This window comes from Podarcis filfolensis (genome assembly GCF_964270895.1).
Source record: "Podarcis filfolensis genome assembly, chromosome: 4".
Lineage (NCBI taxonomy): Eukaryota > Metazoa > Chordata > Lepidosauria > Squamata > Lacertidae > Podarcis > Podarcis filfolensis.
Genome location: NC_139607.1, coordinates 90,486,477 through 90,558,565, shown reverse-complemented (window position 1 = coordinate 90,558,565; position 72,089 = coordinate 90,486,477). Strand labels below are relative to the sequence as shown.

At 45.8% G+C, this 72,089-nt stretch overlaps 1 protein-coding gene across 1 annotated transcript; it reads right to left on the bottom strand.

The window, feature by feature from the left end:
• Positions 1-34,994: 34,994 nt before the first annotated feature.
• RAB38 (RAB38, member RAS oncogene family) lies at positions 34,995-68,704 on the bottom strand. Its single transcript, XM_083610204.1, has 3 exons — positions 68,408-68,704; positions 51,503-51,783; positions 34,995-35,969 (listed from the first exon to the last, which is right to left on the bottom strand). The coding sequence occupies exons 1-3, from the start codon at positions 68,613-68,615 to the stop codon at positions 35,817-35,819; spliced, it is 642 nt and encodes a 213-aa protein (XP_083466330.1). The 5' UTR covers positions 68,616-68,704; the 3' UTR covers positions 34,995-35,816.
• Positions 68,705-72,089: the final 3,385 nt, after the last annotated feature.

The following is a 72,089-nucleotide window of genomic DNA, read 5'->3' as shown; positions in this document are numbered from 1 at the left end:
TTTACAAAATACTGTGACTTGTATAAATCCGAGCATGACAGGTGTATAGGGCCACACTATACATTTAAAGCACCCTGATCCTCCATTACCAGTTGTGCCTCCCTGCACTTTAATAATCCTGGGAACTGTAGTTTGCTAAGGGTGCTGAGACTTCTTAGGAGACCCCTGTTCCCCTGACAGAGCTACATTTCCCAAACAAACTCCCTTCCTGGAGAACTCTAGCATCGTGAGAAGATGGAGAAGAACTCCTCTGCCCACTTTTAGAGCCTAGGGCTTGCCGATCAGAAGGTCGGCAGTTCGAATCCCTGCGACGGGGTGAGCTCCCATTGTTCGGTTCCTGCTCCTGCCAACCTAGCATTTCGAAAGCACGTCAAAGTACAAGTAGATAAATAGGTACCGCTCCAGCGGGAAGGTAAACAGCATTTCTGTGCACTGCTCTGGTTCGCCAGAAGTGGCTTAGTCATGCTGGCCACATGACCCGGAAGCTGTACGCCAGCTCCCTCGGCCAGTAAAACGAGATGAGCGCCGCAACCCCATAGTCATCCGCGGCTGGACCTAATGGTCAGGGGTCCCTTTACCTTTTTATCATGCCTCTCCTTACTCATAGAATTGTAGAGTTGGGAGTGTTGGGATTTCATTCCTCCCGCTGCAGGATGTGTGACTGTTTTCATCACATGTCTGTGCTGACATTCCATACTGTTGGAGTCATGAGAGCGGAAGTTCAGTTACACTGTTCTGTTATGTTGTACTTTTGTTTGTCTGCTCTCTCGGAGATGAAGAAGGAGAGAGGAGCCATGATTTCCCTTGCTCTGTTTTTGTACATAATAAAGTAGCTTAGAAATCCACACTTCCAATGCCTAGCTCAGGCATAGGCAACCTTCGGCCCTCCAGATGTTTTGGACTACAATTCCCATCATCCCTGACCAGTGGTCCTGTTAGCTAGGGATCATGGGAGTTGTAGGCCAAAACATCTGGAGGGCCGAAGGTTGCCTATGCCTGGCCTAGCTTCTGCTTGGACTCTACTAACGTGTTGTGTGCGTATGTCTTCAGATATATGTCGCAAAAGCGCGTCGGAAAGGAGAGTGATGAATCATCCTGAGGCTCGCTTGTGGGGGAGAACACAGCTGCCTGGCATTTTCCAAGTTGGTGCAAAAGCCCAGTGAGGTCCAGCTCTGGGCACCTAGGCACCAACAGGGAGGGACCCCAAGAGCCACTTAGTCCAACCCCTTGCAATGCAGGAAACTCAACTAAAGCATCCATGACAGGTGGCCATCCAACCTTTGCTTAAAAACCTCCAAGGAAGGAGAGTCCACCACCTTCCAAGGGAGTCTGTTCCACTGTTGAACAAATGTCAAATCCTATGACAAGATCAACTGCGATAAACTGGATCCTCTGCTCAGTGGGCATTAAGTTCCCATATTTGGCTCAGCTGAAGGTACACCTGTGTAACTTGCTCAGCTGGGGGTGAGCTGGCTGAGCCAAGGCTGGTGTCAGTTCCCCAAAAGAGGTGTTCTGGAGATAATAAAAAAAATATTTTTTTTTATTTATACCCCACCCTTCCTGGTTCAGAAAACCGGGCTCAGGGCGGCTAACAACAAATTTAAAACACTTAATTGATGCAACAAAAAAACAGCATAAAATACAGTATAAAATGTGAATAACAATAAATTCAGAATTCAGAAATCAATGTTGGGGGGTTATCCATCCAATAAACATTAGATGATCACCAGGGCTAGCTGGCTAAATTAGTCCTATTTGGGCCAGTGAGGAGACCAGGGGAGAATTAGCTGTGGGATCCCAGAGCGGGTAATCTTCATAAAAAGGGGAGAGGGGAGGGAAGGAAGGGGAATAAAAGATCAGGCTAAGTTCAGATTGAAAGCCAGGCGGAATAGCTCTGTCTTACAGGCCCTGTGAAAGGAAGTTAAATCCTGCAAGGCTCTGGTCTCATGGGACAGAGCATTCCAGGTCGGAGCCATCACTGAGAAGGCCCTGGCCCAGGTGGAGGATAATCTGACTTCCTTAGGGTCCGGGACCTCTAAACTATGATTATTCATGGACCTTAAGGTCCTCTGCATGGTATACCAGGAGAGGCAGTCCCATAAATATGAGAGCCCTAAGCCACAAAGGGCTTTAAAGGTCAAAATCAGCACCTTAAACCTGACCCAGTGCTTTACCAGTACAACTGGTAAAGCACTGGGTGAATATGCTCCCATGGCAGGGACCCTGTGAGGAGCCTCGCTGCACATTCTGCACCCGCTAGAGTTTCTGGGACAGCTTCAAGGGCAGGCCTGCGTAGAGCAAATTACAGTAGTCAAGCCTGGAGGTGACCATCGCATGGATCACTGTGGCCAGGTCGGGGCGGGAAAGGTAAGGACCGTTAGGCTGGATCCTAATCTCATTCACCTCAGTCACATGACTGAGCAACCTGGCACAGAACACTATTTTGAAGGCTTTTTCCCCTTCTGCCAGACGTAGGCAGAGCAATAGCTCCCCTGTTGCTGTTTGGATCTGGTGTACGTAACTTTACACCGGCTTAACTCACTTGATTTACACCAGTTTCTTGGGCATTGGATTGCTCTCTTTGACTATTGGGGCCTGTTTTCTTTGCTTGCTTGGTCTTGGAACTGCAAAGCGGTTCCCAAAGATAGACTCTTCATCTTTAACTGGCTCCCAAGCAGCTAAGGTCAACATACCAGCTGCCTTGGTTATCCAAAGCATGCCAGAATCCTTCAGACGAATCCAAGGGATGCTTTTTAACCAGCAGGTGGTGTTTGGACATGCTGGAACCTTCTGCCTTTGTTGATACTGGGATAATTGTTTTCCTGTTGTGTTGTTAGTTCAGGATCTTGCTGGTCTTTTGTTCATTTTGCTACCAAACCCTGCATATCTACCACACTGGTGCAAAACTCCCGCCTGATATAACCCTCTCCCCTTGTTTGGTGCATTTTCTTTCTAGGTTACAGTTTAGAAGTCTGAATGTACAAGCAGTGGCGTAGCGTGGGGGGTGCAGGGGGGGCGGACCGCACCGGGCGCAACATCTGGGGTTAGGGCAAATCAATGGGTTAGGGGGCGCAAATCCACGGGTTAGGGGGCGCAAATCCACGGGTTAGGGGGCGTAAATTACTTGCCTTGCCCCGGGTGCTGACAACCCACGCTACGCCACTGTGTACAAGTGCAATCGTCTTTTCCTGAGTGCCCAAAGAGATTGGCAAGTGTCACCTCAGTCAGCCTTACAACAGCCTCTGCAGGGGAATGCTGTGGACAGAGTGCTATCTTGATTTCAGCAAGCTTTTGACAAAGTCCCCCATGTTCTTCTTACGGAGAACCTGGACGAGGTAACTGTTAGGTGGATTTGTAGCTGGTTGACTGACCAGACCCAGAGATGGGTCCTCATCATCCTGGAACAACGTGACAAGTAGCTTCTTTCCTGGGTCTGTTGTTACTCAACGTCTTTATGAATGACTTGGATGAAGAAAGTGAGGAGATGCTCATCCAATCTGCAGATGACACCAAACGAGGAGGGGTAGCTAATGCCACTGAAATTTACTCGGAGTCGAGAGTGGATTTCATGCACCTTTATTCAGCTCATAGTGGTGAGGAGGAATGGAAGTTCCCCCCAGAATGTCTGCTTTATATACATTATATCTTAGTGTATTTTTGGTCTTTGTGGAAGCCGCCCAGAGTGGCTGGGGAAACCCAGCCAGATGGGCGGGGTACAAATAAATAAATAAATAAATAAATAAATAAATAAATAAAAATTTACACAATGGGCCCCACGTGATTGGCTAATTCCGGGATTCACCTGTAGGCCAATCTGGTTGTGGATTCATTTCCACCTGGAGCTGGATTGGGTGGCTCCTGTGGACCAATCAGACTGCTGCATTCTGGACCCTATTGTTCTAGGACCAATCAGACTGCTGCCTTTTGGATCCTATTCAACTCAGCACATAACAGCCACAGAAGACAGAATCAGGATTCAAGATGAGCTTAATAGATTGCAGAACTGTTGCAATATTATCTGCATTGACTGACAGCAGCTCTTTAGAGTTGACCTGGCAATTATTTTGAAACACTTTGGACCTGGAATAAATATTTATTCACTTGCCTGGACCGCCTTCCTTTTTTCACTTCCACCCCCCTGACAGTGACTTTCAGGGACATTTGAAAACTTCATCCCTTCTCATGTTAGAGATGAAGGATGTGCCATAAACCAAACCTGTTGGTTTTCATCACTCTATCTCCCCACTCAAACATGATAGAGGTCTTTCATGTGCTGCCACCTCACTTATTCCTGCTTGCGTTTCACAGCTGTATCAAAAGCATTTCCTTGAAACAGCCCCTGAATCCCATATCTCTTTCCTTTGGGTAAATCATGCAGGATGCTTTAAAAAGTCTATATGTTAACCCCCCTCCCCACTCCAAAGATACATCCTGCATTATCGGAGCTGGGCAGATTTGTACAGCTTGAGCATAAAGGCGGCGCAGCGCCGCTTCTTTGAATCTTATCTTCCAGAGGTGGCACGTGCTCTCTGCCCAAGGGATCCATCGCATGCTCTTGCAAAAATGTGACAGCGTTTGGGTTTCTGCCTCACCTCCCCACTATGCTCTCCAGCGTACTGCGAAAATTTCAGGTAATTTAAACAGAAGGATTGCTGCAATCAGTCCCTGAGAACCTTAGGAATGAAAACTGCCGTGCTAGACACTTGGCAGTTCAAACAGAAGAGACCACGTGATCATGGAAAGCGGAGCTTTTACCTCTTGAGAAGCCTGAAACAGCTCTAAGTTGGGAACTCTGGCGCATTTCCCAATGGCTGTTCTGAAATGTTGTTGGGAGGGTCCCTGGCTCACTGGTGGTAGAGAATTTGAGAACATCAGAGCTTGCTGGATCAGGCCACTGGCCCGTCTAGTCCAGATTCTGTTCCCACAGAGGCCGACCAGATGCCTGTGAGAAACCCATAAGCAGGACACAAGCAGAAGAGTACTGTCCCCTCCTGTGGCTTGCAGCAGCTGGTATTCAGTGTTAAGTGTTATGCACTGAAGTTCTTACCCTGGGCCAGCAGGGGGATACTGTAGATAGTTTTCACTCAGGTCCACATATGCAAATAAGGGATTGAAAGTCACGTTCAGTGATTGGATAGTTACAGAAAGTGTTACAGTTGCATTGTAGTGGAGCTCTGTATAAGCAGGCTGGCTGAACCCTTCAGTTCAGTTCTGGCCTGGCCTGTGAATAAACAAGAGCTGTTTGAAGAATTGCTGTGTCGTCTGATATGTTCACCCACAACTTAACATTAAGTATACAGTCATAACTCTTGTTATGTTTGCTTCAGGTTAAATCCTTTCAGGTTGCGTCCCGCGGTGACCTGGAAGTACTGGAAAGGGTTACTTCTGGGTTTCGCCGCTCGCGCATGTGCAGACGCTCAAAATGACGTCACGCGCATGCGCAGAAGCGGCGAATCATGACCCGTGCATGCGCAGATGCAGGTTGTGTTCTGCTCATGTTGCGAACGGGGCTCCGAAATGGATCCCGTTTGCAACCAGAGGTACCACTGTAATGGCTTAATTCACACGGAAATGAGTGAAAGTTCCAAAATTATTGGTATGGCAACTCAAGAGAGGCTTGTTAGAGCTCAGACCTCTTTACGTCTTAAGGATGTCTATAAATTGCCACCATACATGTGGGTGACAGTTCACAAATTTGCTACTGCTACCTATCCAGTAGGGTGGCGGGACGTGGGTGGCGCTGTGGGTTAAATCACAGAGCTTAGAACTTGCTGAAGGTCGGCGGTTCGAATCCCCACGATGGGGTGAGCGCCCATTGCTCGGTCCCTGCTCCTGCCAACCTAGCAGTTCGAAAGTACGTCAAAGTGCAAGTAGATAAATAGGTACTGCTCCAGCGGGAAGGTAAATGGCATTTCCGTGCGCTGCTCTGGTTCACCAGAAGTGGCTTAGTCATGCTGGCCACATGACCCGGAAGCTGTACACCAGCTCCCTTGGCCAATAAAGTGAGATGAGAGCCGCAACCCCAGAGTTGGCCATGACTGGACCTAATGGTCAGGGGTCCCTTTATCTTTACCTATCCAAGCACCTGCCTCCAACTGAAGCCTTATATACCCTTTGACCCAACCTCTCCATCATTTATAGTAGCCAGGCTATGTGAGGTTACTTGAAGTCGCCCACAACTGCAACATTTCCTTCCTTTGGGTGCTTCCTTGATTTCATTCTTCATTTCGAGATCTCCCCGAGCATTTTGGTCAGGGAGATGACTGCACATGCCCAGTACTAAATTATTCTTCGGAGGAGTCTGACTCTTTTGAGGTTTCTAGCTTGCAGGATGCAGTGCACTCTTTGATGTGCAGAGTGACACAGAGATAACTGTTTCCCACTATTTCTCATATAATATAAATTCATTTTTTCTAGGTCTTTAAAGACCTAATACGCCACCAAAAGAATGCCTATACCAGAAAATGTTGGCTAGAATTAATTAGTGCGGCAAAAGCAAAAGATCAGACACTATTCTGGAAACTGGTAACTTCTGGCACCCATAAAGCTATTTCCCCCTTAACCTCACAAATTCCCCCTAGCCTGTGGGTCTCATTCTTCCAATCTTTGTACGAGGATACTGAAACTCCACTACGGAATTATAATATAGAACAACTGGCTAAATGGCCGCCTGTTTCAGTGATTGGCTCAGTGGTAAACCTGTTGACCATACCCATACCCATTGAGCGAATCACCCATCTCCTACTACCCTTCTGAGAAATACCCCACCCTCCCACTATATATAAGTGTCTGGTGACTTCTGCTTCAGTGTATCTGAAGAAGTGCGCATGCGCACGAAAGCTCATACCAGAACAAACTTTGTTGGTCTATAAGCTGCTACTGGACAATTATTATTATTATTATTATTATAAACAAACAAACAAACAAACAAACAAACTTTTATTTCTATCCGTGGCCGAAGTCGGGCTCAGGGCAGCTAACATCAGATATATAACATTGGTATAAAATTCAAACAGTAATTAAACTACCTCCTAAAAACAGGTCAAAATCAAATTACAATCTAATGAGATGGCTTTCTGTAGGGTTAAGGTTGGGAACAGTAAGTGCTCATCAGCCCAACTGCGTAGTGTGATATGTATTTGTCCAAGGACTGTGGAAGCACTTTTTTCTCCCCCACCCCCTAACCCAAGAAGGAAGCTCTCTGCCTTTTGTAAAGGTCTGCTGGCTTTGGAGTCGACTCAGCGGTGACTGGATCTGATGTTAATGAGACATGACAGCTACCCAGCACATGGGCTGCTGGTGGCTCCTGCAAGTGTCAGGAGCTCAGCGCAGCACAGCACGATCCTCCATCCTTGACAACAGCGAGCTGCAAATGCTGCTCAGGCCCACTCAAGTGGCACGGCTTGCAATACATATGCCTTTAATCTGACAGGAGCAAGACCTTTCATTGTTCTCCATATTTTTTTAATGACATAGGGCCGGCAAGTGGCGTGCGCACACACACACAGGGTGAGAACGGTCTGGATGGCAATGAGGGTGAGCTGACAAGCTCATAGTCATTGGCTAGGCCAGGAGACAGAGCCTGGTCCAGGGGGAAAGCCTTCAGCACAGCAGTCAAGCTCATGCTATGAATGCCTAAGTCTCCCCAGGGCTCCCTGGATTTCAAGAACAGCTGCATGACGAGACATCCAGGAGCGAGGAAGCCTTCCGCACAACTGATCTGCAGCCCATAGCTGTCAAGCATCCCTTATTTGGTGGGACAGTCTCTTATCCCAGCGCCATGTCCCACTGCTGTCCCTTATTGATGATGTCCCTTAAATTTCCCGGGTTTCAAAGGAAGCAGCTCCTCTCTCTCCCTCCCTGCCGGCCAGGGAGGAGGGAGGCTCCAACTGTGTTGCTGGCTGCATTGCTCACCCAATAAGGAGTCTAAGAATGACTGGGGGGTGGAGCTTGCATGCCTTGTGCCGATCAAATCGGCCGCGTTGCCTGGGGAGTCGCCTTTGCTCAGCGCTTCCCAGCGGAGAGGTGACGGTGGTTTTCCTTGCTGCATTCCCTTTGCCGGGTTGCTGCGCTCTGGGAACCACCACTTAAGGCTTCGTTTGGCTGCTGGTTGACTAAAATCCCTTATTTTGGCTGCTGATCCCTTATTTTCGAGGCTGCTGGTCCCTTATTTTCAAATCTGTAAGTTGACAGCTATGCTGCAGCCCTCGTCAACATTTCACATCTACAACAGGGGAAATCAGGCTTATGGGTTGAAACACCCATGCTCTCAGGAGTGCTTTTTTTGAGAGGGACCTCCTGCCATTGCAATAGCCTGTTCTCCACTTCAGGGCTGTTGTCAGGGGAAGGCCCAGGGCACCCAAGCAGAGGTGCCATCTTCCAGATTATAATAATAATAATAATTTGATAATTTATTATTTATACCCCGCCCATCTGGCTGGGTTTCCCCAGCCACTCTGGGCGGCTTCCAACCGAACAGTAAAAACAATACAGCGTCAGACATTAAAAGCTTCCCTAAACACGGCCGCCTTCAGTTGTCTTTTAAAAGTAAAATAGTTGTTTATTGCCTTGACATCTGCTGGGGGGTGCCACTACTGAGAAGGCCCTCTGCCTGGTCCCCTGTAACCTCACATCTCTCAGCGAGGGAACCGCCAGAAGGCCCTCAGTGTTGGACCTCAGTGTCCGGGCTGGATGATGGGGGTGGAGACGCTCCTTTGATTACCTTGAACGACGTCCTGATGTCCTGCACGTGATGTCATGGGACGTCTTGACGTGGCTCCACACACAGCTCTGCATTTGGCCTCAACAATGGGACCCCCTCAGAAAAAAGGGTCCCCTCAGAAAAAAAGGTTGAGGGGCCCAAAGAGCCTCAGCACCCTGCAGGCAGCACACCAGCGCCCAAGACCTTGTTTTCTGCAAATCTCTTGCCCATTCTGCTCTTTAAAAATTATTCCTTCCAAAAGCATGAATTTGTGTCATTGTGGGCCTGTTGCTGGAGACTTTTAAGGACCACTAAGCTAAATGGAAAGAGGATAAAGGCTCTTTGGTTAAAGCAGAGAAAAATGCAGCAATTGCCCCATTCAGATCTTCTTTGCATTGCATACACTCGGTCGACATCGGTCTCGGGAGACAACAGAGGAGGAAGCCTCTGGGGTCCAGCTGTTGGAAGGTTGTAGTGCCAACACCAAAACAGGGGGAGCCAGCTTGGTACTCACCAGATCCTGTTAGTCCCCAGCTCCCATCAGCACCAACCAGCATGGCCAATGGTCAGGAATGAGAGGAGTTGTAGTTTAACAACATCTGGACAGCACAATGTTGTCTATGCTGGAACTGAGCTCAACAGCACTGTCTCCTCCAGCGGTTTCTAGCAACTGTTTTTCAGAAGCATACTACCTCCGACAGTGGAAATGGAAGACACCTGTCAGGGTTAGTAGCCACTGATAGCCTATCCTATCCAGCCTATGGATGTTGTCTTTTAAGGGCATCCAAGTTGATGGCCCTCATTGTCTCTTGTGTGAGCTAATTTCATAGTTTTGTTATGTGCTGTGTCAAGACATTCTTCTTCTCATCTATCCTGAATCTCCCAACCTTCATCATCAACGGATGTGTGCGAGTTCTAGTGCCGTGTCTCTCGTGCCAACCTAAAGAGACCGAAATGTGGTAACCTATCTCCTTAGGATAGATGTGTTTGGATTCACATGTGGGTCCAAGGAGCATGAACTAAGTCCTTTCTCATCAGAATGCCAACAAGCTCCATTTTCTCCTCAACCCCTACCGAAAAGCTAGATTCAAAAAAATGCAAATGCACAAATAAATAATAAATTCGCCTTACAAAAGCCAGCAATAGAATCTGGAGAGGATTTGCACTGTATGTGAGAGAGAGGGGGGCAGGGAGAGAGGATGGAGAGAGGGCTTGTTTCAGCATTGCTTTGCACTCAAGTTTAAATATATCAAAGCTGAAATTCTCTTTGTTCAGCTAATGCTTTGCTCTAGAAAACCATATGCTCCCCGACCACGCCAGCTTGAAAAGCTGAATAGCTCAGTCCTCCCCCCACTTCTCCCCCCGCCCTTTTTGCAAGAGAGCTTCAACGAGCCACTTATGGTGGGGTAGTGATGATTGAAGCTGGGAGGGAGGGCTTTCGACTGCACTTTCCTCCTTATAGCTGACGCAGCTGTCACCATTGGCACCCCGTGTGGCTTGTGGGCGCTCTCTTTGCTTAGCCAAAGCAAATGGATGAAGCGAGTTCGCCACAGCGTACAGCGGGTGTTGCACTCGCTGCCTGGCTAATAGGAGGCAGCTGTTAAGGGATATTAGGAGCATTCACAGTCAAGATTCGCAGAAGCCATGGGCTGCTAATATTCTTTACTGCAGGAGTGGGGGAACCCTGTGGCATTCCAGATGTTGTTGGATTACCTCTCCCCCTGCCCGGTCTTCCACGTGGCTGCATTTTACACCACTGGCAGTTTCTGGACCATCTTTAAAGGGAGACACTGTCCTGTTCCACTGCGATAATCCTTCTCTAAGGCATCACATCCACAACATACATTTAAGGCAAAAAATTTTTTTTCTTTCCAGTAGCACCTTAAAGACCAACTAAGTTAGTTCTTGGTATGAGCTTTCGTGTGCATGCACACTTCGTCAGATACGAAAGCTCATACCAAGAACTAACTTAGTTGGTCTTTAAGGTGCTACTGGAAAGAAAAATTTTTTTTTGTTTTGACTATGGCAGACCAACACGGCTACCTTTCTGTAACTGATACATTTAAGGTGCTGTGATACCACTTCAGTCATGGCTGTTGAAGTTATTTAACATTACATAAAATGGCGTGTGATTGCACTGTATTTTAAGTTACTGTGAAAAATGTACAAAGGCTTGTGTTTCTCCATTGCAAAGCTGGGCTAGTTTGAATGACTGAGTCGCGGGTCTCTGGAATGAATTTCAGAGGGTTTACTTATGTTAATGAAGCAGTCCACACCACTCAAGAGTCACTTTCGGCAAGCAAACACAGATCTCCCCAGGTGGTGCCCAAGTTACAAGCAAGCTGGAAACAGAGGAGGACAGAGGCCATTTTGATTTTTAGCTGAATAAAGCTGATTTAATGGAAATATATGTCCTTGAGCCTTATATTGGGGCCAGGATACATTTTAGCAGAGAAATGTATCAATGCATTTTTTTTAAATGTTTGAATCAAGTTTCTGCAAGTAAAACTCTGAAGCTTAATTCTTGGGATGAAAATGTATTTTTTCTATGCAAGGGACCCGACCAGAGAGAGAAATTCTGATGCAAATATGAATAATTCACAGTGGCTTCCCCCCAGTTGGAAAGACTGAAAAAGAATGAATTCTGTTCTGGGTTTTGCTAGCAGATAAGGACTGCACCTGTGGATTTGGCTTGAATTCGACACAGGAATGCTAACAGACCTCTCCTCCACCTCCTCTTCCTCCTCCTCCTCCTCCTCCTTCTGTCCCTCTTCAGCATGGTCTATTACTGATGAATTCCCTGGAGCTATGAAGCTTTTCTGTCCCGGCATCATGCAGCTAGATCTAACCACTGTCTGAATTTCCCACAATGCCCTTGGACTGAGCATCATTCTGTGGCATGACAGGGTATTAAAAGAGTAGCTAAACCCAGATGCTAGCATTGTTTGTAACACTGTGACCACAACCATATAAGTCTACCATGGCCCACGTGCCGCTGCCTCAATGCTGGAGCTGGCCCTGTCAATTACCGTTTGGAACAATTTCCATTTTAGCTCCTCTTTTGGGAAAGCTGCCTTTGAGGGACGCAGTACTTCTGTTAAAGCTATTTTGAGGAACGCCTTCATCTGTGTTCTAAGAAAGGAGATGCAGGATTTGTGACTCACTTCCCCAGTTTCCTGTGTCTCTCGAGTTCCAGCAACAGGCACCGATAGATTGTAAGGACAGAGCAATCGCTTATCTAGCATTGCCGTAGGACAGAAGCCATATGGGCTGGTCACAAGTGGAGTTCATTAGCAAAGAATATAAATGCACCTACCTGCGATGGATAGGGATAAGCCATTGTTGCATGTGTGACAGATTTGCCTTTGAAATCCCCAGATGCCCAGGGCTTTATTAGACACATGGCTCCTGCCAAAACTGAGCACCAGAGATTGCTTTATGGTTGTAATTAAGTTAAAGAAGAAGTCTAAATACTCACTCACTAGAGAAGAATCTTTTGAGGGACAGACACACTGAAGCAATAGTGATATACTTGCAAGGCTGCAAATTGTGCATACTTATCTCTGAGAAAGACCAGCTTAGTCTTCTTCTTTTTTAGCGATCACTCGTAGCCGAGTAAGATTGTCTTCCATGAACATGGTTTTAACAGTGAGTCCGTAAGTGACAGTGGAGGCCAATTCTGGATCCACACGTCCTTCCACAGTGGGGACATTGGTTTCCAAGTGGGAGTTGATCCCGGTGAGGGCTTGTCAAGCATGCCTTCCTCTTAGCTCGTTTCTCCCTTTCATCCTGAGTTCAAGCATCTTCAAAGCCCATGACACCTTTGGTAAAGGCAGTTCTCCAACTGGAGCATTTTCTTTATTAGCTGCAGCCAGCAAAATTATTGCAAGGATCTTAGCAAACCACCTCTTAATAATATCTGAGGCTACCCTTCCTGAATCCCAAAATGGTTTTAGACCTTCTAGGGGGACAGTGGACATGATTTTCACCACTCAACAGCTTCGAGAAAAATGCAGAGAGCAAAACCAACCCCTGTATATGGTGTTTATTGACCTAAGGCATGGGTAGGCAAACTAAGGCCTGGGGGCTGGATCCGGCCCAATCGCCTTCTAAATCTGGCTCGCGGACGGTCCGGGAATCAGCGTGTTTTTACATGAGTAGAATGTGTCCTTTTATTTAAAAAGAATCTCTGGGTTATTTGTGGGGCGCAGAAATTTGTTCATCTCCCCCCCCAATATAGTCCGGCCCCATACAATCTCTGAGGGACAGTGGACCGGCCCCCTGCTGAAAAAGTTTGCTGACCCCTGACCTTCGACCAACATAGTACAGTGGGACTGACCTCCAAATAAACATGCAGAAGGGATCAGGTTGCATACTTACGGGGGAGAACTTGTCATGGCTGTGCATACACCATGCATTCCAAGCACATTCCAAACACATGACTTCTCCCAAAGAATCCTGGGAACTGTGGTTTATTAAGGTTGCAGGGAATTGTAGCTTGAGGAGGGATAAAGTACAGTTCCCAAGATTCTTTGGGGAAGCCATGCACCTTAAACGCACTTGAAAGGAATGGCGTGTGGTGTGTGGCCTGTGTGGAATTGCTTTCTGAGTCAAAATGGGTAAGATTGGGGTATTAATGTGTAAAAAGAAGATGCTATAGAAGACCGTGTGAGAAGGGATGGATAAGGCCTGAATTGGAATACCTGGCTTGAATCCTTGAACTTGAACACAAATGATGTGTGGATGAGATACATTATTATTATTATTATTATTATTATTATTATTATTATTATTATTATTAAATTTATTTACTGCTTACATGCCAAAATGGCTTCTAAGCAGTTTACAAGTATAAAATAAACTACGATGTCCATAATATTTAAAATATACAGTAAAGCAATCCCATCAAAGCATTAAAAAATGTCCATAATTAAACTATATATATTCTTTCAGGCCACCCCAATCTCCAAGTGGTGCGAGATTCCAGGGGAACCACGCAGACCACTCTAAATCCGATGTTGCACAGAGTCACTTCCTTTGTTACCTTAACAACCCATGCTTAGGGACAGTGTTTTAGCCTGGGGGGAGCTACAGGGGTGGTTACCCTGTGCGCAAAATTGTTAGGGGTGCAAAATTTCAACACCTGGTGCTGTCTCAATACAGCTGTGTGCTTCCATTGCCACGCTGCATTCAAAACAGCTACTCCATGTGAACCAGGAAGCAACTTCTCCAGACAACAGAGCCACACTTCTTATCTTTGTAATTGTGATCTCCTGGGTGACACAGACGCCACTAGGCAATTGAATGTGCATGTCTTCTCTGTCCATTTCCTTCCCTCCCACCTCTGTGCTGCCCCGGGCCCTGGCAACCCACGCTACGCCACTGCTTAGGGGCTATGACCAGGAAAATTGCCTGGCTATTTCAGCAATTGATTCCTTGGTGGATCCAGGAATTAGAAGGGTCTCAGGCATGCAGCCTAATCCCCTCTCCAAACTCACAACACCGTGTATGGGGTCCGTCATTCATTTTATACTTTGAAATGGCATCTAGCCCAAGAGTTTCCTCTCCTCCCTGCCAAAGAGACCTCCTGTTGCAGCTCACACTGGAACACAGGAATCTGCCTTATACTGAGTCAGACCACTGGGTCCACCTAGCTCAGTATGCTCTACACTGACCGGCAGTGGCTCTCCAGGGTTTCAGAGAAGAGGCTCTTTTCCAGCCCTGGGTCCTTCTGCATGAAGAGCTCTACCACTAAGCTAGGCCCCTTTGAGTCCCTGTTCATTTGTCTGCGTACTGGTGCATCTCTTCCAAAGCTGTCAGCCACAGCTATCCACAACCCGGTTATGTTCAGATTCTCTGCCTTCCCTGCAAATGGGCCTTCCCATAAAGAACACTGCTGCATTTGAGAAGCACTAACTGCCCCCTGAAAGGACGTGGGTGGCCCTGTGGGTTAAACCACAGAGCCTAGGAATTGCCGATCAGAAGGTCGGCGGTTTGAATCCCCACGATGGGGTGAGCTCCTGTTGCTTTGTCCTAGTTCCTGCCAACCTAGAAGTTCAAAAGAACGCCAGTGCAAGTAGATAAATAGGTACCACTCCGGCGGGAAGGTAAACAGCATTTCCATGCGCTGCTCTGGTTCGCCAGAAGCGGCTTAGTCATGCTGGCCACATGACCCGGAAGCTGTACGCCGGCTCCCTCGGCCAGTAAAGTGAGATGAGCACCACAACCCCAGAGTCGGTCACGGCTGGACCTAATGGTCAGGGGTCCCTTTACCTTTAACTGCCCCCTGAAGTTCAGGGGAGGATGAAGTTCTGTTTGTTACCATCTCACATTTGCAGCTCATTCTTTTGAGCCACGGGCATCATGCTGGCTTTTTATTAGCGGGTTGTTTTCAGGGTGTAGGTGTCTGCTTAATAGGCAGCGCCTATTTTTAGCGGCAGATTTCTGCCAAGGATCCAAATTATAATTTGCTGGAGCTTTGTGCAGAGTTCTTCAGGTTAGCCTTGGGCAAGGCTTGCTCCCAGTAGAATTGAGTTCAGAGCAGACTGAATGGCAATTGGCGCAGGGCGGCATTCACTAGGACAAAATGGGGGTAAATAAATAACTGTGGGGGTCCCTAAACCATCTCTACTGTCCCCAGTCTTCAAATCTTCTGTAATTAGGAGTGATACGAATGTTGTTGTTCAGATGTGGAAAAGCAGACATGCATAATGCCATGTGCCTTTAAAATAAAAATAAAAATGAAAGGGCATGTCTTCCAAGTGTCCCAGAATATATGGGAGATCACATCTTTTCCCCCACAAGATCTCAGTGGCCATTTTAGGTGCTGAAATCTCATGCGCTCTTGTCCCCGAAAAGCCCTTCTTTGGGGCAGCAATTTCACCCCCCCCCCAGGGCCAGATTTAGGTTTGATGAGGCCCTAAGCTACTGAAGGTAATGGGGCCCTTTATATGTCCAGCTGTCCTTTGTCAACAACAAATTGCTGCTATTTTTTGTGTTGAGTATATGCTATATGGTAATTTATGGACCTAATAGGTATCTAAAGCCATTTGCACGTGTTGCCATGCAACCAGTCCATGCAGAATGTAGGCACCCTATATATAGAAAGGAGCAAACCAGTGATATTTTAGGGAGCAGGCTAGCAGGCGGGGCCCATTACTTACATCATAGGAGCCCACACAAAACAAAACACTGTTGCTGTATGAAGGTTTTATTTTATTTGTTTTTTATCTTATATTTTGGAAATGTACATCAAGTTTTTTCCCCTTTAATTTATTTGGGGCCCCCAAGAGAGTGGGGCCCTAAGCTGTAGCTTGTTTAGCTTATACGTAAATCCGGCGCTGCCTCACCCAAAGCAAATATCAGGCTTTCAGTTTTGAGTTCTGCCAGAAGGAATTTGCCCCTGTTAACTGCACCATTCTATATCTGTCAATTCAGAAGGAAGTTTCATTCAGGTCAATGAAGCCTCTTGATGCCCCTTGATGCAAATGGGTATCTGAGTTTTCACCTATTGAATAAAATGCAGTTGGTAAGAACTTTCCCTTGTCTTGTCTATTCCTGACAACCTGCTGTGGGGGTTGGTTCCTCTGCTGCCTGACACCTGTTCTCTTTTGGCATTGGTTTTTGTTTTGTTTTTTTTTGCCTTAGTGTATCGCTTTGTCACCACTTTTTCTAAGTGGTATTTTATTGTACTGTTTGTATTTTGGTATCTGAGATAAGCCTGTGTGAGACACCTTGGGGGCTTTGCTTGATGAAAGGCAGAATATAAACGAATTATAGCATATTACACACCTGTCCGGGTTGCACCAGGAAAAGGCACTCCCATTGTCCCATCCTATCACGCCACTGCTCCCCCACCTCCAGCGTCCCCTCCATTGTTCTCTGTGCTCTCTGTACATCTGGTAACTACGTCAGTTGGCCCAATTATTTGATTTAATTGACAAATGGTTGGGTTATATTGACAAAACAGCTGCATTAATCAATGCAACACATCTGATTTGTTTTAGCATACTAGCCCTCTGGGAAAACCTTCGTCAAATTAGAACCACATGTTAATCGCCTTCAGACAATCAGTTCCGCTAAAGCTTCAGCCACCAAAACAAATATTAATTTCTTTAGAAAGCATTCTTCCAATTTAATGTGATACAGCTTTTCTTTTTAATTTTAAAAAATCAAAACAAAACATCACAGTGAGTTACAAATGGAGACCAGATCTAGACAGAATAATGCTTTCTCCCTTCAGTTGCAAGAGGGATTAAATACAAGAGCATACAAGCAATAGGGAACCCTCAACTCGAGGGATCCTCAAGCCATGTGGCTGAGCTGGAACAGCTCAGAGCTCCTCACACACTGAATTTGCATATAGACTGAGAAAACAGAAGGCTTGGTGGCCCATTACCTCTCAAGGTGAGGGGAAGTGGCATAAGCTAAGCCTGACAGGACAGTTTACTCTATGGCTTTAACCCCTTCATGCATTAATTAGACTCAAGTTTGCCAGTTATATGGGGTTGGTTAGCCTACAGCCCTCTTCTTGCACCCGCCAAGAAGTGCCCTCACCAAGAGCAGAGGGTCTGCCATCCTGCTTGGAGGTACTGGGAGGAGAAGGGCTGTAGCTCAGTGGTAGAGCATCTACCTTGCATGTCGAATGTTCCAGGTTCAATTCCCAGCATCTCCAGGTTGGGCCTTTCTGAAACCCTGGAGAGCCACTTGCCTGCCAGAGTGAATGCAATATGGAGTTAGGTGGACCATTGATCTGACTCAATATAAGGCAGTTTCCTATGTTCCTATGTTCATCTAGGATCAGTTTTAAGTAAAAAACTACAAATAATAACCGTAATTAAAAAAACAAATATTTTTATGTGCAGTTTTTAAAACTCCACGGCTGTCAACAAGCGCTCCATATATAGACAAGATCACAGGGTCATTGGGATGTATCAAATGTAGCACGAACCAACACATACCAGCAGGAAGCGGGTGGTGGTGTGGTTCAAACCACTGAGCCTCTTGGGCTTGCCGATTGGAACGTTGGCGGTTCAAATCTGTGCAATGGAGTTGCTCTGTCCCAGCTCCTGCCAACCTAGCAATTCGAAAGCACACCAGTGCAAGTAGATAAATAGGTACTGCTGTGGCAGGAAGGTAAACAGCATTTCTGTGTGCTCTGGTTTCCGTCATGGTGTTCCGTTGCACCAGAAGCAGTTTAGTCATGCTGGCCACATGACCTGGAAAGCTGCCTGTGGACAAACACCGGTTTGCTCAGCCTGAAAAGTGAGATGAGCGCCACAGCCCATAGTCGCCTCTGACTGGACTTAACCATCCAGGGGTCCTTTACCTTTTTACCTTACCATCAATGCAAGGATTTTTGCCTGCCCAACAAAACTCCCCACTCTCCTCCCACTGTGCACTTCCTAAATCTGTTCTGGGTTTCCCACCTAGCCCTCTGGACCAGATTTGGGTAGGGTGTAGGATGTGCAGGGGGAGGAATGAGGGGGAAGAGTTAAATTTCATTGTTTTAGGTGGAAATCCTTAACTGGATACTACCCATTGCTTCTTCAAAATGGGCCACTGTGAGAGGAAACCTCTTAAGGAAAGTGGTATCTTGAGAACCAAATTAAACCGGTCACCAAATGAGCTTTTTCAACCACTACAACAGCTCTGTGTATCCTCCAGTGAGAAAGGAGCGAGAGATTCTGCACAGCAATAGATTTTTACACTTGGGCGACCCTACTGTCTCACCTGTTGTAAAATTTAATGGATTCTTCGCTGAATAAGGTGAGAGCGATGTTTGCAAGAGTGTCTTGGCACTGTTTTGTGCACACACAAACACAAAACTGCTGATAGCGTTAAGTGGTTTAACAAGTTGCGTTTGAAACATAATGGCTTTAATTCCACAGTGCCATCGCAGCGAGCAACCTAGAGGGAACCCTTTTACAAGGCTTCTCATTAGAGCATTCGCTGCACTAATTACTTCCCCAAGTTTTCCTTGCTCAAAGCGTGATGGGTGGCTTCTTCTCCTTCATTATCTGATCACGTTCTTCAAAATAGGCCTCCCCCCCCAAAAAAAACCCTGAAAGGGCAATTTTTCAGAGGTCTCACTTCAGCTAATTCATTGCAGAAGATTTCCCATCTTCTGTGTCCTCATCCTTTCCTTTAAAGGAATGCAAATTTGTGAGTGGTTGCTTAGGCATTGGTTGCGACTATCTGCCCCCACCATGGGGGACAGACTGACATTCTGCACGATGCAAAAGTCAGAACAGGGGAATACACTTGGGGGTAGCATCGGAGCAGGGAACCTGCCCTCAGCCCTCCCCAAATGCAACCAGGAGCTCATTGCTATGGCCCGAGCCCCCTTGACAGAGTGGACAAGCAATAGTTAGCCCCCAATTCCTTTAACGGAATCCCTTGCAGCAGCAGCATTAGAGGGGCAGGCACAGCCAATCCATGCCCCTCAACCAACCAAACCATAAACCAATGCCTAACTGCAACCTTACAAGTTGTGACGATTTGCTACGCAGTAGGCAAAAATCAAATGGCCCCAGCCAATCAGCCAGATGGACAAAATTCCTACTGGGCCCCGGCCCCAAAGCAGACGACCCCATGACATGCATAGCAAGGTCAAAGCGAACAACCCTATTCTAGGGAGGGAGGGACGGGCAATCCGATGCACGGGCGAAAGGAGGAAGCCCTAGCCTCGTGCAAGAAGTTTTAGCATTTCTGGCTGTTAATCAACAAATGGCAACATTAACTTCTTCCCAACAACAAGGGAAGCCCCAATCGCATCAGTGGCCAACGATCAATTAACCCTCCCCCAACTATGGAGTGTCCTGGTGGCCCCCACAGCAACACGTGCTCTCCGTGAAGGAGAACACGCTATCTCCATCTTCAAGGGAAATGTCGTGTTAAAGTCTTCTTGCATAAGAACATAAGAAGAGCCTTCTGGATGAGGCAAATGGCTCATCTAGTCCAGGCATAGGCGAACTTGGCCCTCCAGGTGTTTTGGGACTACAATTCCCATCATCCCTGACTACTGGTCCTGTTAGCTAGGGATCAAGGGAGTTGTAGTCCCAAAACATCTGGAGGGCCGAGTTTGCCTATGCCTGATCTAGTCCAACATCCTGTTCTCACAATGACGAGCCACATCCCTGTAGGGAAGCAACAAGCAGGACATGACTGCAACAACACTCTCTTCTCCTGCAGTTTCCAGCAACTGGTATTCAGAAGCATACTGCCCCTGACAGTGGAGCTGGAGCACAGCCATCAGGCCTACTAGCTGTTGATAGCCTTAGCCTGGATAGCTCAGTTGGTTAGAGTGTGGTGCTGATAATGCCAAGGTTGCAGGTTCGATCCCTGTATGGGACAGCGGCATGTTCCTGCATGGCAGGGGGTTGGGTGAGATGATCCTCCGGTTCCCTTCCAGCTCTACAATTCTATTAATTTGTCTCATCATCTTTCGAAGCCATCATGGCCTCCTTGTGGGAGCAAGTTCCATTGTTAAACTATGTGCTGTGTGAAGAAACGTTTGTATTTATTAGTGCTTCATTGGGTGCCCCCAAGAGAGGGAGGAAAGCTTTTCTCTACCTACTTTCTCCATGGCATGCATAATTTTAAAAACTTCCGTCATTTCACCTGTGACTCACCTTTTCTTATTCTTTTTAAATAATTTTTTAATTTGATTTTTAAATTTTTAAACATACAACAAAAAATAATTCAAGACCCAGATATCGAGATAGCTCTGAATCTCCTGACTTCCCCCCATTCCTTCCATGGGTCCTAATGATAATATCTACAACTGCATATCAATGCTTGTCCAAATTTTTGTCCTTCCAAATTATCCATACTTTCCGTTACTTTACAAGTGTGGTTAAAGTCCTCCTAATGTTTTAACCTGCTTACAATGGTCTCGTAAATAAATAGATAATAAACTTTTCTCATTCTTTTTTAAAGTTCTTGTCCTCTTGATTTTTGAGATTCCCAGTTAATTTTGTAATTGCAGCATAGTCCATCAACTTGGTTTGCCATTCTTCTCTGACTGGGATTATTTCTTCCTTCCATCTCCTGACTCACCTTTTCTCGAACCATTTCCAATTCTACCATACAGGGGTGTAGCTAGCTGCTCCGGCATCCAGAGCGGCGGGGGCAGAGGCAAGGCAATCCGCCCAGGGGGGCGCCACTGCGAGCTGCCCATGGAGTTCGTCTGGTGGATGCAAGCCCCACACTGCTGCTTCAGGCAATGCAGGGCTCTGAGCCACTGCATCACTCCCAGGAGAGACGCGTGGCTCCGGCACGCTGCAGGCCATGCCCCGCGGTAAGTGCCACCCCCCGTGGTGTGCCATTTTGTCACCCCCTCAGGGATGACACACGGGGTGGACCACACCCCCCTTCCTATGCCCCTGCTACCATATCCTTTCTGAGGTGAAGCAACCAGAACATAGGATGAACCCTGATTGATCTAACTAACAGCCCATCTGCTGGGTGCAACAGAGATCCCTGGCATGTCCTGGTGGGACTGGGAATGTCCCCTAGCTGAAACACTGGAGAGCTGTCACCAGCCAGTGCCTACCCTTCAACAGCCTACTGATCAAAATCAGGATGCTCGTTTTTTGGTTCTGAGCTAGTTGCCTCGCCCAAGTGTACAATACCAAAAAGAAAAAAGAAAAAAAGAAAAAGAAAGAATGTCTTTTGGTCTGGCACTCTGGCGCAAGACAGCTGACTCACACCAGAGCGAAAAGACAGGACATTCCGGGATCCAATCAGAAGCCAGGATAGCTTCTAGAATTCTGGGATGTCCTGCTCAAATTGGGATGGTTGAAAGGTATGTCATTGTAGGGTTCCAGATGGACCAATAGTCTGACTTAATATTTGGCATCTTCTTATTTTGCAGTGTGAGATCCTTGCAGCTTTCTTACTTTAAGATGGTAGGTTGCAATGTTTTCATACAGATGAACTATTAAGACTTCATTTTTCTCCCAATTTCACTGTCAATTTCACTCTGGTTCATCCGCTCATGCGTGCCACTAATTGGATGATGAGGCATTTAGCGACGGTTTCTACCACTGCTGTCATTTTATTTATTTTTACTTTTTTTTGTTTTATGGGTTGTCGTTTTAATAACCGTTCTGTTACTGTTTATTTTGTTCACCTCCTTGAATATATTTTTTATTCATAGAAAAATCCGAGCACAAATAAATGAAACAAATAACCACAGAGCCAAATACTGAATAGCAGAAACAGACGAATCAAATATTATTATTTTTTAAAATAATTTTTATTAACTGGCCAATCACATCAAATTAAATCACATCACATAAATTCCAAATTACAAAGCCAAATTTTTAAATTTTGTTGGGGGAACCCATACTTCAAGATCCAAAGGGGGATTCAGATCATCTTCTTATTACTGCGTTAATGTCCAAATCAGTCCCAATCAGTCCAAACAAAATTCATAATTCTATCCAGTCTTATCTTGGTGTTTTCACATCGTATCTTGTTCATATAATTTCTATTTTTCCTTTACGATCTCTTCTGTTAGTCTCCTTAAGCCGATAAGCAAAATAATAATCCTGTGTGGATTTCCCGTTCCTCCACTAAGTCCAGATGGTTTCCATATATCTCCTTCGTAGATAACATCGCTCTTTCCATCATAAATTTGGCATTTGTCGCTCTTAAGTCCCACCGAGAAGTTGATGCACGATATGTAAACAACTCTATTTCTCTCTTTCTCCTCCCAGACCCAAGAGCTCCAACAATGCCTCCCAAAATGGCGACGGCATTTTTAACTGCGTCATTCCAAAACTCTTAGCTTTCCAGCTTCATCTTGAAACATTGCTTTGGTTCAAAAGTTTATCTCCGCACAGCCTTAAATCCACAGCTTAAGTCCTTAGTTTCTGACTCATTAGGGGAGGGGATTCTTGTTAAATCACATAAGAAAAGTTCTAAAGAACTTTTAACTGAGTTAAGATTAAAAAAGGATGTGTACAAAAAATGGAAAAGGGGGGAAACCACCAAAGAGGAATTCAAACAAATAGCCAGCACGTGTAGACACAAAGTCAGAAAAGCTAAAGCACAGAATGAACTCAAGCTTGCTAGAGAGGTTAAAAGCAACAAAAAAGGCTTTTATGGGTATGTTCGTAGCAAAAGGAAGAACAAAGAAACAGTGGGGTCACTCAGAGGAGAAGATGGTGAAATGCAAACAGGGGACACAGAAAGGGCTGAACTCCTCAATGCCTTCTTTGCCTCAGTCTTCTCCGATAAAGAAAACAATGCCCGACCTGAAGAATTTGGAGCAAATGATTCAGCAGAGGAAACACAGCCCAGAATAACTAAGGAGATAGTACAAGAATACTTGGCTAGTCTAGATGTATTCAAGTCTCCAGGGCCAGATGAACTGCATCCAAGAGTATTAAAAGAACTGGCAGATGTGATTTCAGAACCACTGGCAGTCATCTTTGAGAATTCCTGGAGAACAGGCGAAGTCCCGGCAGAATGGAGGAGGGCAAATGTTGTCCCTATTTTCAAAAAGGGGAAAAGAGAGGACCCAAATAATTACCGCCCAGTCAGTCTGACATCAATACCAGGGAAGATTCTGGAGCAGATCATTAAGCAAACAGTCTGTGAGCACCTAGAAAGGAATGCTGTGATCACCAATAGTCAGCATGGATTTCTGAAAAATAAGTCATGTCAGACGAACCTGATCTCGTTTTTTGACAGAATTACAAGCCTGGTAGATGAAGGGAACGCAGTGGATGTAGCCTACCTTGATTTCAGCAAGGCATTTGACAAGGTGCCCATGATATTCTTGTAAAGAAGCTGGTAAAATGTGGTCTTGACTATGCTACCACTCAGTGGATTTGTAACTGGCTGACTGACCGAACCCAAAGGGTGCTCATCAATGGTTCCTCTTCATCCTGGAGAAGAGTGACTAGTGGGGTGCCACAGGGTTCTGTCTTGGGCCCGGTCTTATTCAACATCTTTATCAACGACTTGGATGATGGACTCAAGGGCATCCTGATCAAATTTGCAGATGACACCAAACTGGGAGGGGTGGCTAACACCCCAGAGGACAGGATCACACTTCAAAGCGACCTTGACAGATTAGAGAACTGGGCCAAAACAAACAAGATGAATTTTAACAGGGAGAAATGTAAAGTATTGCACTTGGGCAAAAAAAATGAGAGGCACAAATACAAGATGGGTGACACCTGGCTTGAGAGCAGTACATGTGAAAAGGATCTAGGAGTCTTGGTTGACCACAAACTTGACATGAGCCAACAGTGTGACGCGGCAGCTAAAAAAGCCAATGCAATTCTGGGCTGCATCAATAGGAGTATAGCATCTAGATCAAGGGAAGTAATAGTGCCACTGTATTCTGCTCTGGTCAGACCTCACCTGGAGTACTGTGTCCAGTTCTGGGCACCACAGTTCAAGAAGGACACTGACAAACTGGAACGTGTCCAGAGGAGGGCAACCAAAATGGTCAAAGGCCTGGATACGATGCCTTATGAGGAACGGCTAAGGGAGCTGGGCATGTTTAGCCTGGAGAAGAGGAGGTTAAGGGGTGATATGATAGCCATGTTCAAATATATAAAAGGATGTCACATAGAGGAGGGAGAAAGGTTGTTTTCTGCTGCTCCAGAGAAGCGGACACGGAGCAATGGATCCAAACTACAAGAAAGAAGATTCCACCTAAACATTAGGAAGAACTTCCTGACAGTAAGAGCTGTTCGACAGTGGAATTTGCTGCCAAGGAGTGTGGTGGAGTCTCCTTCTTTGGAGGTCTTTAAGCAGAGGCTTGACAACCATATGTCAGGAGTGCTCTGATGGTGTTTCCTGCTTGGCAGGGGGTTGGACTCGATGGCCCTTGAGGTCTCTTCCAACTCTATGATTCTATGATTCTATGATTCTATGATTCTAAAAAGGAAGGCAGGTTTTTCCCCCCCTCCCCCCTCAGTCATACTGTATCTTGACGTATCTTCTCATATTTTATTCTTGTCTTGTTATCAGAGATCTCTTCTGTCAGCAGTCTTTACTCCCCTTTTTCCTTGAAGCATGTGCAATTTATCTCGTCCAAATTGTTTCTTTTGAAGATGCTTGCAACTAGCGGCGCGAATCAGGGACGGCATCCAGGAGTGCCGGAATCCCACAGGAGGGCTTTGTGCCTAGTGCCCCCACCCCCACAAATTTGGGGGTGGTATAGGGCACAGCAGGCAAGGGCCGTCCCCCCCACAATCCTGGGGGGGTTAAGGAGGCTAATTACCCCCATCATAGCCTCCAAATTACCTCGTGTGGGTCGGAGAGATGTTATTGTCAGCCATCTTCCGATGCGCCACCTAGTGGCCCCCCCAGACGAATCAAATATTGATACTGACCTCCACATAGCCGATGTCAAATATCTGATGGTCGACAATATCAGGGTCCGTAGCAGAGTGTTCTGCATGCGATCTGGGGAAGAGGGTTTCCTTTGACTGCCATACACAGATCAATACATCCTATGATACGGTCATAAACTGCCTGCTTGTGGTACAAAAGGTTTATGAAGAGAATGTAGTCAATATACCCTTTAAGGAGAAAGTTCAATTTCTCAGGATTATCCTGTCCATCTCCATCACTCCCTCTCTTGCCGAGGTAAATAGTTTTGTAAATATTTAATGCAATGCATTTAGAAATACTCTTTAACATCGTACCTCAGGTTTGGTTGCTGAGGCCTTTGCTGTGCAGGCAGTGGGTGGAGGTGGGGAGGCTGGAATGTGGCATAGTGGTTAAGAGCATCAGCCTAGGACCTGGGAAACCAGGTTCAAATCCCTACTCAGCCAGAAAGCTTACAGCAGGGGTCAGCAAACTTTTTCAGCAGGGGGCCGGTCCACTGTCCCTCAGACCTTGTGGGGGGCTGGACTATATTTTGGGAAAAAATAAATGAACGAATTCCTATGCCCCACAAGTAACCCAGAGATGCATTTTAAATAAAAGCACACAATCTATTCATGTAAAAACACCAGGCAGGCCCCACAAATAACCATAGCTGTCAACGTTTTCCTTTTTAAAGGGAAATTCCCTTACTCTGAATAGGATTCCTCGCAAGAAAAGGGAAAAGTTGACAGCTATGCAAATAACCCAGAGATGCATTTTAAATAAAAGGACACATTCTACTCATGTAAAAACACACTGATTCCCAGACCATCCACGGCCCGGATTTAGAAGGCGATTGGGCCGGATCCAGCCCCCAGGCCTTAGTTTGCCTACCCATGGCTTACAGGGTGACCCTGAGCCAATCACTGTCTCTTTACCTAACCTACCTCGGAGGGTTGTTGTGAGGATAAAATGGGGGCCACACCATGTCCCCCCATCTTGAACTCTTTGGAGACAAGGTGGGATATAATAAAACAAACAAACAACAACAGATGAATAAGTGGCAAAATCCTAAAATGGTAGAATGTAAAACAGTAGAACGGCAGAATTCTCAAGCCATTAGTTATGCCTATTTACTTATTTTTTCCCTCGCATGACAGAGCAAAGAAAGGAAAGAGAAGAACTGGCATAAAAGGTCACAACTTTATTTTGCTATTAAACAGGATCCTCAGTTATAAAATTCCTGCTGCGAGCATGTACTTCTTTAGAGACCAAAAGGGTGACAACGAGTAAATGTTGTGGGGAAAATATTGGGGCTCATTTCCCAATACACTTTGGGTTCAGCCTGGGTAGTCAGTAAGATCCAGACTACCCATGTCTATTTCACAGGAAGCATGTTGAAGGCTGTTCACACACACACACACACACACACACACACACACACACACCCCTCTCCCCAGATGCATAACTTTCAGTGCTGTTGGTTTGTCCTTGAAAATCCATTCATGGTTTTCAGGAAGCGTTCTCCGAAAAGCCCATTACTTGAATGGAATTTGGATCATGCTACCAGTTTGTCGTCTCATAAATACCACTTATCTGCAGTAATTTGCTTCTCCTATTGTACAGTTATATGTCTTTATGCCGTGCTTGGCAAGCGCTCTGGCAGCCTCTCCATTTCCCTTATGATTCTGCAGTGCAATCTTTCTTCCACGTTTTAAATTGACGCCGTTCTTTTCTTCCAAATCAGGTTCCTTTTCATCCTCTGCCAAGCCCGGCTCCTTCCTTCTCTCGCTGCTGCACCATTCCCGACTGAAATAAATAAATAAAAATCTCCCCAAAGCAACAAGACTCCGGCTGACAGTCTGCCTGCCCGACATATGCATCTTTCCCTGGTTGTAATTGTTTATTTAAAGAGGACTGTCTTTCTATGGGGACACGGGTGGCACTGTGGGTTAAACCACAGAGCCTAGGACTTGCCGATCAGAAGGTCGGCAGTTCGAATCCCCATGACGGGGTGAGCTCCCATTGCTCGGTCCCTGCTCCTGCCAACCTAGCCGTTTGAAAGCATGAAGTGCAAGTAGATAAATAGGTACCTCTCCGGCAGGAAGGTAAACGGCATTTCCATGCACTGCTCTGGTTCACCAGAAGTGGCTTAGTCATGCTGGCCACATGGTCCGGAAGCTGTACGCCGGCTCCCTTGGCGAATAAGCAAGATGAGCGCCGCAACCCCAGAGTCGGCCATGACTGGACCTAATGGTCAGGGGTCCCTTTACCTTTATTATCTGTCTATGATCCTTGGTTGTGTGATGATGTCTTATATCGTCTTTAAGCATGCAGGAGGTTCCTGGTTTAACAGGGGAGGCTAGTCCATTAGAACAAATGAGGCATTGCCCCTCCAACTGTGGCTTTGATATCCTCCATGCCTTCCAGACTTCTTACTTGCAACCAGTGTTTGAAGTTAGCCAGGCTTATTTTGCACCTGACTTTCAACCACTTGTAACCAAGTGAAGATGCCTGGACACCAGGATACCTGACAGCTCCGCCATCTGGGGATCATTGGATCTGGACTATTTTCACACACTAACACCCCATCCTGTGGAATTCTATCCATTCTATTTTATCTGCAAAATCAGAATGAATTTCTGGAACCAAAATGCTTTTTCTGTGCAGCCTGCGCAGGAGCAGTCACCATTCAGAAAAAGAGGTGGGAATAGGCCAGGCATAGGCAAACTCAACCCTCAAGATGTTTTGGGACTACAACTCCCACCATCCCTAGCTAACAGGACCAGTGGTCAGGGATGATGGGAGTTGTAGTCCCAAAACATCTGGAGGGCCGAGTTTGCCTATGCCTGGAATAGGCCAATCTATATGTGGACTGTCCCTGGATCAAGTGACTTTTCTTTAAGTTCTCAAAGCTCTTAACCTAGCTCAAGGTTGTCACCTGAACTGGCCAGATGTTTAACTGAGAATCAATCACAGTCAGTCCATCATCTGAGAAAACTTTTGAGCTTGCCCCAAAATGGCAACTAGACATTCTATTTTGGCGACTGAAACCCTGGTTTAAAGAACCATTTGGCACCTAGTTTATAAATCTGAGTTTCTAACACTGCTTACAACCAGTCCAGAGGGTGGTCTTGACTTTCTGCTTCTTCCCTCCTTGTTCTCAATTTGGCGTTCAGTTTGGCAGGGAAAAGGATGGGGGACAAAAAGTAAGTCATTGACTCAGACTCAACCTCCTATTGACCTCCTTGCCTTCTGTCCTACCAGCTCCAATGGGCACCAGCCACTACTGCAGTTTAATCTATGGCACACCTAGGTAGAACCAGTAAAACTGACCAGTCAGTGTAAACAGTAATAAGCTAGATTCCATTTCCCTATATGAAAGTCACATGGAAAAAATGATGAAATTTCAATATATCGATGCCAATATTTGCAGATAAATATGTTTTTGGAAAACGTCAGTAAACAGAAAAATGGAGATTATCCCGTAGTGTTTGGGGGAAACCATTTGTTTTATGGCCAAAAGTATATAATTTTTTATTAGACTTGGATCAACTGATGGAAAATCAGTGAATGGCAACACTGGGAAAATCCTGTTGGCTCGCTAGCTGCTGGTGGAATCCAGTTCCCATTCGTCCCAGCCAGCATGGCGGATGGTCAGGGATGATGGGAGTTGCAGTCCAGTAATATCTGGAGGATCACAGATCCCTTACAATTAATTAGTAATCAGTGGGAATTTATCTTCCCAGTGATTCTGGCCACTGCAGCTTACAGAACTATTAGAGGAAATAATTACCGTTCATTATTCTAGTAGTACTTGCTGCCAGGCAAGTTAAACTGATGTATCACCTAAGCAGCCCTGGAGATGAAGGAGGGATAAAGTAGATTACTGGCATATGGTGGGGATTGTTCTAAAATCAAGAGCTTTTGATAAATGTTTTTGGGCATGTAAAATGTGTGCGGCTTGATGGGAGTTCCGTCTGCAACCAGAGTCAATTCTGTTAGTTGTTAGGATAAATGAATGAACTCGTAGACAGATTTAATATTCCGTTAATTGGTAATATGTCACACTAGTGGGGTGCCGATATTGGTTGCTGCTAAGTGGAAATCTTTTGACAGTCGAGCTACAGCTAGAACGGCTTCGTAATTTCTGGCATGTAGTTAAATTAGAGTTTTTGTTGTTGTTTGTTTAAAAAAAGGTTTGGCCCAAGGAGCGTGTATGTCTTTCGTCTGCAACGCCCCAGAACACCACACCCTCCAACATTTCTCGGATGAAAATAGGGGCGACCTACCAAACCCCCCAACATTTTTTCCGATGAAGATAGGGTCGTCCTAAGGAAAAGTAGGACATTTCAGGATCAAATCAGAAACTGGGACAGCTTCTATAAATCTGGGGCTGTTCTTGGAAAATAGAGACACTAGGAAGGTCTGTGAACACCTATTTATTATTATTAATATTTGGAGAAAAGCAGATTCTTCTTCTTCTTCTTCTTCTTCTTCTTCTTCTTCTTCTTCGGCCCCAAGGGCCATCTAGTCCAACTCCTTGCAAAGCAGAAATCACAGCTAAAGAATCCTTCATCCAGCCTCTGTTGGAAATATGCAATGAAGGAACGTCCATCACTTTTGAGGCAGTCTGTTCCTCTGTCAAACAGCTCTTACTGTCAGAAAGTTCTTCCTAATGTTTAGTCAGAGTCTTTCATGTGACAGCCCTTGAGATATTTGAAGATGGCTATCGTCCCTCCTCTCTGTCTCCTTTTCTCCAGGCTAAACATACTCAACTCCCTCTAGCGTTCCTCATAAGATCTCCCCAAAAGGTAAGTTTTCAGTAAGTGTCTAATACACTCTTTCTCTGGCTAAACCAGAATTTGTCAGTGACTCAGTCCTTCGCTTGTGTATGTGGGTGGTAGTTTTTGCTGCATCAACATTGTGGGAGTGTTCAGGGTGGCAGGAGAGGATATATTGTTTATTAATACCCTTCCTAACTTGCGTTAGCAAGTTCCTTTATGTATCAGAGTTCCATTCCCCTTTCTTACATGCACAGCAGATAGCTGGTTTCAGGCTCGTGTAAGCCTCTCACTATTATACAATTCAGTCTTTCTCAGATTGAATTGTACATTCCTGGTAAATTCCCTTTAATCCCTCTCAAAAGAATAAAGACACAACAATCTTATTCAAAGTCAATAAAAGAAGTTTACTCACATCAGTTCACAGTTGGATTCCTGAAGGCAGACTTAGTTGCAAATATGTACATGTGGATCCACCCCAAATGGGGGAATAATCCCAGTGCTTCTGCTAGCTAGGAGCTAACAGAACAGTCCTAGCTAAAAAAGCTGGTCAAACAAAGAAGGAAGTCAAAAAGAGGGAGGTGCGCTGCGTGACTTGTTCTTTTGTTACCTGGACAGGTTAGGTCATGCCCATCTTTAGTCACATGCAAAGAAAGGATGCTCCAGCCAGGAGGAAGAGGAAGTTTTGACTGGCTGGACCAAACATTCCCCCACATGTCTTCTCTATCATTACAAGGAATGTTGTACTTGACTGCCTCCCATGGATCACATTCCACAAACATGAACATGGAAAGACTCAAACTCATAATAGCTCATATATAGAGTTGATATGTAAGATATGACATAAGAGTACAGAAGAATGATAGCGGAGACCTTCCCAGCCACATTCATACTTCACAGCAGCAATTTAATCTTCATTTGGAAAGTTCATGATCGTGCTGCAAAAAGCCTTAATTCTGAATTACGGAGCATTCATTCAGGGATCTCCAAGTGATCTCGCAACACAAAGGCTGATAACTAACTACCCAGGTGCCTTTTGTGCATTCGCTTTATTGCTAGCTCACTTCCAATTAGCAATCACTTAAGCTGTATGAAAACCGGCAAGGCTGTTAAAGTGAGGAAAGCAAGCAAGCAAGCAAGAAAACCACACACAACAGCTGCATCCGAGCAGTGCTACAATCCATCACAGTGAAAGAAAGATAAAACAACATCTTGAAAGCTTCCAATTTCTACATGTCTCCAAGGGAGATTCAAATTACAGCTGTTTGCAGCAATCTTATCATGTACGGCAAAACAAGGAACGTACCTTGCGTGGCCTTATGGTGATGCAATCGCATGCAGTCTACCTGTCTAGGCAGCCTTGCTCCTGGTCTTGCAATGCTTTGGGATGCTACTGCTGAGAAAAGACTTGAAGGTGGAGAAAGTTCAGATTTGGGGCATAAGAAGCGACCTCATAGCAAACCAGGTCACTGATCCATCCATCTCAGTTTTGTCTACACCAAGGAAGAAGAACCTGTGGTCTTCACATAGCACATTGTTAAACTATGGGACTCACTTCCACAGGAAGGGGTGATGGCCACCAACCAGGATAATAATAATAATAATAATAATAATAATAATAATAATAATAATAATTTATTTATACCCCGCCCATCTGGCTGAGTTTCCCCAGCCACTCTGGGTGGCTCCCAATCAAGTGTTAAAAACAATACAGCATTAAATAGTAAAAACTTCCCTGAACAGGGCTGCCTTCAGATGTCTTTTAAAGATAAGATAGCTGCTTATTTCCTTGACATCCGAAGGGAGGGCGTTCCACAGGGCAGGTGCCACTACCAAGAAGGCCCTCTGTCTGGTCCCCTGTAACCTCACATCTCTCAGCGAGGGAACCTCCAGAAGGCCCTCTGTGCTGGACCTCAGTGCCCGGGCTGAACGATGGGGGTGGAGACACTCCTTCAGGTATACTGGACCAAGGCTGTTTAGGGCTTTAAAGGTCAGCACCAGCACTTTGAATTGTGTTCAGAAACGTGCTGGGAGCCTTTAGTTGATTGACATCTGCTGCTCTTTTAAATGTGTTGTGGGAGAGTGGATTATTGGTTGCTTGTTGCTATTATTTTTACTACGTATCCTGTGGTTTTTATATCATAATTTTATGTTGTGAAGCACATCAAGATCTGTGGATGAAGGGCAGTATGTAGATCATCATCATCATCATCATCATCATCATAGATCGACTCTGCTTGTGACAAATGTTGGAAGTTTAGCTCTGTTTAGTGGTTTAGTGATCAATTGCTGATTTCTACATATATAAACACCAGGACGTGGGTGGCACTGTGGGCTAAACCACAGAGCCTAGGGCTTGCTGATCAGAAGGTCGGCAGTTCGAATCCCCGCGACGGGGTGAGCTCCTGTTGTTCGATCCCTGCTCCTGCCAACCTAGCAGTTTGAAAGCACGTCAAAGCTCTCCTGCAGCCATTTTGTTCTCTTAATGTAATTTTGCTGTCTGCTGGCTCTCCGCTAGCAGCACATGAGCTCAATCTCTATGTGAGATGAACTCACAGATTGTTATGTAACTACTAAGTAAAGCCTGCCTTTCAGGGATCAAATCGTGAACTGAAATGTGAGTAAACTTCTTGTTACTTTTAAGGAAAGACTTGTGTCTTTATTCTTTTAAGAGGGATCAAAGGGGACACCAGGAATAATCCACCAAGGCAAGCCAGATTGGATTACTTAACAAAAGAGATTCAAGTGAATCTGCCAACTAGCTTCCTGCTATATTAAGGGGAAATCTGCTCTGCTGCATCACTCACTAGCGTGAGTGAAGGAAGGATAATACTTATTCAATATATCCTTTCCTACTATCCTTAAAATTCCCACAATACCCTTCTTCAGGATAGAGCTCTCTCCCCAGGGTCTATAGGTCCATTTCGGAGTGAAGGGTTCAAGCAGAGGGGTTTTGTGCATGCAAATCTCACACTCCTCTCTTTTAATCAAAGAAACATTGGGAAGATGGATATAAACACCTGTGGCCCACCCCAATGTTGTCGGACTCAAATTCCCTGCAACCCCAGCCAGCATGTTCAATGGTCAGGAAGGACACAGAGTCTCTATTCTCGCTACACACACATTTCTTGGGCTTTGCAAACAAAAAGCACCACAATCGGGGGATGGATTCTTTATTTCTTTGGAACAAAAAGTTTTCCCTCTGTAGAAAGTGTAGCGTTTCATTTCAAGAACTGCATCTTAAGGCTTGTGATCACGTTCTAGTAGCAGTGCAGCTCTTCTGTTGAAATCTCAGTGGATACATCACTCTTGTTCTTAAGATGTGTAGCACATTTTAAGGGGCGGGAATAAAACACCTGGATTTCTGCATGCCCTTGTTGAGGTAGGCAAGTGTGATCATCTCTGGTTGACAACATTAAGGCTCCCTGTGTGCAGATGGACTCCAACTCCCATCAGCCTCAGCCAACATTATATCCCGATCAGGGATATTATGGGAATTGGAGTCAAACCACAAAAGGTGCCTTGTCCCTGCTATACACTTTCCTGGGAATAATTCCCATTAAACTCAATGGGGCTTACTTCCAAGTGGCCATTTATATAGATTTATATAGCTTGGGAGCAAATTCTGCTAAAATCAGCGGGGCTGAAATTCCAAAGAAACAAAACCAGAGGATCCTAAGAGTTGGAGAGTGCTTTATAGGTAGTTTAGTCCATGGAAAAGGACCTGTGACCCTCTAAATCAGGGGGCAGCAAATCTGTAGCTCTCCAGCTGTTGTTGAACTACAACTCTCCTCATCCCTGACCATTGGTTATGCTGGCTTTGTGTTGGGAGTTGTAGTTTGGCAACATTTGGAGGGGCACAGATTCCCTACACCTGCTCTAGATATTCTTGGGACCCCCAAGTCCCATCAGCCTCAATGGTCAGAGCTAATGGATACACAAGCCAGCCACATCTGGAGAGCTATAGGATCCCTAATGCGGGGCCCGTCCATCTGGTTTTGAGCTGCATACAAGCAAGGAGACGGTAGAACTCACCATCCTCTAATTGTAGTGCAGAAGGTGTAGCTTTTCACACCATATTACACAATGGTGTGAAAAGTTTCAGTCACCTGTGAGAAAGCATGGGCATGCCATACTATTAATCTCTGCAACAGCTGTGAAAGGCTCAATGCGAGTTTGCAAAATTTCTTTTCAGATTCGGGGAGGCGACAAATGACCTGATTTCGTTGGAGGAGTGGCATTCTTGTACAAGTGATCTGCCATCTTCCAATTTCTTTAAAAAGTCAGGACTTTTTCAGATTATTTTCAGTTTGCCATAGTGGATGCACTATGTTCAGTTTGTCACTTTTTCAGTTTGCCACTATGTTGGATGCAGACTTTGTGATGCTCTGAGCAGATCCATTGAGATCAATGGGACTTAAGCCTAGGCAGTGGCATAGCAATGTCAGGTGGTACCCGGTGCAAAAAAAATATTCTCTCCCCACTCCCCCTGAAATCTAGTTGGACTCCCAAGAGACTGTGATCTACTCACAGTATAAAAAGACTGGCTGTGATCTACCAATTGTCATTGCCAGGAGCTGTTGAGCTTTTTTAAGGGAAGGATTGGCCAAAGTTCTTGAACTTTTTTGGGGGGGGGGTTTCCTCTGTTGGTTTGCTCGCCTGCCTCCTTCCCATCCTCTCCCTGCCTGCCTGCCTGCATGCCTCCTCCAGCAGAACTGTCAAAACGAAGGGGAAAGGGGAGAAGGATGCCTGCAAAGCACTGCAGCTACTGCCCTTCCCACGACGGCTCAGGGTAGGCAGGAATTGCGGATGGCCGTGGCGCCAAATGTCACCCCCCTAGGAGATGACACCCAGGGCGCTCCACCCCCAACACACCCACCTTGCTCCGCCCCTGAGTCTAGGAATGACTAGAGTTGTGGACCCAACTCTAGGGGGTTTCCCTCACTTTATAGATTACCAATATGCACGAGTGCATATAAATTCATGGAGAGCAAAGCTGTCAGTGGCTGCTAGTTATGGTGGCTGCATGGAACCTCCAGGATTAGGGACAACATATCTCTAGATGCCAGTCATGGGGAATAGTAGCAGGAGAAGGACAAGCGTCCTTATGTTCTGCTTGTGAGATTCCCTGAGTTATCTGATTGGCCACTTGAAGAGATAAAAGGCTGGTGTCTGGTTTGATGCAAGAGGGATTGTACATTCCTATGGTTTATTTTTGTGCCCAGAAGAAACCTGAAAGGGGGAAAGGGCATGAATGAAAAACTGCAGCATAAGACACACTTGGAATTAATTTTTGTCACTCTCTTGGTTAAAGCAGGAGGCAGGCAGAGTGGGTCGTGCAGCAGAGCCAACCCTCAGAACAGGAATGAAAACATCTGCTTGTCCCCAAGGCAGACTTCCGATTCCCAAATGACTCATCTGAGCAGTAGGAAATACTGCCAGAATCTAGAGCTCATGTCACTGGGCTGCAGAGCTGCAGAGCAAAATATATATATTCCACCCCCCGCCCACTAAAAATCCCTAGAAGAAATATTGCATTTAACCCCATCATATATTCTCGCAAAATAGCCGTGGATATTCAACTCTTTTAAAAAATAATTTTGCTTTCTGTGGGTATGCTTGTAACTGTGATGTATCCCCAGAAAGCAAATTTTAAAGTCTCCCTCAAGCAGGTATTCACAAAAGAAGCAATGAATGTAATATCTCAGCCTTCTTAAAGAGAGCACCTTGGCTGAGCGGTGATGATTCAGAGAAATAGCCCAGACTGTGAATATCAAACATTTGTGGGGGACCCTACAAGGCAAACCATCCAAAAAAATTTAAAGCAACAACTTTGATATATATATATTTTTCAACCGCATGTTTGGGAAGAATGCGAATTTCCTGATCTTGGTTTCGTGTTCTGGAGTAGCAAAGGCTGGGCTACGTGGAGACGCTTTTCTCTCGTGAGTTATTTGCTCAGTTCCATTGTCCACAAACAGCTCGGAAGTTACTTAGGACTTAAAGCAAGCTGAGCAGCTGACGAGCTTGGAGGAATTCAAGTGCGGTTTGACAACATCGGGTTCGATGGGCTGCACTGGGTCGCTCTCGCTAGCAATGATGTGTTTCACCAAGCACCTGGAAGCTTCGTCAATGTTTATGTTTTCCTGCAGGTGAAGGAAAAAAGAAGACGCACAAGTTAGATCTCGGGTCTACCCAGTTCAGTATTGCTCACACTGACTGGCAGCAGCTGGATATGATTTCAGGCAGGAGTCTTTCCCATCCCTTCCTGGAAATACCATCCGGGATTGAATCAGGAGCCTTCTGCCCGCAAGGCAGCTGCTCTGCCACTGTATCCAAAGGCAACACAATGACCAAGTACAACAATGCGCTGTCAATATAAACTCTTTATATACCGTATTTTTTGCTCCATAAGACACACTTTTTTCCTCCTAAAAAGTAAGGGGGAATGTCTGTGCATCTTATGGAGCGAATGCATGGTCCCTGGAGCCAAATTGCCCAGGGGCAAAAAGCAGATCATGCTCTTTTTTTTAGAAAGAGGGAAGGGGGTGTTGAAACAAAGCCGCTGAGCAGCTGATCAGCAAGCGATCGGGAGGGGAGATAAGGGACTCTAGAGATAAAGGAGGCTGCCTGGGAGGGGGGAGGTAAAGACAGCGAACATGCAAGGAGCGGAGACAAGAGGATTAAAGCAATGAGGAGAGAAATTAGAAGAAAAGGAAGAGCAAAAAACTGCTTTAGCTAAGGAAAAGACGCTAAGGCAAACAAGAGGGAAGGGGGTGTTGAAACAAAGCCACTGAGCAGCTGATCGGCAAGCCATCAGGAGGGAGATAAGGGACTCTAGAGATAAAGGAGGCTGCCTGGGAGGGGGGAGGTAAAAGCACAGGAATCCTCAGGATTTTTGCATTTGGTCACCCCAAATTCTCCATCAGATCACATAGCATGTCCAGGGCTACAGCCTGCACCAAAAAAAACCCACGCATCTACTGCTTTGTGGGGCTGCAATGGCGCAAAAACGTGGTTACAAAGCACCGATCCACATGGATCCTCAGGATTTTTGCATTGGGCTACCCCAAACTCACTGTCGAATCACATATCATGTCTGTGGCCACAGCATGAACCACAAAAATCATACATCCACTGTTTTGTTCAGAATATTTTTTTTCTTGTTTACCTCCTCTAAAAACTAGGTGCATCTTATGGTCAGGTGAGTCTTACAGAGCAAAAAAAATACAGTAATCTATACAGAACGTACAATATGAAATATATGAAATATGCACTCTGCAAAACCAAATAAACAGAAGTCTTCTAAATCTCCGAAAGTCACAAAATATGCACTTTTGATGGATTCTCAAATAAACATAATTCTTATAGGTCTCTGAAAGTCTTTGTGGGCTATGCCACTGAGCTACCCAGGAGGTCTGTCTGGATGCTCTTTGATGGACTTTCCTATCACCAATTCTCTGCCAGTAGCATTGAGTGCGTATTGACGGATCCAGCTGAAAGTGCTGGCTTTAACCGGTAAGGTTTGAACAGTTTGGGACCTTGTTATTTTAAGGGCCACCACCTATTATTAAATTTCTATGCCACCTTTCATCTGAAGACCACAAGGCAGTTAACGATGTAAAAACACAAACATACATGCCATAATAATGAAAGCAATGACACTACACACATAGAAAGCTTTCCAAGCCTTCGATTGGCCTCCTGTCCTCTGGCCCCCCATAATCATCAGACTGATGTCTTGCTAGCTGTCTTCCAGGAAGTGTGCACCCCCCCTTTATTGGTGATCCATTTTGCGTACTACCTCATCGGATTTTGTGGCTTTCACGCTGGGACTAATGTTTTTGCTGCTGCTGTTTTGGGTTGTTTTGACATTTATTGGCCTGTTTTTAATCCTGTTATATACCTGATGCATTGCTTGTCTGTCCTTGTGAAGGTTTAGCATGACAGGCAAGGTATAAATATCTGGAATGCAAACATACAAAAGGAGGAAAGTGGCACAGACTGGAGTCTGAATATAGCAAAGGCAATTGAAGCGAACAAATGAACTCTGGGTTGGATTTAAGAATCCTGAACAGGCATGTCATACCCACCCAGTGATTGGGGGGAAATGGGACATCCCATTTTTTCATGCAAGATCGCAGCAGCCATTTTGAGTGTGCACTCTCGCTCTCACCCCAAGAAAAATGCTTTATTTGGGGCTGTGATCTTGCACAGTGCCAAAAAAAAATGCATTTTGGGGTGTCATGTGAGATTGCACCCTGAAAAAGTGTTTTTTGTGGGCAAGATCATTGTGTGGGTCATGTGACTTGCCCAGAAGAGCATCCCGGAAGATGCACATCTCGGTTTTTTATCTGAAAGGGTTGGACAGTATGGGCTCTGCTTTCAGAATGGACCCATGAAAGTCCTCACCACCAGGAAAGAAGAAGAGTTTGCATTTGATATCCCGCCTTTCACTCCCCTTCAGGAGTCTCAAAGCAGCTAACAATCTCCTTTCCCTTCCTCCCCCACAACAAACACTCTGTGAGGTGAGTGGGGCTGAGAGACTTCAAAGAAGTGTGACTAGCCCAAGGTCACCCAGCAGCTGCATGTGGAGGAGCGGAGACGTGAACCCGGTTCACCAGATTACGAGACTACCGCTCTTAACCACTACACCACACTGGCTCTCAAAAGCTGGAGAAAATGTGGACACCCCTTTCTAAATGTGCCCAATCCAAGTTGGGGCTGCTCAGTGAATAGAAGCAAATCTCCCACCCATCTGAGATAGCTCAGTCAGTGGAGCATGAGACTCTTTGGTTGTGGGTTCGAGCTCCACATTAGGCAAATGTTTACTGTACCTCAGGAGGTTGGACTAGATGACCCTTGGAGTCCCTTCCAACTCTACAATTCTGTGAGTCTATAATACTTATCCCAGGGTAATTAATTGCATGGCTGCGTTCAGAGATGCTTGTGTGTGGTGGACCCAGCCAGATATTGGCTCTTGATCGCTTGCACCTCACTGTGAAATTTAACAGCTTACACGGTGGCAATGGATGGAGAGCAGGCACCAACCTCAAAGGACTTGAGTCTATCATACAACATTCTGAACAGACCTGCAAATTCCTTTGGTTGACCAAAAGTGACTGTCAAGGTGTTGTAGAATGCTTTGAGCTGAAGGCAACTTGAGCAACTGATATTTCCTCTGCTCTTTGAAAACTGGGTGGAGGAACCTTAAACAAGTGAATCATCACTGGTGCAAGATTCCTCAGCCTCATTTCAGGAGACGCCCCCTACCCCGGTCAAAGTAGCACCATACAACATAGTCAACCCTATTCAGAAGCTCACACTTAAGAACCTAGGAACAGCCCAGGTAGGTCAGACCAAAGCCCCATCTAGCCTAGTATCCTTTTCTCACAGCAGCCAAGCAGATGGAAAGCTCACACATTCTTTGGCGGACCATGTGAAAGTAATATGACCCATAAATAGAAAACCGAACACGACCCAATTTGACTGGTACAGTGGAACCTCAGTTTTCGAGCGTCTCAGAAGCTGAACAATTCAGAACCTGGACACTGAAAACCCGAAAGTGAACGCTTCCGTTTTTGAACGCGCCTCAGAAGTTGAACGGCTTCCAAGGCATGTTTCTCCATCGAAATTGCTGGCCACCCATTGCGCCTCGGTTGTTGAACATTCCAGAAGTTGAACGGTCTTCCGGAATGGATTACGTTCAACAACCAAGGTACCATATCAATTTATCATGCATTTTTGGAAATGGAATACAAATTCTGCAGAAAAACATACTACTAGAATAGTTTCAATGGTACATGTCCCACCCATGGCACATTTAGGCACACAATTTTGGGATTTCTGTTCTGTTACTAGGACACACACCACAATGCTCAAAACTTCAAGGTTTATCATTATTGAGCATCGTAACATTAACCTGAAGAGAAAATATGACACTTTACTGAATAGGCCTTCAAGCAATTTCGGGCTGCAGTTCAGAATTCGTCACCAGTATAATTTTTGCATTTTTCATACAGCTGTAAAACAAACACACAACATTAATGCCTAGAGCTTTCATTTCTAATACCTGAAATAAATCCTGTCACATCTGGGTGCCTTGCTTTCTTTGCTGACATAATGTGCCTTTATTAGTTTTAGTTTTCATGGGCTGCTTCCCACTTCCAAATGAAATGGTTTATGATTGGCCATGTAAATCTCTTAGGATTGATGATTCTTATGGTCTAGGGATGTAAAGCTGTGTCTAGAATTTACACAGTCAAGCAGTTTATGGAAAGGTGGAATTGTGTGTCCTTTGAAACCCAGGGGAAACTGTATACTGGAAGTGCAACAGCAGAGATCATTCAGTTTCTTACTTAAGGGTTAATTCAATAAAGGGTTAATTCATTAAATAAAGTGTGTTGGGTGACACTGGTGAATGCTGAATGCTCTCCCCCCAACAAAAAATGGCTTATCTGGTACCTACATGGTTAATATTTTTGGTTAAGGATGCCCCCGCCGATTTAAAAACCTCCCTGTCTCGAATGGATCATTTTCATCTCCCTCATTTTCATTAAGATTCATGCTGTAACTTGAGTTTTATTGCATTCTGTAACGCTGATTGTTTTATCGATTGCTGCTGTGTCAGCTGCCCTTGGAAGCGTTCTGTCTGAAGGGTTTGGATGCAAATGGAGAGAACAAATAAACGCTTTTAATTCCCACCCTCCGTTAACAGAGATTGCCCCAGGTCCTTGCCTTCTGTTCAACAGGCACCAAGGAAGCGGAGGGAGGGGGACTTTGCAGAGATTCGTCCCCCCACCCTTGGGTGTGTTCTGTCAAAGGCCAGTTTAGAAGGCCAGCAACCTAATCACTTAATCACAGTGACTATTTACATTTGCAGTCCTGTCCTTGGTAGCTCCAGCTACTGACATCTGTACAATGGAAAAGCAGAGGGTGAGGAATAATTTTTTTCCCCTGTCAAGGACAGACTCTCCTGGAGGAAGGTAAATCTGTCAGGGGCTGCACATGAGCAGAGTTGAAGCCAGCAGTGGGTTTTCCCCATTTTCTCTGCCACCCACTTTAAATTCTGCTAAGGCCTTCATGTCACCCTGACGCAGAGCAAACTGTAGGGAATTCTTGGGGTTCACTGGAAGCTTATCTGGGATTCCTCCAGTATAAAGAGAAATCCGATTGGACTGCTTTTATTTTGGGGTGGTGGTGAGGGGGAGGTTTCTGGAAACAGGGAAGGGAAACAAATTCAATTCAGTTTGCATTTAAAGGAAAACCTACATAATTTACACTCTCCAAAACAATGTACGAACTGAAACACAGGCATCTTTCAAAATTCATACTTCCCCGAATTTTGCAACACAGAACTCCACTCAAGAGGTGTGTAGAAAAATGCACATTTTGTGTGTGCATAAAAATGCACCTATAGATATAACCTTGTAATAGGGGAAACTGCTTTGAAAAAAAAATGTGAACATTAGGAGAAATTCACCCTAAAATGATGATCAATTTTCAAGAGAACTTAAAAAAATTGCAAATTGATGCGGAAATGTGAGGGAACTGAATTTAAGATTGGGGGGGGGGGGGAAACCAGATCAGAAACCAGGAAGATCAAGTACGTCTAAAAGAATGGAATAATTTTTAAACTTATTTAAAAGACGACTGTAAACAGTTAAAATCATTGGCAGGGTTACAATGACACTTGTAATGTAAAATGAATTTTGGAAACTGTGACTATATAACAGATAGATAAAGGTAAAAGATGCAGAAAAAGAAAAAAAAACATTTTCTTTGGAAATGGAAACCATGGAGGGAGGGGAGGAGGTCCAAAGGTTCAAAAGAACTTTTTATTTTAATGTTTTGAAATGGTTAAAGTTAAAATGTATAAATTTATGTAAAACCAATAAAAAATATATATATATAAAAGAATTTAAGATAGCGAAAAAATGAGAAAATTTGAGAAACCAACATTGACAGATTCAGCGATGCTGAAGAAGGGGCTTTCTGAGCTAGGAAAATGGAAAGAATCTTTAGTTCAGAGCAACTGCGACTCATTAACAGCTTGTATCCTGTTGCAATGAGAAGAACAGAGATGTTTCTCAATCTGGACCTCTGGATTCTGAAATGAGGCGAAGGATAGATAAACGGTTGCCATGGTCACCAGGCCTTGGCCTAGCAAGGACATAACAGACAGTGGTGGATTTACGTATAAGCTAAACAAACTATAGCTTAGGGCCCCACTCTCTTGGGGGCCCCCAAAAAAAAATTAAAGGAAAAAAGCCCTGGATGTACATTTCCAAAATACAAGATTAAAACTAATTAAAATAAAACCTACATACAGCAACAGTGTTTTGTGTTGTGTAGGCTCCTATGATGTAAGTAATGGGCCCCGCCTGCTAGCCTGCTCCCTAAAATATCACTTGTTTGCTCATTTCTATATATAGGGTGCCTACATAAAATATGTATTTTATGATAAAATACATATTTTGTTATGTGCAAATGGCTTTAGAGACCTATTAGGTCCATAAATTACCATATGGCATATATTCAACACAAAAAACAGCTACAATTTATTGTTGACAAAGGACAGCTGGACATCTAGAGGGTCCCATTCCCTTCAGTAGCTTAGGGTCTCATCAAACCTAAATCCAGCCCTGATAACAGACCATTGTTGGAAGAGGATACCTCCAATGGCTCTGGGTCCAGTGTAAGACCCCAGGAGCACACTGGCCAAAACAAACAGAAGCTATCGTCAGCTGAGATGCATTCAGCTGGTTTTCTGCTAGTATATTTGCAATGAATTTTACAAAGTGCTTTCAGGCTCTGGTTATAACCCTCTTGCCCACCAGTGCACAGACCCTGTTTGAGGGCTTTCCATAGCCTTCTAGTTGGCCACTGGAAGAACAAACTGCTGGAGTAAATGGGACGTTGGTCTGAACCAGAAGACTCTTCTCATGTTCTCATGAAGCAGCTTCCACGTGTCACAACGGAAGCGAAGCAGAACTGCAAAGGAAGCCCATTACTTCCTGAGTACCGACCTAATACTTATCTCATCTCTATGCGGTAGTTCTGGCTATCTTATAACGGCTTCTTTAGAAAATGTCAGCAGAGCACAGTGGAAATGCTCATGCAGGGGGAATAGTGCAGTGCAGTGGCAAACATGCTGGATTTGGAGCAGGGAGACCAGGATTCAGGTCCATTTCCTTCTCAGAGATGAAGCTCAGTGTGTGCCCTCCAAAACCTCACAGCTGAACATAGGCATAGATCAGTCTGTGTCAACCTGGTGTCCTCCAGCTGTCTTGGACTACAATTCCCATCAACCCCAGTCAGCACTGGCGGGAGTTGTAGCCCCAAACAGCTGGGGATCATCAGGTTCACTAAGGCTGGCACAAATCTTGTGTACTTACAACACTTCTATTCTGCATCTCATATACACACCCCTGAAAACACTTCTTTGCCTGTTCATAGAATCACAGAATTGGAGAGTTGGAAGGGACCACCCTTGCAATGCAGGAATCTTTTGCCCATGGATCATGAACCCACGGCCCTGAGATTAAGCTGCATGCTCTACTGATGGAGGGTACCATACTCACTGAGGGACACCCAGAACTTTACAAACAGATAAAGGTAAAGGGACCCCTGACCATTAGGTCCAGTCGCGGATGACTCTGGGGTTGCGGCGCTCATCTCGCTTTACTGGCCGAGGGAGCCGGCATTTGTCCACAGACAGCTTCTGGGTCATGTGGCCAGCATGACTAAGCCGCTTCTGGCGAACCAGAGCAGCGCACGGAAATGCCATTTACCTTCCCGCCGGAGTGGTACCTATTTCTCTCCTTGCACTTTGACGTGTTTTTGAACTGCTAGGTTGGCAGGAGCAGGGACTGAGCAACGGGAGCTCACCCTGTCGCAGGGATTCGAACCACCAACCTTCTGATCGGCAACCCCTAGGCTCTGTGGTTTGGACCACAGCGCCACCCACGTTACAAACAGACTCCTGCTCAAACCAATGGGATGCCCGCCCCCCGACTGCAGCCCCTACCACCTAAAGCTGATCCGGAGCGTCCCCACTCTCAGAGGAGATTTAGGGTGTGGGGGCTGCAGGGGAAAAGTGTTTGTTGAGTATTTGGGGCACACTTGCTTAGAAAACATACAGTGGATCATTTCAGGGTGTGCAATGCTCATGTATCTAATAAAACATTTTTAAATAAACGAAACAAAATGGCAGATTTCACTTATATATATTTTAAGTGGCTATTTTATCTTGCCGACATTTCTGTGTTCTTCTTTTTTTAAAAAATGGTTCATATCCACCCCTGCCCTTAGGAATGGGACAAAGTAGAAAACTAAGATAGTACCTGCATAATATTCAAATCTTTCTCTCTCACATACACACCTGTATACACGAAGGGCACCTACCCCTCCTTATGTCACAACCCTGCCAGCCCTCCATCCTGCCCTTTACCCCTCATTCAGACTCACGTATCCTCAACAGTTCCCTCAAGCAACCCACATCCTCACATCCCGCTCACATATCCTCAGGGTTCCCCCGAGTTCCGCCATCCCTGCATTTTCCAAACTTCTCCTGTTGTTCAAAACTGCCATTTTAAAACCTGCTCTTCCCTTTCGATCCCCTCCTGCACTCCAATTTCATGCAAATCCAGGACTGTGATGCAGCATGGCATATCCTCCAGAGGGTGCTGCACTGTGACTGCCTTACATTTTTATTATATAGAAAGATAGCAACCTACAGCCTTAAGGAGGGGTGCAGTGGAGCCTCGGGTTGTGGATGTAATCCGTGACTGAGGCACGTCCGCAACCCACAGCATTCGTAACCTGCAGCGCCACGCCTGTGCACACATGTGACGCGATTTGATGCTTCTGTGCATGCGCAAAGCGTGATTTAGTGCTTCTGCGCATGTGCGAGTTGCGAAACCCGGAAGTAACCCTTTCTGGTACTTCCATGTTTCCCACGGTCCGCAACCTGAAAATGCAAAACCTGAAGTGTTTGTAACCTGAGGAACCACTGTATAGGAATCTGCCTTTTACATTGGTCCACCTAGCTCAGCATTGTCTACACTGACAGGCAGCGGCTCTCAAGGATTTTCAACAGGGAGCCTCTCCCAGTCCCAGCTAGGGATTCTGTTAGGAATTGAACCAGGGACTTGTGATTCGAGTACCCGTCCCCCGCTTGGGGAATGAAGACACGTAGACACAGTATATTAGGTTAATGAGCAAGAAAAAGGCCACAACTTTATTGATTACAGCATGTGAGAAGGTATTGGCTTAGGCATTGGACCACAGAAAATTGACTCCACCCACTCGGAGAGGGGTGAGTCTGATGAGGGGTTAACCACCAGTAGGGGGAGCCTGTTGATGCAAATACAACTATAAGCTCTCCCCTGATGTCACTGGGGGTCATGCCATGGGCCCCCGCCACACAGGGCATCGGACAGGATCCACGACTGCCGGATTCCTTTAACAGAATACCCAAAAGTGAAGGGGTAGGCGATGGCCACACCTTGCCCTTCCATACACCAACAACACATTCCAATGCCTAACCTCCAAATACCAAGAAAGTTGTGACGATTGCTACGAGGTAGGCGAAAAAAAACCAAGAGGCCGGTGCCAATTTGCCAATTGGAAAAAACTCCTACCAGGCCTCCTGGGCAACCAGGGCGACCAACCATGGGTCCATAGCAAGGCCAAGCGAGAAGCTACGCCCTACAGGGAGTGGTGGGTGGGTGACTCATGGACGATCAGGAGCGCAATGGTGGGGAGAGCTGGCGCGGCCGCATTTGAGCAGCTAAACCACGGCCCCGCGGTGTCACCCGATTGGGTGCCCAACTGGGAGGCATGGCGTGCCAGCGGTGATGAAGGGTAGGGGGCAGAACGCCCCCTGAGTGAGGCGGGAATTGTCTCCCGCTCACAATCCCTCCCCTCCGGAAGGAGGAGAGGCTTTTTTGTACACAAAGCCAATGAACTACCACTGATCTACAGCCCTTTCATTTCGTTGCATGAACAGCAACAAAAACGGAGAAACAAATCAAGACAGAGCATGGTATTGGCTGTGCGCCATGCGCAAGACGTTAGCACTAATTACTAGAACAGCTCATGTTTTGGACTCAGCTTATCGCAGGGCCTGCTACACAACAGCTAAGGTTAAGCTTACAGATTTATGTCTGAGCTCTCCCTGCCAAGACGCGCTGTTCCTTCCAAAATCTATAGCAACTGCATGCAGATTCCCCTAAATCTCCAGAGAGCTAATTATGCAAGAAAAAAAATTCTGCTTTTTTTAGGCTGATGAAGACGCTGTGCAGGAGATCCATGATTAGGATCCCCCTGTTTTCATTTTGCTGATTAAAGCCATGTAGAGCCATGCTTTGAAGAGGGGAGGGGATGTTGAATCCTTTATCCCTGCCTCGCCCATGTCAGTTAGCACAGGGGAGGGAAATAAGATTGGAACAGTAAAAGTCCCTGTTTTATTTCGCTCCAGGAGCCAACATTAGCTTTAGGAATGGAGAAAAGAGGCCACCACTTCTCTGAACTAACTGACTTTCTTTATTTGCAGTCCATGGACAACTATAACACAACAATTAGCAATAAATAACGTAAAGAGAAATGCACATTAATGCAGCTCAGATAAAACACAGAGTTATAACAACACTAAACAGTGTGAGTCTCTCTGTGTGTATGGCGATCAGAAATGCTCTAACAAAAACAGCCACATTCAAAAACGTTGCTATCTGTGATCGACTTACTGGAGCCTTGAAGCAGACTGATTTTTAAAAAGGCAGCATCTTTTGTTCTTTGGGGTTTTGTGGTATCTGCCATCTAACAAATTAGAACGTTCAACCTTGTCAAAAAGAAAGAAACTTCCTATATTTAGGGATAGTTAACTTTCCCAAGTCTGGCTTTCCATCTTTACAGAAGGGGCACGGTACCAGCGACTGAGGGGAACAGGGTTCTCACACAATTCCTTGATGCTCTTGGAAATTGATATCCTAAAGCCCCTGTTCGGCCATTAATTTGACACCCTTCGGATCCCACAGTTCACAGGTAAGAGGGTGACAGACCTACTGAGCTCATTTTTGCACCACAGGCTTCAACCAAGGTGATTTGAAAGAATCAAACATTCTGTAGAGACCAAGGAAAACTCACAAGCAGGCTGTGATGGTAAAAGCCTCCCTCTGACAGATTCATAGTGGGAGGGGGGGAGCTTCGGATCCAACCCAATGGACCAGTTGAGAGAAGCATACCTCTGTTTAATAAGTAATAATAATAATACAGTCATACCTCTTGTTATGTTTGCTTCAGGTTAAATCTTTTCAGGTTGCATCCTGTGGCGACCTGGAAGTACTGGAAAGGGTTACTTCCGGGTTTCACCGCTCGTGCATGTGCAGACGCTCAAAATGATGTCATGCGCATGCGCAGAAGCAGCGAATCATGACCCGTACATGCGCAGTTGCGGGTTGCGTTCTGCTCAGGTTGCGAATGGGGCTCCGGAACGGATACCGTTCGCAACCAGAGGTACCACTGTAATAGTAGTAATAGTAGGAGTAGTAGTAGTAATAATAATAATAATAATTTATTTATATCTCGCCCATCTGGCCGTGTCTCCCCAGCCACTCTGAAAGGCTCCAAGAGAATATTAAAAACACACAAAAACATCAAATATTAAAAACTTCCCTAAACGGGGCTGCCTTCAGATGTCTTTTAAAGATAAGATAGCTGCTTATTTCCTTGACATCTGATGGGAAGGCATTCCACAGGGCAGGCGCCACCACCGAGAAGGCCCTCTGCCTGCTTCCCTGTAACCTCACTTCTTGCAGTGACGGAACCGCCAGAAGGCCCTTGGAACTGGACCTCAGTGTCTGGGCTGAATGATGGGGGTGGAGACGCTCCTCCAGGTATACTGGGCCAAGGCCATTTAGGGCTTTAAAGGTCAGCACCAACACTTTGAATTGTGCTCGGAAACGTACTGGGAGCCAATGTAGGTCTTTCAAGACTGGTGTTATGTGGTCTCGGTGGCCGCTCCCAGTCACCAGTCTAGCTGCCGCATTCTGGATTAGTTGTAGTTTCCGGGTCACCTTTAAAGGTAGCCCCACATAGAGCGCATTGCAGTAGTCATTGCAGTTGAGAGACGAGCAAGCTTTTGGTACTGCATGCAGTTCCTGCACCTCTCGCTTTGTGAGAGCTGAGAAACAAAGCACGAAGTCTTCCACTAGTTATAGTTCCCGAAAGTATAGTTTGCCCAGACTAGGAAACTATGGTCAACAGCTTTGGAACAAGCCAGAATATTAAGCCAACTTCAAAGCAACATAGGGTACAACATTGACTTACAGCCTTTCCTTTTGCATACTAAAAAATGCTTTGTTATTCTGGCCTCTTCTGAAGCTGGAAACAATAGCTACCAGGTTCAGAGGAAACAGGAAGCGATGGTCAATGGAACTACTCTGTTTGCTCATTGATGTGACGGGGGCTGCATGCGCAGCCCAAAGCCCCAGTCATGTCCAGGCTTCAAATGAATGAACTCAATGCCATTGAACTTCGATGGTCAATTCTCAGCAGCCATAGCTGCTGGCCATTGATAAATTTGTTTTCCCCAAAGATGCCAGATCCTTTCTGAAAAGCTTTTGGAGTCAGCAGCAGCCAACACATTTTTTTTTTTGGCAAATGAATTCCACATGTTATATTTATGAGTTCTATAAAGAAAAACCGTTTATTCTCAGAGGCATCACCGACCGCTAGACCTCGTGAGTGAGAGAAATGTTGCCATCCTGTGACCAAGTACAGTGGTACCTCGGGTTAAGTACTTAATTCGTTCCGGAGGTCCGTTCTTAACCTGAAACTGTTCTTAACCTGAAGCACCACTTTAGCTAATGGGGCCTCCTGCTACCGCCGCGCCACCAGAGCACGATTTCTGTTCTCATCCTGAAGCAAAGTTCTTAACCTGAGGTACTATTTCTGGGTTAGCGGAGTCTGTAACCTGAAGCGTATGTAACCTGAAGCATATGTAACCTGAGGTACCACTGTACTTCCTTTGGTAGAATCATAGAATCTTAAGAGTTGGAAGAGACCCAAGGGACATCTAGTCCAGACCCCTGCAATGGTATGTCTTGAATCAGCTGCCTAAGTGGGACAGTTGTTGGCTGTGTTGGAGAACCTGAATTATGGGAGGGGGGGAACCTTTCCTCCATAAAATAAATGAAAACTTGATTTTTCTCAACTCCATAGTGGGTGGTTTCACTTTGCCGTTGGCCAAAGCACACTGGAGGCCCGATAGAGTTATTTAAGAGCTTGAAATAATTAGAATTTTTTAAAATAAAAAAAAAATGGATGTAGTTAATTTCCAAGCTCACTCTGGTTGAGTCTGGAGGCAGTTCTACACTCACTCTCTCCTACTGAACTTACTAACTAATTTGGCTCCATTTGTAATACATTTTCAGTTCCCAGCAGCCGGATCTTCCTACATTCGGGAAAGCAATTACTGAAAGTCACTATGTTCCTTGCTCTCGCTGCTGTGTATCCAAAGGGGTAACAAGGAAATACTAACTGCTCAGTTTGTCACAAGAAATGGCAATTCATGGAGTGGAAGGGGAAAATAAGCAAACCCGTCAACAGGTCGAAAAAGGATGCAGTCATGGACACCAAATTCATGGAGGATATCAGTGGCTTCTAGTGATGATGTCTGTGTAATAAGGTAAAGGTAAAGGGACCCCTGACCATTAGGTCCAGTCGTGGCCGACTCTGGGGTTGCGGCGCTCATCTCGCTTTATTGGCCGAGGGAGCCGGCATACAGCTTCCGGGTCATGTGGTCAGCATGGCTAAGCCGCTTCTGGCAAACCAGAGCAGCGCACGGAAATGCCGTTTACCTTCCCGCCAGAGCGGTGCCTATTTATCTACTTGCACTTTGATGTGCTTTCGAACTGCTAGGTTGGCAGGAGCAGGGACTGAGCAATGGGAGCTCACCCCGTCACGGGGATTCAAACCGCTGACCTTCTGATCGGCAAGTCCTAGGCTCTGTGTTTTAACCCACAGCGCCACCCGTGTCCCTGTCTGTGTAATAGTACCTGCAATATTGGAGGCAGCATAGGGAATACAAGAGGGGAGATTGCTATTGCCTGAGAGCTTCCCATAAGCCTCTGGTTGGGTCTTTTCCCTGATCCTGCATTTCATGTATACAGAGCATGGTCAAAAGTGCTGGATGTGATCCATAAGAGGCAGTCAAGTACAACATTCCTTGAAATGCTAGAGAAGACATGCGAGGGAATGTTTGGTCCAGCCAGTCAAAACTTCCTGTTCCTCTTGGCTGGAGCATCCTTCTTTTGCATGTGATAGAAGGTGGGTGTGACCTAACCTGTCCAGGTAACAAAAGCATGAGTCACACAGCAACCCCCTCTCTTTTTTACTTCCTTCTTCGTTTGACCAGCTTTTAGCTAGGACTGCTCTGCTAGTTCTCAGCTAGCAGAAGCGCTAGGATTATTCCCCCATATGGGGTAGATCCACATGTACATATTTGTAACCGAGTCTGCCTTCAGGAATCCAACTGTGAACCGATGTAAGTAAACTTCTTTTATTGACTTCGAATAAGATTGTGGTGTCTTTATTCTTTTAAGAGGGATTCAAGGGAACTTACCAGGAATGTACAATTCAATCTGAGACAGACTGAATTGTATAATAGTGAGAAACTCACACGAGCTTGCAACCAGCTATCTGCTGTGCATGTAAGAAAGGGGAATGGAACTCTGCTAAGTAAAGGAACTTGCTAGCACAAGTTAGGAAGGATATTAATAAACAATATATCCTCTTCTGCCACCCTGAGCATTCCTACAAAAAGCAGGTATGAGCAGACTTCAGCCTTTCAAGTCTACTTTGCTTTTTACTAGAACTCTTGAGCTCCAACAGCTGGAGTCAGCTGCAAAATGTTGCCTGGGGATGGTGGAGCCACTTATAAAATGGTGGCTCAGGGTATAGAACAAGTCGCCTATTGGGCTCCATGTGCCATGCACTTGATTTCCATATATATATATATATATATATACTGCATACAACTCCCACAGCCCCTGAGAACCACTGTGATTTGTGGGAAGGGACCCCATCACTACCACAGTAGACTGGAATTCACAGCTGAGTAGCAGAAGCTATCACAATATAGTAATCTAATTCACATAAATTGTAAATGCTTGTATATGCATGTGTTTAAATTTGATTGGTTGGTAGCGGAATTCCAGAGAGTTCTCTAGTAGTTCTCATGGGATTGGCTAATGCTGGTCACATGGGAAGAGACTCCATTTTACGTGAGGCAAGGTGACTGTGTTCTAGAATCCACTGTGAACACTGCTAAGTTGGATAGAGTGTTGTAGTTCTTCTCTGCTTGAAAGAAAGAGAGCAAAAGCTGCAGGAGAAGATACAAGTGGAAATCTCTCATAGGAGCTGCAAGTCATGCCTAACTGAGATACAGAAGGCTGAAAGTGCTGAGCTCTGGAAAGAGAAGAAAATACAGTTGTTTGGAAATTAGAAGAGACTGCAATCCCATGCTTGGATAAGCATGTGACTGTGAATATTTTAATTTCCAAAGAAGGGTGTCGGTCATATATATATGATTTGAGCTTCTTAGCTGCTATTTTGCTACCCTGACTTCAACCTTACAACGTGTGCAGACCCCTTAAACATCACAAGGACAAGTTACCTTTGCTGACGTTTCAAACCATCCCACAAAGCCATTCTCTTTGCAGAACTGCTCCATCTTGATGCCGTTGTTCACCAGCAGCTCTTTGCCCTGGTCGCATTTGTTTGCCAAGAGAACCGCAGGCACCGGTTTGCCATTGGGGAGACTCAGCTTAGTGTCCAAATCCTCCTTCCACTTGGTGACCGCTTCAAAGGTTGCCGGCCTCGTCACATCAAAGACGATAAACGCTCCCATAGCTTCTCGGTAATAGACTCGCGTCATGTTCCCAAACCTTTCCTGACCTACAGACGACAAAAGCACACACCGTTAAGTGGATGCACACAAAGGAAGATCAATATTGAACAGATGGGGGAATCTTTTGATTAGCTTGTTTCCTGGATTCAGGCTGGATGCCTGAGAATATAAGCATTGCCTAGATGAATCTCATCACAGGCTCATCTGGCCAGACTGCTTTGGGAGGTGCTGAGCTCACTGGATGTATTTAAAAGGAAGCTGGTTGCTCATTCATCAGAGATGCTGTAGTTGCAAGAATCCTACAGTGAAATGAGGAAATGGCCCAGGACAGCCGATAACCAGGGATGATAAGTATTTGACTGCTTCGATCTGTGGAACTGGCAACCGTGGTGTGCAGTCAGTGGATTAGGGAGGCTAGGCTGGTCACCTAAATATTCCCTTGGTGCCTCCTTCCCAAAGCCCAGGAAGCTTCTGCCCGTCTTAAGGAGGGAAGTGCGATGCTCACAAACATCACCACTCCCAAATTGCCCTTGTAAGCTGGTGCTGATTGACAGCACAGTGCTTTTTTCATCACTCGCTGAAAACCTTTTTTGTTCAGGCAAGCCTATTCAGACATGAACCTCATTTGTGGCACAGTGGTACCTCGGGTTACATACGCTTCAGGTTACAGACTCCGCTAACCCAGAAATAGTACCTCGGGTTAAGAGCTTTGCGTGGCGAGTTCCCGCCTCCCCCCTCCGAAATAAAGACACGAGACACAAGAATTCGAGTTAATGGGTCAAATTAGGCCACAACTTTATTGATTACAGGAATTGAGTGGTATTGGCTTAGGCATTGGTCCTAACTATTAACCGGTGTCAGCCCGCAGGCTGGAAGACCGGTGAGGGTTAACCACCAGTAGGGGGAGTCCTGCTGAGCCACGTCAACTAGGAGCTCCCCCCGGAGTTACCGCTCAGGGGCGTGCCGTGGGCCCACACCTCCATAGGTTTCGGACAAGGCCACACCTCCCAGAATCCTTTACTGGACTACCCTTCATTTTGGGGGAAGGTGATGGCGCTTCCTTCCCCCCCTTCCTCTGCATAACAAAAGATCATACCCCTAACAATGCCCAACCGCCAATACTGCGGAGTTGTGATGGGTTGCTACGAGGTAGGCAAAAACCAAGTGGCTGGTGCCAATCTGCCAAATGGAAGAATTCCTACCAGGCCCCTTGACGGCGACCAACCGAAGTTCATAGCATCGTCATAGAACCTAACCTAACGGGTGGGCGGGAAGGGAAAACCTAGCTAGCTGCAGTGGGTGAAAGAGGGCGACCCTCGGCCGCGCCAGACCTAAATGCGCGAGGCCACGCCCCCCGGGCCAGCCGATTGGCTGACCCAGGGATGACGCGTCCAAGGATTCCCTAGCCTCGCGGGGGCTGGAGCTCGGAAGTGGCTTTGCTTCAGGATGAGCACAGAAATTGTGCGGCGGCAGTGCGGCGGCAGCTGGAGGCCCCATTAGCTAAAGTGGTACCTCAGTTTAAGAACAGTTTCGAGTTAAGAATGGACCTCCAGAACGAATTAAGTTCTTAACCCGAGGTACCACTGTATATACATTAAAATCAGTACCATACCACTTTAAATAGCCAGGTCTTCCCCCAAAAAATCTTGGACTGCAGTTTGTCAAGGGTGCTGAGGGTGGTTCGGAGACCCCCTATTTTCCCCACAGAGCTAAAATTCCCAGAGTTCCCTAGGAAAAGATATTGGTTGTTAAACCACTCTATTATAGAGCCTGAGTCCTGAAGATGGAATTCTGGTCACTCCACTGTCATGATTTAGTAATGGAATATTGGCGGCAGGAATATGGGACATGTGATGGGAGATGAGAGAGAAAGCACTGAAGAAACCCAACAAAAATACAGATGGCCTTATCCAATATACAGAAAATAGGCCAGGTTAGCTCGCCCAAGCAGATCAGGCTGTGAACAGATATTCACTCTACAACAGATCGTTCGAAAAGCTATTACTTGGCAAAACTCATCTGAAAATCAATTCTGTTGGTTGATTCCCATCCCCCCTTTTTTAAAAAGAATGCAAGCAAGCCCATCAACAGAGTAGTTTGGAGAAGCACTGCTAGATGCATTGAGACACTGAGAAAATTAACCAATGCTTTTTATTATGGAAACAGACAAAAATAATAATACCTGATATTGGACTGGGTATGTGCTGTGATGCAGTTACTGAGATGAGGCTGAGCTGCTTATTTGCAGTCCGCTCCACTTACAGCAGCCTCCCCTGAGAGCAGTTGCTTTCATATACTGAAAGCAAAGGCTCACCTCTTGCTCAGCCCCAAGCATGGTATGTGATCTTGGTCAAGACAAAGGTAAATGTCAACATTAGGCACAGATTCAGTACAGAAAAGTTCTGAAATCGTGAGGACTTTGTTGGCCCAAAAATGGAAAACACAAGAAATTCCTACTATTGCGGAGTGGCAGGTGAAGATGAGGGATTTTGCTGAGTTGGCTAAACTGACTTGCAGGATTTGAGACCAGGACGATCAGAAATTCCAGAAAGACTGGAGTAAATTTATTGTATATTTAATTGATAACTCTAAAAATTTTAAAACACTAGCAGGACTGAAGTAACTCCTACAATGTAGATAAGTTGTAAAGAGCTAGAATGCGCGATTGGATTTGATATGGGATATACCAGCTGAAGGTGGCGCTGTGGGTTAAACCACAGAGCCTGGGGCTTGCTGATCAGAAGGTTGGCGGTTCGAATCCCCGTGATGAGGTGAGCTCCCGTTGCTCCCGTTGCTCGGTCCCTGCTCCTGCCAACCTAGCAGTTCGAAAGCACGTCAAAGTGCAAGTAGATAAATAGGTACCACTCCAGCGGGAAGGTAAACGGTGTTTCTCTGTGCTGCTCTGGTTCGCCAGAAGTGGCTTAGTCATGCTGGCCACATGACCCAGAAGCTGTACGCCGGCTCCCTCGGCCAATAAAGCGAGATGAGCACCGCAACCCCAGAGTCGGCCACGACTGGACCTAATGGTCAAGGGTCCCTTTACCTTTACCTTTACCAGCTAAAGGGAAGGAGGGAAGTTGTAAGCTCGGCAGAGCAAAAAAGTTGATATGTTGATCCATGTATTGTTTGAAGAATGTGTAAGGAAAATAATAAAAATTTATTGGGAACCCCCACCCCCAGAAAAGTTCTGAAATCTGTTCTCCAGATTCTGAAACATTTTCTTGCTCTGAGAAAGAGGCTCATTTGCCATTATGGGTATGCTTTTCAAGAAATCTCCCAAAGAACCCCAAGATTCCATTGGAACACAGCTTGAAAACTCCTACTTCCATCTCTGAAGCCAAGCAGCAGACCAGCCTGAGCTCTTCCGGGAAGATGGGTTGGAAGGTCGCAACTTTCAGAGTCCAGATCCACCACCCCAATTCCTCTGCTCCCCACACACATCATGTGTTTCTTCTTCCAAATGCACAATGGCCAAAAGCACACAGCCACAAGCTGCCCCATTTATGACACAGACAATATCACAGGTTTGCAACACTGAGCTATTGTTCAATAGGCTAACATTTCTCTCTTTTTTAAAAAAGGAGGGCACAAATTCATTCACATGATTCAGAAAATCCAAAAGTGAACTTCTGTCTTTGATTCTTTCTCTCTTATTTAACACTGCTATCCATTGATGACGCTAAACTCGAAGCATGATCTTTTTGGGGAAAAGTGAAGGTCATGCACGCACACAAAAATGCACACAACTCTTTTACCATTTCCTGCATAAGATGCCTTATGATCTTTCTCCACAGCCTAATCAGATGAGTGGCTATATCATGTGTTGTTCAACCACCCCCTCCCTGAGAAGATTCCCTTGTATGCCAGCATACCTCCTTCTAAAAAATTCAATTAATTTTCAGAGCAGTAGCTTACAGCAAGAGAATTTCGCACAGTGAATTTTGCAAGACCTCTGCAGGGAAATGAAGAGGGCTGAAGGATTCTTAGGAGTGAAAAAGTTCAAATAAATCTAGCATTTCCCTTTTGGCCCAAGAGGCCAGAGGTCTGCCAGTGACACACACACACACACACACACACACACACACACACACACACAGGTTCTAAATTCTACCAGAGAGGAATTGCAAAAGGAAATGGGTGAAGACTATATACTAGTTCTGTGCTGAACCTCACCCCAATTTTTTCTTCAAAAATTTAATTCCCTTTAAAAGTGGACTCCCCCCCTGCCTCTTTTATATGGAAGGGGACAGAACAGAGTGGACAGGCCTCTACATGGGGCCATGTGTTCAGTCTGGAAAGTGCTTCTGGGCTGCAAGTCTGCCCACAAACAGCCCCAGTCTACTGTGAGTGAGCATGGGATTTTTAAACACCTGTGAGCCGAAAAGATGATATAGTCATTCCTCGGGTTACAGGCGCCTTAGGTTGCACGTTTTCGGGTTGTGCACTGTGCCGAACCCGGAAGTACCGGAACGGGTTACTTCTGAGTTTCGGCGCTCGCGCATGCGCAAAAACACTAAATTGCGCAGATGCGGCGCTGCGGGTTGCGAACGTGCCTCCTGCATGGATCACGTTTGTGACCCGAGCATCCACTGTATCTTGTTTAGTTCATGAAACCCGATACCCCACCACCATCATGTTCCCCTCTGCTCTTTTCAGAGGCATCTTTGAATGAGAGCCAGTGTGGTGTAGTGGTTAAGAGCGGTAGTCTCGTAATCTAATGAACCGGGTTCGCGTCTCCGCTCCTCCACATGCAGCTGCTGGGTGACCTTGGGCTTGTCACACTTCTTTGAAGTCTCTCAGCCTTACTCACCTCACAGAGTGTTTGTTGTGGGGGAGGAAGGGAAAGGAGATTGTTAGCCACTTTGAGACTCTTTAAAGGGAGTGAAAGGCGGGATATCAAATCCAAACTCTTCTTCTACCCCCTATGTCCTTTGAACTGTTGAAATAAAGACCATGTGAACTTTCAGTGAAGCCTTACCATTTATCTTCCTAAGGGTGGCACATGGATGATGGAGCAAGCTGGTTTTCTTCTGCTCCGGAAGGTAGGACCTGAACCAATGACTTCAAGTTTCAAGACAGGAAATTCTGACTCAACATCAGGGAGAACCTTCTGAGGGAACAGACTCCCTCAGGAGGTGTTTGACTCTCCTACACTGGAGGTTTTTAAGTAGAGCTTGGAAGCTTGGACGGCCATCCCTCATGGATGCTTTCGTTGAGATTCCTGCATTGAAGGGGCTGGACTAGATGTGCCTTGGGGTCCCTATCAACTCTTCAATTCTATGATTCTGTTATCCTTAACTTCTCCACCCCTGGCACACTGCAACAAAGAGATGAATGAATTGAACTGATTCTTCACATAGGTTTTCCCCGTCATGGCTAGCTCAGCCCCTTGAGAGGGAGGGCATGGCCATCTCAAGAGATTTCGGATGCCTGTAGTGGAGGATCAAGATAGTTCCACCCTTTCACTAACAAAACCAGGGAAAGTCTTCCAGAGTAAGCCCCTTGACGTGAACTGCGGTCATTTTACACTTCTTGTATGTGCCAAAGAGATTCAGAGACTTATTTTCAGGCGTTGTACTAGGCAATGCCTAGTACAGGGTAGTTCCACTGAAAGCAATGGGGCCACATCCATGCCATAGATTTAAAACACTCTCACCTAGTTTGTTATCAAACATGTTAGTCTTCCCCCAAAGAATCCCAGAAGTTGTACTTTGTTAAGGGTGCTGCCCCTCACAGAGCTCTAGTTTGCAGCACCCTTAGCAAACTACAGTTCCCAAGAATCTTGGAGGGAAGCCATGTCTGTTAGAATGGCAAAAGAATGCTTTAAATATATTACTAACCTAAGGTGAAGAGGTAAAGGACCCCTGGAGGGTTAAGTCCAGTCAAAGGCGACTATGGGGTTGCGGCGCTCATCTCGCTTTCAGGACGAGGGAGCCAGTGTTTGTCCACAGACAGCTTTCCGGGTCATGTGGCCAGCATGACTAAACTGCTTCTCGTGCAACAAAACACCATGACGGAAGCCAGAGCGCACAGAAACACCGTTTACCTTCCTGCCGCAGCGGTACCTATTTATCTACTTGCACTGGTGTGCTTTCGAACTGCTAGGTTGGCAGGAGCTGGGACAGAGCAACGGGAGCTCACCCCGTAGTGGGGAATTGAACCGCTGACCTTCCGACTGGCAAGCCCAAAAGCCTCAGTGGTTTAGGCCACAGCGCCACCCATGTCCCATTCTTACTATCCTACTGCATGGTTGGCCATATTAATTTTTTACTGTTTAAAAGTTGCATTTTATTCCCATTTAATATTGTGAGGTCCTTTGCGGAGACTTTTCTTTTTTTGCTTTGAAAAGGCAGAGCTTAAGTGCCTAAATAAATAAAATGAAACAGATAACCTGTGAACTTCCCAGTGGATGGCTCTCCATGTGTCACAACGCAACCGCTTGGACGCTGAGGGCATTGTTCATGAACCACAGCATGTTCCCAGTTGCGAGAGGTAAGGAAGAAAACCCTTTCCCCATTTTACAAAAAGAGGCCTCTGTCGGGGGACCTTGACCAAGAAAGCGCCATGACTATCTCACTTTTGCATGCAACCCCTGCTTGCGCTCCAGAAAAGGTACACTCTAATGCTCTCCACACTAATGCATAATAATACTCATATTTTCCTTACAGTCTTTCTAAGCCCTTGAAGAGTATCTCTGGGTTCCCAAAGGCTTCTGTTTTTGAAGGGGAAACAGGCAGGCATGGAAAATGAACCCATCCATTCATTACAGAGTCTGGCTTCCATGTGAGGCACAGAGATTAAAATGCTTAGAAGAGGAAGATGAAAAAGAGAGAGGCTTGTCATTAACATACACACTAGTATTTAGACTGTGCATGCTAATACTATGTCTTCTCACTCAACCTGAGCTAGTGGGATGGCTAAACTGTTAATACCCATCCCACATCCCGTGTGATTGCGGTTGAAAATCTCTTCCCCATGGTCTTTTAACCAATTAATCAACTACTGAATCAATTCAATGTAAATTCATTTCCATAGTACTGGAATCTTAATAGAGTTGCCTTTTGAGATATCAACGGAAGATTAAGATAAGCTGCAATTTAATTAACAAAAGCGATCCCTTAGATGCAAAGGACATCTTTGATATTCTCTTTTCTGCTTTCTATTACAGCAGAACCAAATTAACCTCAACTTCCCACAGCAACCACCCCAAATAATGACCAAAAATTGGATTGTCCGACCTAACCAATTATTTAGATGACTGACCAATTAGCTAAATTTAATGTTTGTACTGTACTGATTAAAGCTTATAGCCCTACAAAAGTTATGTATATACTGTATCTGAGTCAGTTAGTAGCCAGAAATTTAATGAATTGGTTCAGCATTTTGTAAAGAAGCATTAGAAAACCTGACTAGAAAGCCAACTAGGACAGACTCTGGCAAGTTTACTTTTAAGCGTTACTTGAGAATGATTAATCCTGGTTTGCAAGAAACAATGGCTACTTAAACTAGCCAGCTTCATAACCCATGGTTTGAAGTTGGCTTGTTAAGCAACGAACCATTGCTTGATTTAAGCCCGTATTCACAGCCAGCATCCTTTGTAACTGCAAGTAAGCTCAGCAGAGGTCATTGTCCCACACAGCTTGAAGGAGGCTAGAGGAGTGTGTAACTCTGATACTTCGATGAGGTTCATCCGCATGGTGCTAACCACGGTTTAGGACCATGCTAACCATGGTTTAGAACCACATGCAAATCAGCCGAATAAGATCAAATAAGATCTTGGTGTGAGACAGTGACTCAAGTCAATTCAGATATCACATCAAACCATGGTCTGTGCTTACCATACTTTAGAAAACCAACCACGGTGTTCCATGTTCAAACATAGCTCACCTGTAATGTGAAGTCCATTAAGTCTTATGCAAAGAAGACTTGTGTATGTGTACTGTCTCTTCCCATCTCTGTCCCTTCTCGTTTTCTATATTCTGCATTACTTCTGTTTTTGTGGGAGAACATAGTTTGTTACTATATCAGAAACAGTAAGCTGTGGTTGGCCAGGTCTGGTGTAGTAACAAAGTATGATTTCCACAAATCATAAGAGCCAGTGTGGTGTAGTGGTTAAGAGCGGTAGTCTCGTAATCTGGGGAACTGGGTTCGCGTCTCCGCTCCTCCACATGCAGCTGCTGGGTGACCTTGGGCCAGTCACACTTCTCTGAAGTCTCTCAGCCCCACTCACCTCACAGAGTGTTTGTTGTGTAAGCCCCTTTGAGACTCCTTAAAGGGAGTGAAAGGCGGGATATCAAATCCAAACTCTTCTTCTTCTTCTTCATAAGTGGTTTGTGCATGAGAGAGAGAGAGACTGAGAAGGGAAGGGTTCATACATTTGTGCATGTGTGTGTGCGCGCACACACATGAGTGTGCAATCCCTAACAACCACTCACCTCTGGATGTGGCTGAAATGTTGCCCACTCCTAGTTTAGCAAAAACTCTGCTCTTGCAAATACAGTGCAGTAATTCTTTCTGCCCTGTGGCATAATTCAAAGGTTGTGCAGCTCATTAAAATCCAGAGCATTTTTTATAATTACTTCCAAATCTTTAGCGATCTGCCTGAAAGCTACATCATATGATCTTCCAGCACATGATTTGCTGTAGTAGTCTTCCTTGCACAAATTGGAAGGGTTGTAAAATCATGGGGAAAGGGCCTTAGCTCAGCGGTAGAACATCTGTTTTGATTCAGAAGGCCCCATTTTCAACCCTCTGAGCTGCTGTAGGTCAGTGTAGATCATATTGAGCTGGATAAAATGGTCTGATTCCGTGTAAATCAGCTTCCTATGTGTCTAGGATGCTGTCCCTTTAGATATTATCCAACTTATAAAAGAGAGCATTTTAACAGCACTGCTATTCTAATGCATTCAGGTTGTTAACATTTGCTACAATTCTCCCCAATAATAGTAATCATGCTACACTAGAACCCCCAGTATGTCTCCGAGCACAATTCAAAGTGTTGGTGCTGACCTTTACAGCCCTAAACGGCCTTGGTCCTGTATACCTGAAGGAGCGTCTCCACCCCCATCGTTCAGCCCGGACACTGAGGTCCAGCTCTGAGGGCCTTCTGGCGGTTCCCTCACTGCGAGAAGCCAAGTTACAGGAAACCAGGCAGAAGGCCTTTTTGGTGGTGGCGCCCGCCCTGTGGAACGCCCTCTCATTAGATGTCAAGGAATAAACAACTACAGTGGTACCTCTGGTTAAGTACTTAATTCGTTCCGGAAGTCCGTTCTCAACCTGAAGCTGTTCTTAACCTGAAGCACCACTTTCGCTAATAGGGCCTCCTGCTGCCGCCGCACTGCTGGAGCACGATTTCTGTTCTCATCCTGAAGCAAAGTTCTTAACCTGAGGTAATATTTCTGGGTTAACGGAGTCTGTAACCTGAAGAGTATGTAACCTGAAGCGTATGTAACCTGAAGCATATGTAACCCGAGGTACCACTGTATCTGACTTTCAGAAGGGGAGAGAGAGGGATGCCTGTGGAATGTGATCTTCATGCAGATTCCTGCATGAAACTGATGCGATAGATAATAATAATAATAATAATAATAATAATAATAATAATAATAATAATAATAAATTTTTATTTATACCCCGCCCTCCCCAGCCAAGACCAGGCTCAGGGCGGCTAACAACCAATAATAAAAACAAGTTGATTAAAATACAATATAAAAGATTAACATACAACATTAAAACATTAGGGTGCAATCTCTTCATAGGACGAGAAAGGAAAAAGAAAGAGGGGGAGGGAATCAAACTGATTCTAAGCCAAAGGCCAGGTGGAACAACTCTGTCTTACAGGTCCTGTGGAAAGAGATCAGATCCCGCAGGGCCCTGGTCTCAAGAGGCAGAGCGTTACACCAGGCCGGAGCCAGTGTTGAGAAGGCCCTGGCTCTGGTTGAGGCTAATCTAACTTCCTTAGGGCCCGGGACCTCTAGGGTGTTGCTATATATGGACCTTAAGGTCCTCCGTGGGGCATACCAGGAGAGGTGGTCCCGTAGGTACGAGGGTCCTAGGCTGTGAAGGGCTTTAAAGGTCAAAAGCAGCACCTTAAATCTGACCCTGTACTCCACCGGGAGCCAGTGCAGCTTGAAAAGCACTGGGTGAATATGCTCCCATGGCAGAGACCCCGTGAGGAGCCTCGCTGCAACATTCTGCACCCGTTGGAGTTTCTGGGACAGCTTCAAGGGCAGCCCCGCGTAGAGCGAATTACAGTAGTCAAGCCTGGAGATGACCGTCGCATGGATCACTGTGGCCAGGTCGGGGCGGGAAAGGTAAGGGACCAACTGCTTGATGCGGCGAAGGTGGAAAAATGTCGCCTTGGCTGTTGTTGTAACCATGGAGAGTAAGTCTGTCAATGGTCGCTAGGAGCCATGATGACTATGTTCTGCCTCCATGGACAGAAGCAGCTTTGCTTCTGAATATCACTTTCTGGAAACCTCAGGAGGGGAAAGTGAGTTTGCGTTCAGGTCCTGCTTGTGTGTTTCCCACGGGCATCTGGTTGGCCTCCACGAGAAGAGGATGCTGGACTAGATGGGCCAAGGGCCTGATCCAGCAGGCTCTTCTTACAAGTTACGATTTCCAAACACCATAAGGTAAAGGTAAAGGGACCCCTGACCATTAGGTCCAGTCGTGGCCGACTCTGGGGTTGCGGCGCTCATCTCGCTTTGTTGGCCGAGGGAGCCGGCGTACAGCTTCCGGGTCATGTGGCCAGCATGACTAAGACGCTTCTGGCGAACCAGAGCAGCGCACGGAAATGCCGTTTACCTTCCCGCCGGAGAGGTACCTATTTATCTACTTGCACTTTGACGTGCTTTCGAACTGCTAGGTTGGCAGGAGCAGGGACCGAGCAACGGGAGCTCACCCTATTGCGGGGATTCGAACCGCCGACCTTCTGATCAGCAAGCCCTAGGCTCTGTGGTTTAACCCACAGTGCCACCTGCGTCCCATCCAAACACCATAACCAAGTGCAAATACGAGCTACTATCCTGCATTTTTGCATGCAGAGATAAGACGCCCATTTTCTGTTATGTTGGTGGCATGGAGGCTGACGGTGCAGTGGGGCTCTTTCTTTCTGCCAGATTGCAAGAGAGGAGCCCAAGATGGTCAGGTGGAGTCCAAAGAAGGCTGGTCTGCATGGGAAAATGGGACACTGGCTTTGGCTCCGCCTACTGTTGGTCTCATGGACTGCAAGAAGATCAAACCTATCCATTCTGAAGGAAATCAGCCCTGAGTGCTCACTGGAAGGACAGATCATGAAGCTGAGACTCCAATACTTTGGCCACCTCATGAGAAGAGAAGACTCCCTGGAAAAGACCCTGATGTTGGGAAAGATGGATGGCACAAGGAGAAGGGGACGACAGAGGACAAGATGGTTGGACAGTGTTCTCGAAGCTACCAGCATGAGTTTGACCAAACTGCGGGAGGCAGTGGAAGACAGGAGTGCCAGGCGTGCTCTGGTCCATGGGGTCACGAGGAGTCAGACACGACTAAATGACTAAACAACAACAACAACAAACTGTTGGTCTCCCACATCTCCCTGCATACCAGCCTCCATTAGAACAGTCAACAGTGTGGCTCCTCCCTACGTGAATAATTTCCATGGGCGGGGCAACAGTGAAATAGGAATAGGCAACTAGGCGAACTCCTCCTATGTAGCCAGAGATTTCATATAGGAACCCAATGATGAGGGAAGGAGTTCCATGGTAGCCGCCAATGCAATGTAAGAAGAATGCTAAAGACTTAGCGCCAGTGCAGGATCCTAGAGGTATAGAGGCAGTTTAACAAGCCAGGTATGTGTGCACAATGTCAAAGGGATGAGATGCAAATGGCACCATTGCATAATTATTGTTCGTATCGGCCCTGCCAAACGCGCAGCACAAGCACCTAAAATCCTTTAATTCCAAAAGAACGTTAGGAATTTTATTTCCCTGGTCTCATTTTATGTAATTCTAGGGAGAGACAGGGAGGGGGAATCAGTAAGAGGAGAGTTTAAAGAAATTAAAGCTGTAGCTACATATATATTATTTATTTATTTATTTGCAAAACCCTCATCTGAGGAATACTGGATTATAGGTTGTTGTTGCTTTTTGTAGAGGCAGTTAATGCATGCCTCTAAAACATATTATTCTTGACATGGTACCGAAGGAATGGCCAGGGGTGCAGTTGGGAGAGAAAGAGAATCCTTACAGCAAAACGGAAAAAACCACATTTTTTTTAAAAAAAAAGTAGAACAAATGTTTTAAAAACAACAACTATCGGATAAATATTTCAGTGACAATTCTGTAATAGGCCACAGCACTATAATATATTGCGACATGTGATGCGGACCCCGAGGTCTTGTGCATTGGTGGCCAAAAAGAAGAAATTAAGCATAAGAATTCTGTAGAATGCATGAGCAGGGCAACACTGGCAAGTAAAGTCAACACACCAAATTAAAAGCAGAAACTACGAAGTACAGTGGTACTTTGCTTGTCAAACAGCTTGGCTCCGAAACAAATCAGCTCCTGGACGCTGCAAACCTGGAAGCGTTCCGGTTTGCGAACGTTTTTCAGAAGCCGAACGTCCAACACGGCTTCTGCTTGAGTGCAGGAAGCTCCTGCAGCCAATCGGAAGCCGAGCCTTGGTTTTTGAACGGTTTCGGGATTCAAATGGACTCCAGGAACGGATAAAGTTCGAGAACCAAGGTACCACTGTAATACGCTTTATGCATGAAGTTTCCTGTGTAAGTGGGAGTGGAAGGTATGACTGGGCTGTGGAGCTGATTCTCAACACAGGTGCTGCCGCAGCATCCCTGGTTGGTGCAGGGGTAAGTTCAGGGCTGTCCCAAAGAGCTACTCCAGTACTTCCCCCATTGCAAATGTACATCCCCAACCTCAGCACCATCCAGGTAAGCTTCAGCAGACCCAGTTCAGGAGGCAGACACGGACCATTCCTATATTAGCCAGTGTGGTGTAGTGGTTAAGAGCGGTGGACTCATAATCTGGGGAACCGGGTTTGATTCCCCGCTCCTCCACATGCAGCTGCTGGGTGACCTTGGGCTAGTCACACTTCTCTGAAGTCTCTCAGCCCCACTCACCTCACAGAGTGTTTGTTGTGGGGAAGGAAGGGAAAGGAGAATGTTAGCCACTTTGAGACTCTTTAAAGGGAGTGAAAGGCAGGATATCAAATCCAAACTCTTTTTCTTCTTAAGGGCCAAAGGCAACTGGTTTTTAATTTTTTGCAACAATGTACTGCAGCGATTTGGCCTAGAACATGATGATTGCTGAAGAATCCATTTATCTGCTGGCTATTTTATTGCAATAAAAATGTTCATGAACTCGTGCTTTTTCCTTGGCTGCTAGAGATGTGGTTGGAGCAAAATGAGGGTGGCAGCTAAAAAGCATGTGACTTTTGTAAAGATTCTGATCATGCAGAGAGCCTACGCTCTTGGGCATGCTTCAGCTCTATCAATGGGTCGGTGGTTGGGCAGAAGCTCAGCATTCTTTGAAATGTGCCCCCTGGCTGTGCAAGCCTAGACAGAGCCAATAGCCGAATTCAGTGGGGCTCACTCTCTAGTCTAGAGCAGCAGTTGAGGACTGCAGCCGCACAAAGTGCTGCAAACACAGGTTCGTCCCCATTTGCACATTATACTTTCAAGGGCACACCTGACATTTCTTAGCCGTGCTTCTAAGAAACATAAACGGGTTGCATCCAGAGTTGCCTAGAGAGGGTCTCCACTACTTGGATGTTCCTGTGGCTGGAGGGGGGGAGTGATATTCATCAATTGCTCCTGCAGATTCCTACAGAGACCCCTTTGGAGCAGGATAGGAGGTAGAAACCATCTGAAATGGTCTATTCTCTCCCTCCGGTGGAAGCCCCAGATGTTGGATCCATGGTTGGTTGGCTGGCTTCCATTTGTCTTGGGAGACAGATCAGTTTCCTTGTTATCATTGCTTTTTACAGAATGCGCATCATGCTTGACAGAGGCTGTTTTTGTGCACCACAGTAAAGCCATAGTAAATTGTTATTTGAAAATGCTCCTTCCCTAGTACAAGCAACAAACCATGGTTTAGCGTTACATGTAACCCAGAAGTCATGGTGAAGCTGAGGTTTGTTCCTGGCTTATCAGTTTGTGGGGAACTTCCAAACTGTTGTTATTTTCAGGTGGGATTCAGTCAGGTACAGGCAAACTCAGGTTGCACGATTAAAGTTGGTTTGGAGCTCTTGTGCAACAAACCCACTTCCCAAAAAACAGCAAGATTTTTGAGAGAAGGAAAGTGACGGGAAAATACACTTGCCGACGTAATGTCATCTAACTTTCCCCCAAACAAATTGAGAGTGCATGCTCAGCAAAAAGTTGCTTTTGGACTTCTCCACAAGCAAATCAGGTTGCCTGGAAGAGACCATGGTTTGGAGTAAAGCAATCCACAATCCCACTAAACTAGGGTTTGTGCTCCTACTTGTACTAGGGGAGAAATGAAGTGGGAGCGATCTCTGCATTCACGGTAAGATGTTTAACTATTGTTTATTGTGACATATGAATACAGCGGGTGGATGCGGGTGGTGCTGTGGTTTAAACCACTAAGCCTAGGACTTGCCGATCAGAAGGTCGGCGGTTCGAATCCCCGCAACAGGGTGAGCTCCTGTTGTTCAGTCCCTGCTCCTGCCAACCTAGCAGTTCGAAAGCACGTCAAAGTGCAAGTAGATAAATTTGTACCGCTCTGGCGGGAAGGTAATCGCCATTTCCATGCACTCCTCTGGTTTGCCAGAAGCAGCTTAGTCATGCTGGCCACTTGACCCGGAAGCTGTACGCTGGCTCCCTCGGCCTGTAAAGCGAGATGAGCGCCGCAACCCCAGAGTTGTCCGTGACTGGACCTAACTGCCAGGGGTCCCTTTACCTTTACCTATGAATACAGCTAGAATAATGGGTGCAAAAGGAAGGCCTCTGCATCAAAGAGTTTGCATTCTAAAAGCAACATCCAACCAAGATTAAGCATTCCTAATTTCAAAGAAAGAGATGATGCATATACTTAAGGTTGCAATTCAGGTAGGTAGCTGTGTTGGTCTGATGCAGTTAAAGTTTGTTCTAGGTATAAGCTTTTGTGTGCATGCACATTTCTTCAGATACACTGGACAACAAACTTAGTTGGTCTCTAAGGTGCTACTGGACTATTTTTAAATTTTTTATTAAAGTTGCAATGTTACACACACTTATCTGGGAGTAAGTGTCATTTAACTCAATTGGCCTTACCTTAGAGTAGAGATATCTAGATATCTGGATTCCTACTGAAATCAATGGAAATTTGGATGGAGGTGTGTGATTTAAACAGTTACATAAAGAATCTATAACCCAATATTTGTTGAGGGATGATATTCCCGAAACTACCAAGATTGTTTTGGGATACTTAGCCGGGATTTTTAAAGCTAAATCTAAAGTTGTCTGATATATTCAGCGGTGGCTACCGAGCCTTTTATATATTTTATGTGTTTGGATTCTTAATGTATTTGGATGACTTCGTATGCCTTTATTGTTTAAACTTATGCCAATAAAGGTTAAAAACAACAACATCGGTTTGAGGTTTCAAAGCTTGAGGTTTTTTTGTTTTGTTTTGCTCCTGTAATAACTATTGAATAAATATTTGAAAACAGAGTCTCATAGAACTGCCCACAGTTACAGCACTTTTAAAGTCTTGTGGATTCCGGGCAGGGAGTTACACGCATTAAATCTCTCCAATGAAAACCAGCAGGGGCTTAAAAATCCTTAACTCTGGCTAGACTCTTTCCATTAATTAATTAATTAATTAATTAATGGCCGACCCAGCCAAATTAAATCCCACTGATTTCAATGTGCTGAACTTGAAAGTGTTTTAAGACAGCAGTGCTACATGCATGGAACTCATGGGCCTTACAACCGAGTAGACCGCATAAGCTCAGCTTCTTAACTAAAGTAAACAAGACTTAGAATTGCAAGAAGGCTGAAATCCTGACACAGTGGTCACACTCGACTCCGTGGGACTACCGATTCAACCGAGCTGGATCACGCCCATAAGTTTGGAACACAGCTCCTGAACCGGAGTTGGAAAATGCTTCCAGCCTGCAAACCCTACAGCATGCTTAATAATAATTTTATTATTACTTCCTTGAGGTCAACAGGATCACAGAGTAAACATGCCATGTTTTTGGCTGGGATCCTCGCCCTCGGAGACCCAACGCACTTCAGTGGAGCCATGCACATTGATCCCAATGAGTCTCCTCTGAGTAGGGCGTAGCAGGCTCCAACCAGAGAGTTTAGAAGGCAGCTTCTGAGCCGGTCTACTATTACCACTCCACGCAATTCCACGCCCGGCCCTGAAGTCAAGGAAGCACTGGACTCACCCCCACCCCACCCCGGTCAGTAGAGGGACCCATCTGACTCGCATGCCACACACCCGTGCCTGGAGCACCCACTCCAAGATAGTGCGGGGACCAACCTCCTCACCTCTCCCCTCTTGCGCCTGGCGCACCCAGCCCGGATCAGTGGAGAGTTTTATCTCTACCTCTGACTCCCACCCCAACTCCCTGCGCACCCACCCCGTGGTCAAAAGGCGGACCTACCTTTCCTCCTCACTCCCACCTCCCATCACCTCCCCCCCCCCGCCCCACGGCACTCACCCGCGATGTCCCACAGCTGCAGCCGCACCACCGTCTCCGGGTCCCAGCTGAGCACCTTGAGCGCGAAGTCGACGCCGATGGTGGCGCGGTAGTGCGGCGAGAAGTTCTGGTGGACGTAGCGCTTGATGATGCTGGTCTTGCCCACGCCCAGGTCGCCGATGACCAGCAGCTTGTAGAGGCGCTCCTTCTGGCCGGCCGGCTTCTGCATCGCCCTCCTCGCCGCCGCCGCCGCCGCCTCCTCTTCCGACGGCGCGGCCGAGGCGCTGCGCAGCGAGCTGCCTGGCGCGCCGGTCCCAGGATCTGATCGCGAGCTCGCCGGGGAGAAGGGGAAGGCAGGCCGAGGGGGAGGGCCCAGAGGCGGGCGAGGGTGGGGTGGAGGGTGGGGAGACACCCCTTGGCAAGCGAGCAAAAGAGCGGCCCAAGGTCGTCGCGAGGGATGGCTTCAAAGGATCCCCAACCGAGGGAACAGCGGTGAGAAGTTTTGGCAAAGTTTGGCGCGACTTTTTTTAATGCTTCGTGCGGATCAGACGCAGCAGCCTGGGAAAACTGCCTTAAGGACGTAAGACGAGCCCTGCTGGATCAGCCCATCTCGATCTCATCCAGCATCCTGGACTCACCGGGGTTGACCAGATGCTTCTTCTGGGAAGCCTACCAGCAGGAGCTGAGCGCAGGAGTTCTGTGGTCTCCAGAAACTGCTGTTCATAAGCGTTGCTGCCTCCGATCAGGGGTGCTAAGCCAACTTGAATAAAATATTTGGGGGGGAGGGGGCAGGTAAGCCTCGCTTTGCATGATGCTGTCCATGCACACCATTTGAATGGCAATGCCTATCAACTGGTGGGGCGCTCAAATATTTTATGGGGGGGGGCAAAGGGATCTCAGCCCCTAGGAGTTGGCTCCTATGCCATGGATAGCCTTCTCCTCCCTTCATTTGTCTAATTCTCTTTTAGCCTAGTGGCCCTCACTGCCAATCCTGTGGCAGTGAGTTCCATTGTTTTAACTACACGCTGCACTATGGGCCCGCTTTTATCTGCCCTGAATCTTTCAAGATTTGCTTTCATTGGATGTCCGCAAGTTCTAGAGCTGTGAGAAAGGGAGAAAAACTCTTCTCTATCCACTTTTCCCATGCCGTGCCGAATGTTACATTTATATATCATGGCGCCTTTCCCCTAAAATTAAAAAGTCTGCAACTTTGTACATCCTTTGTGGTTTACTGTGAAGAGGCACAGTTAAGCCACTCTGGAGATTGTAGCTCTGTGAACCTTCTGAGGGCAAATCTGGTGATGTACAGTGGTACCTCAGGTTACATACGCTTCAGGTTACATATGCTTCAGGTTACAGACTCCGCTAACCCAGAAATAGTGCTTCAGGTTAAGAACTTTGCTTCAGGATGAGAACAGAAATCGGGCTCCGGTGGCGCAGCAGCAGCAGGAGGCCCCATTAGCTAAAGTGGTACTTCAGGTTAAGAACAGTTTCAGGTTAAGTACGGACCTCCGGAATGAATTAAATACTTAACCTGAGGTACTACTATACTATTGAGTTTCCTTGCAAACTCCCAGAGGATCTTACTGCAAAGGGCAGACAACCTCTCACAGCCCCCCTGCCAGATTGATTAGGTGGGGAGATACGAACAAACTCGTAATGGAGATTTACTTGAAAATTCAATTGTGGTTCTCTTTTTTTACAAGAGGACATATTTAGAAGCTGCTGGCCTCATATCCGTACCACGCTCTGTTTTCTTACACACAGTTGAGGACCTAGCAATTTAGCCAAAGCTGTATTCCCTACATGGTAAATATTCAATTGTCGTTAGATCCGACAATGTACCTTTTTCCTTCCTGAAAAATGGCAAGTACTGGCATGGAACCTCTTAGCAAGGCTCCCCACCCCCCTCCAGCGCCCCCGCCTCCTTGCAATCAAGTCTTTCGAAATATAAATGGCTCTATAAACAATGGAAGTTAATTTTATTAATGAAATGAGCCTGCTTATCGAAGATCCAGTTCTCAGCGTTAGGTAAAGCTTAGTACCCAGTAGAAATATATACTAGTGAACTGGCTCCCTTTTTAATGGCCAACGATTGTATCTTCTGTTAGGTGTGCAGAATAAATCTGTTTTACTGTTTATTTTTTGCACATTTGGAAGATCTGTGATATGGAAGATCTCTCTCTCTCTTCTGGAAACAAAGAGGCATTTTCTTTTGTAGTGAATATCGTCGCAAATGTTAGTAATAGTAGTTGTAATAAACACACAATCAAGTGGCTAGTTTTCTAGGAAAGGAGAAAGTCCCATTGAAGAAGAAGAAGAAGAAGAAGAAGAAGAAGAAGAAGAAGAAGAGGAGTTTGGATTTGATATCCCGCTTTATCACTCCCCGAAGGAGTCTCAAAGCAGCTAACATTCTCCTTTCCCTTCCTCCCCCACAACAAACACTCTGTGAGGTGAGTGGGGCTGAGAGACTTCAGAGAAGTGTGACTAGCCCAAGGTCACCCAGCAGCTGCATGTGGAGGAGCGGGGAATCAAACCCGGTTCCCCAGATTGCGAATCTACCGCTCTTAACCACTACACCACACTGGCTCCCATTGAGCCTACATTTGATTCTGCCATATACATACAAGCAAGGCCTGTGTGTGTGTGTGTTGTCACTCAAGACCCCTTTACACATGGCACTTACTAAGCTCTATGCAACTCAGCAACCTGAAACAAACCAAACAAGTGCATTATCTCTCCGCGGCAAGATAGATTTAATCAATTCATTTGGGTTAGGCTTCATCGTATTTCAATCAAAACATTCCTGGGGTGAAAGGACTGTTGAGTCATCAAACTTGTCTGCCTGTAGCGTGATGGTTCTTGATTCACTAAATACCCACTTTACTGACTGGCTGAGAGACAAAGAATTTGCATAAATAAATATACAACAGGTCTGTTGCACAATCCCAAGAGGCAATTAGTCTACTTCGGGAGTTGGTGCTGGAAAAATCTATGTCCTTGCCCTGACAGTTATATTTTTATTAATCATTTCACTGATTTTTAAAAAATTATTCTTAAAACAAAAAGCAAGCAAGGAAACAAAACCATCAAAGCACAAAGCAAGTCAATTAGAAGTCAGTGGGTTGGTGTTTTTACCAACTTACGGTGGCCTGTATTTGCATGGAAAGAGGATTACGTTGGACTAGAGCAGTTTAATTCTATCCTGCTTCATAGTTCATTTTCTGGAGACGGGGAAGACACACACACACACACACACACACACACACACAAGCTGGTGAGTTTTGAAAAAGCACTGGGACTTATTTAGTTATACAATAAATGGACTTTGCACATAATGGGTTCCCTTGTCATATGCCTTTTCATGGGTTGATGTGGCCAGCCTCTCATCCGGTTTAGTTCAAGCCAGCCTTAGGCTTCTGTTGTAACCCTCAGACATGAATGCGGTTCTTCTTCAGACTTCCCAGTGGATTTGAAGACTGTTTCTGCACACACACCATGCTTCTAAAGCGCTTGACTTTCCCCAAAGAATGGTGGGAACTGTAGTTTGTTAGGTGTGCTGAGAATTGTCTTGATGTGAGGGTAAACTGTGGGATGCGAAACACAAGAGCAGTCAAGTACAACATTCCTAGAGTGAACATGTTTACACATGGGGAGGAATGTTTGTCCAGCCAGCAGGTAAACTTCCTGTTTCCTTCTGGGC

Excerpts from the sequence above, each read along its gene's own strand:
- RAB38 (XM_083610204.1), bottom strand. The coding sequence starts at position 68,615 with ATGCAGAAGCCGGCCGGCCAGAAGGAGCGCCTCTACAAGCTGCTGGTC. Across the intron at positions 51,784-68,407 it reads GCAGCTGTGGGACATCGCGG|GTCAGGAAAGGTTTGGGAAC; the intron begins GTGAGTGCCGTG and ends TGTCGTCTGTAG. Across the intron at positions 35,970-51,502 it reads GGTTTGAAACGTCAGCAAAG|GAAAACATAAACATTGACGA; the intron begins GTAACTTGTCCT and ends CTTCACCTGCAG.